The sequence below is a fragment of the Lygodium microphyllum genome, chromosome 20 (assembly GCF_053477565.2).
Source record: "Lygodium microphyllum isolate KBCC chromosome 20, Lygodium_microphyllum_v1.1.10, whole genome shotgun sequence".
NCBI lineage: Eukaryota > Viridiplantae > Streptophyta > Polypodiopsida > Schizaeales > Lygodiaceae > Lygodium > Lygodium microphyllum.
In genome coordinates this window covers 25,025,998-25,098,086 of record NC_141154.1, presented here as the reverse complement: position 1 = coordinate 25,098,086, position 72,089 = coordinate 25,025,998, and the positions used below count along the sequence as shown (strand labels likewise).

General features: G+C 42.1%; 1 long non-coding RNA gene and 1 pseudogene across 1 annotated transcript; one reads left to right on the top strand and one right to left on the bottom strand.

Annotated features, from left to right (window-relative positions):
* Positions 1-9,445: 9,445 nt before the first annotated feature.
* LOC148018755 (uncharacterized) lies at positions 9,446-9,887 on the bottom strand. Its single transcript, XR_015695051.1, has 2 exons — positions 9,656-9,887; positions 9,446-9,564 (listed from the first exon to the last, which is right to left on the bottom strand). It is a non-coding gene; the product is annotated as an uncharacterized LOC148018755 (long non-coding RNA).
* Positions 9,888-26,969: 17,082 nt separating this feature from the next.
* Positions 26,970-48,450, top strand: LOC148018754 (uncharacterized; annotated as a pseudogene).
* The last annotated feature ends 23,639 nt before the right edge of the window (positions 48,451-72,089 follow it).

The window sequence follows — 72,089 nt, the reverse complement described above, 5'->3', positions numbered from 1 at the left end:
AAACCACCTATTTGAGTATGGTGCAGATGAATGCTCAAGAATTCCCATCTTGATTTTCTCTTTCAATAAATCAATCAGCTTTGGCAGGTGTGCCTTAGGCACTAGAATAGGGCGGAGGTTCCATGGAATATGAGGAATAGTAAAAATGACCATAGGAGCAACAATATCCAGATTCACACATCCAATCTCATGCGAGAAAAAAGCAAATCCCCTTCCATGTCGCTCAAGCATCTCCTAAAAGCATTGCTTCTCTGTGGGTAACAAGAAATCACCATTTCCAATTTTCAATTTAGCAAGAGTGCAGCCTTCTCTATTTGCTGATCACTGTCAGGTGGAAGCGGTACAGCTACCGACTTCACCTTCTTATCCACAGTCTTGTATTTCGTGTCAACCTTGGCTTCATTATGCTCTTCTGCATTACTCAAATCTTGCTGTAAATCAACAATTCTGCACTCCAATGGTGGCTGAATATCCTCAGTCCTCTGCTCTATGGACTGCATAGGAACAGCCCTAAACTCTAGATGCTGAAATATTTCAGCAGTAAACTCTGTTGGCTGAAAATTTTCAGCCCTCTGTGTCTCTGTAAGCTGATCATAATCAGCCGGAAACTCTGTTTGCTGAATTTCTTCAGCACTCAATACTTTTTGTTGAATCATCTCAGCCTCTGACTCAATCTGTGACACAAAATCTGCAATTTCATGAAACATATCCAGGGATTGCACTAATACATTACTGTGACAACTCTACATATCAGTTTTCAGCATATCTTCCATCTCTTCCATCGTATTTGCACAAATCATACTGTCATACATCCCATCTATGTGCTCATCATCCTCTAAAATTCCTGCATTTTTCAAATTTTTCTCCTTCCTGCATATGTACTGCCTGGCAGCTCTAGGCAACCTAGAAATCTTCTGATAGCTCATTGAACTGTTTGCTGAAATCCCAACAGAACCGGAGGAGAAAACACTACTGCCAGGAGGCGAAAACTCCAATCTCCTCTGCTCTGTACCACCGTCGTCTCGCGAAACGGCGGTACCTAATGAAAACCCGAATCCCTCATAGTGGGCAAAGGTGCATCTCTGAGAGTATCCCTGTTTCTAACATGGTTCACACACACAGTCATAAACTGAACTGCTCTCATGCCATCTTTGCTGTGAATCCGTGCATAAGCAGATCCATCATCCATTACCTTTGTTTCCATGCGCATCTCTCTGATGAATGGCTGTCCAAGAATTATGGGATAAGAGCATGAATCCTGCACAAAGAAATGGAAATCCTCCTCTACATCTCCAATAGAAACCCTGACACTGGGACAGGCAGCATACAAATCACCTGCAGTGTTATTGGAAGCTCTCATATGCCACCCATGCTCTACATCCATAGGCCATATGTTACTCTCATAAACTCCACGAACTATGAGATTAATCTCTGAACCATGATCCACCAATGCAACATAAGGCACCTGTTTCTCTCCAATTTTTACCATCCTCTCTGTAGTTGCCCTAGCCCAATGACTCCGCGAAAAGTGACTACGCGGTATCAAGACAGGCTCATCAGTTTCAGCATAATGCATAGGCTGAACCCTCTTCTCCATTTGCGGAAAAATAGAAGCATTCTCAACCATAACCTCATCGTCATCCTCATCCAACTCCCCAATCCAAACTCCCTGTGTATCAGTAGTAGGCAATGCATGTCTTTTCCTCTTTAGGACCTCCTGAAACTAATCTTGAAACTATCTTTTCGAGATGCCCAAAACCTCAGAAATAGTAAAAGTCACCTCACTGCCAAGTATCTTGTCATTAAAGATTTTCTTCATGTCTGTAGATGTCTCAATATCAGACATCAATCTAAACCTTGGCTGCTTTCTCTCTGTAGGCTCTTGCCTCTTTTTCTCTCTTTTGAGCATCTTCCATCTGTTGTTCTGGCCCTGGTCTCAAAGACGGTCCTGCAGTAGGTGGAGTAACAAACTCACCCCCTCTAGTTTTTTTAGTTGCACTTGGATTTTCTTCATCCCTCTTACGCTTCTCCTCAACAAGTACATTTGCTCCCTGAGACTTAGCCAAATAAGGATAAATAGAGTACCTGTCAACAGGCGAATCCCAACCTGTCTCTGATCTGATATTAGAGCCTGCACTAGTCAAAACAGTTTGCTGAATTTTTCCCTTGTTTGCAGTCTCCATAGCATAATTCCATAGTGCTGACTGATTCTCTAATCCCTTCACAATTTGGACTCCATATGTAGAAGCATCTCCTCTATCTGTCACATAAGAAGTATGCGCAGCCATGTCATCCACTAACTTCTTCATTCCACCTTTACTAAAGTTGGTAGCAAGCGGAGCTCCTGTTTCAGTCAACCAAATCTTACCATCTTGTCCCCAAAATACCAAATTCTTCCTCCTTGCATCTTGAAAAGATTCACAATCCCTGCAATGCTGATGGTCCGTACTAGCGCACCAAATACATCTCCTATCTCTCCTAGGTGCACTAGGAGCACTCCTAGGTGCAGTAGGAGCACTAGAAGAAATAGTAGGCACAGTCGAAGCAAACTGCTCTCTCAATTTTCCCACCAACTCTGCTTTAACTGACTCTAGTGTCAAATCCGTTATGCCTTTGATTATGTCATCAAGAGAGGTAGGCACTGATGGAGCGGATGGTTTTGGAGCACAAGGTGCAGGCATCGGTCATGGAACAAGAGGAATAGGAGGAGTGGAAACAGTAGGCACTGGCATAGGCCAAGAAACTGGCTGAGGAGGAGAAGAAATAACAGGAATAGAAGCAGGCATAGGAGCAGAAGACGGTGTCGGTGTCATAGAACCATTCTATAAGCGGGTCTTCCATATCCTCCTCTTGGTCAAAGTCGAGACTACATTCTGGGGATCCTGCCAATCCGTTTTAAGTCCCATAGGCTTCGTGCGATCCTCAAGAAGTTCTCCCAATTCTTTCTGAAGAGCAGGATCTGCAGCTTGCAAGAAAAGCTCAACTTTCTCAACATCCAATGCTCTTTGTTCAATGGCATCAAGTTGACTATACCTCTCTTCAAATTCCCGAATCAACTCTGAAGCAGCTAAACCTTTGTTTGACATGTAGACCCACTCTCGCAATGACCGCCGTGTAGCCATGCCAAAGTCCTCAAGGAAATACTCTTCTTTCAAGGCCTTCTTAAAATCTTGCCAATGTGAATTGTGAATAAAAAGATCAGTCACTTTTGCCCTCAAGGCGGGTGTGACAAGACGAAGGAAGTACTTACTCATAATTCCAGCAAGAACTCCAGAAAACCCCATCTTGATCTCATATGTCTTCAAATATGCTGAAACATTGTGGCCATCAAATAGCTTCTTCTCATTCTCAACTGCTTCAATCGCCTTAGTTGCACTGTTTGCATTCTCCTGCTCCGAATATAGTTGCCTTTGCTAAGACAACTGTTGTTGATGCAATTGTTGCTGTTGTTGCATATACAATTGTGTCTACTGATTTTGAAGCTGCATATACATGGACATATTCCGTAAAATCTGCTTTAGATCATCTGTTCAAGTACTTGACGCAGCAGTCATTGATTGAGCTGAAGTAGAGGACGCAGCTGGAATTGTAGAAGAGGCTGAAATAGATGCTGAAGTATCTCCCATCCTAAAATTTATGTGACGCTTTCACGTCGGGTTCACCAAAGATGTCGAAGGATTTGCCAAAGCAAAGCAAAGTCGTGTCTACAGAATACCTTGACTAATTTCAGGATAAAAGATCAAACAGGTAAATAAGCAAGATGAGAAAATGATGCCAAGACTCTGTTTTATTTTTGCCAATAATAAATACAAGGTACAAGAAGAAGAAACCCGAGCAGCCTCTAGTTTGCGTAGGAAACGCCTTTGAAAGGATAATAATAAAATAGATTTAAAGCTTTCTTGATAAGCACAAAATTGATACAAGGCCGTATCAAAAGACTAATACACAGGATTTTGTTATAGGAGCTGTGACAAGAGGCTTTCCAATTTCAGGATACCTATCCATATGTGTAAATACATTTTAAGCATACTTCTTCTTGGGAAAGTATAAAGTAATTTCTTGTCTCCTTAGGATTCAACATGTCATACAGATAGCTTTGTTTCAGTCACTTCTATGATTGGAATTTTTTCTTCATACAAGCAATTTTGTTTTAGACATCTCTATGTCTGGAATGTTCTTCAATATGCATGTCCGGCCTGTAAGCACAATACCCAAATTGGCAGCAATTCCCCACAACTGTTATATCTGGTAACAACCACTACAAGATATAGACCTTATAGCGACGTTTAAAGCGACGAAAATACAAACAACAAAATTTGCCCCCGTCGTCGCAAAAAGCATCGTTATTGACGACGCCATGGAATCGTCGCTATTTGCGTCGCTATATGCGTCGCTATTTGCGTCGCTATATGCGTCGCATTTGCGACGCATATAGCGACGCAAATAGAAATGCGACGCATATAGCGACGCAAATAGCGACGGTTACAGAGAATTTGCGACGCTGATAGCGACGACAATAGCGACGCCTGCAGTAAATTTGCGACGCAAATAGCGACGGTAACAGAGGAAAAAAAAATTTTGTGGCAGGGCAGCAAGCTGCCCTGCCACATATAGCACTGTGTGCTGTATGAGAGCCATACAAAATAGTTTCTGCACTGCTGCATACAAAGCGTTTGCAAACAAAAAGAATCTATACTGAAATCATAAAACTGATAGATGAAATAAATACATGATATCGCATAAAATGCGATTGGTACAATCATAAAACAATATCACTAATACATAGAAAATGTCTACATAGATCGGGCGACTAAAAACTAAAGGTATGTGAGCGCTAAGGATCCGAGGGCGAGCTACAAATCGTCGTCCCCCGAAAGCTCGTCCCTCTGCAAAGAAGCATCAAACGGATTCTGCAGAAAAAGAAACAACATATCAATCCACCATACAATAATGCATTCAAATATCTCATGGTAACTACGGACATGAAAGATGAGAGACTTACTGGGCCGCCGCGTCTGTACAATCGGTCGATCAATGATCTGAGACCGTGCCTCTCTGCATATTGAGTCTCAAGGCCTTGCGGATCACGATTTGTAATGGAGTGCTGCAAAGAAAACAAAATGCTAACTGTTAGAAATATGATTGTCAGTACAAATAATATCTCAAAAAAATAAATAAGCAAAACAAAAGAGAAACTTACAAAGTCCTCCAAATATGTCCTGTGGCCGCCACTCCCAAGATGATGTACCGATCCGGCCTCGATTCGTGCCCTCGCCGCCTCCCGCTGCTGACTCCAACGTCCTGGCGAATTTGTAGCCTCCTCCCTCAGTCGGCGCCAGTCCTCTGCATCTAACCACTCGGGCTTTGGAGCCCCACTCTTGATTGCCTTGCGTGCGTCGGATCGTCTATGTGACATGTATGCACGCATGCAATCCATCATCCAGCCCGTAGAGAATCTATCCACTGCGGCTGGCACCGGGAACTCCTCATGCAAGGATGCTACTATGTACTCCTTGCTCCCCTCCGGTATGTTCCTCCAATGATCCAGGACGTTGTGCCGAAAAACTTGTTGGCACAACTCCCTCATGCGAGCTATCACCCTCCTCCCCTCATCATTCATGATGATAGCTCCTGACCTGCCATCCACTAGGTATCCATAATCCCTAGGAGTGTGCCTCGTATGGGCCCTCTCCCATCTCCGTCCACGCTCCTGGGCATATCCAGGAGACCCCTGAACATCCGGTGTACCGACGGGGGTACCCTCTCCCGGAGTGCCACTGAAAGGGGTGCCACCAGAGGGGGTGCCACCAAAAGGAGTGCCACCAGAGGGGGTGCCACCAAAAGGAGTGCCACCAGAGGGGGTGCCACCAAAAGGAGTGCCACCAAAAGGCGTGACATCTGCCAACGGCTGCGCAAAAGCCGGAGTAACTGGAGTGGACGTCCCCACAGGTGTGACAAATCCTGGAGGTGACCGAGCTCTAGCTGAACGACGAGACGGAGACACCGCGTCCGTGTCTCCACAGCAGCACCCCCCTGATCCTCCTGCAGTCGCAGTCCCTCCCTCTAGCCCAAGTCGCGAGCGTCGAGATCGTCTGCTCGAAGCTGAAGCATCTGATCGCACTGAAGCTGATCTAGCAGAGCGCCCTGACGAAGAACGAGACAGCTCCTGATCTGCTATCTCTCTGAATCTCGCGAGCTGATCTGGAGACATACGTGCCATCATCTCCTGAAACTCCTCATCGCTCATCCCTCGACTCATCCTGAAAATAAAGATACCTGCAGAGATAAAAAATAATGTTAGAATAATCAATTGAAACTATACAAAGCGCATTAATATAAATCATTTTTGAAAAATCCATCTTAAAATGCATATCTTATCTACCTTTATGGAAGATCTAAACAACGAATTGAGTAATACAATTCTCCAAGAATGAAGTATTCTATGGTCCCATGTTAATCTCCTGACATAACTCTGCATACACTGGAAGGTCGATAGACATGTCACCACAAAAGAACGAGTCTGCCTCGTTCTCAAAAAATTCTACGACTTCTGTATTTCCATCATTGTTAGCCGATGCGGGCTCCAAGCTTGCGGTGGCCTCCACCCCTTGTAATTTCGATCCCTCTATTTGCATATATTCTTCATCTATGCCTGGAACATCGCTTTGATCGTATACTCTCGCGCCTCTAGGAGTTGAAGGTATAACATACCACCATCGAGGTTGTCGGGGATTTGGATAGAAGATTACCTGTTCACAAACACTTACAAACCGTCTTCAAATCATTGTGACATAAAGCATGTCGTATTACAATTAGCAAGCAAATGACTAGAAGATTACCTGTTCACAATGTGCCGGCAACACAAAGGTGTCGCGCAAATCCATCCATTTTTTTTCGGAATCTATTTCGAGAAATCCAGATGGACCTCGTCGAACCGTTGCGCCAGCTCCTCCAAGTACCACTTTGAACCACTGCACATCGAATATTATCATGGAGAAGCTACGGTAATCCACCGTAATAATACTTTGCAAATTCCCAAAATACTCCATCTCATCCACAACCGTGTTCGGATCCGTTGCTCGTCGCCGGCTCTCTTGCTCAAACCTTGCCATGACACCACAGTCCATTGTGGAGCGCATTTTGTCAATACGCTCCACCCGAAAATGCCGTCCGCGCGACCACGCTGCACTATATATTTTGTACTGCACATTGAAACACTCAAATTACATGTAGCAAACAAATTCAGATACGACACATTCTAAACCCCTCATTACCTTTGGACTACATCCCCTCGAGAACTCCCACTCCTCCATTGAGACCTCTGCCCCTTCGCTGGATGCTGCGATCAAGGCTCCATGCAACCATCGTGTTGACATAAACCGCGGCATCTCCTCCATGCCTTCGGGATATCGAATCGGTCGGTGACGCGTACTGCGTCGGAATTCAGCTCGCGCTTCCTCTCGATCTTGCCTTGCAATCTGGTACTTGGCGAGCCACGTCTCCATGGAGGCATGGTGCAACATACAAAAGCGATTCACTTTCTCTTCCATTGAGGCATCCATTCTTTTTTCTACCCCATTTCCAACCACCACATCTCCAGTCAGCCTGTCATCGTCCTTGAGCGTCCATAGCATTTCATTGTCTGGTTCCACCGTTGGTAGCCATTGTGAGATATGCACTAATGCCTCTGACACCAACCAACCCTCCGCCATGCTACCTTCCGGACGAGCTCGTTGTCGCACAAAGCCTTTCAGGGTTTTCATGAAGCGCTCCAGGAAGAACATCCATCGCGTATGGACAGGTCCGGCAATCTCCACTTCGTCCACAAGATGCACAAGAAGGTGAACTTGTATCGTGAGCATGCTAGTGGGCAGGTATTTCTCAAAGAGACAGACCGTCTCAACTGCTCCCCGCCTTGCGGATTCAATAGAGGACGTCTTAATCTCTTTCTGTGAGATCCATTGCACCAAAGTCGACAGCTTGTAAATGGCCCCGCGAATTTCTGGAGTTAGGCATCCCGCGATCGCGATCGGTAGGACAAACTGCCACAAATGAGAAAGCATTAAGAATAATGGTCACTTTTCAAATTTCAAAATGTCCACGCTTATTAAAATCCATTCTGTTCACAAACCTGACATATCTTATGCCAATCATGGGATTTTAGCCCAGACATTTGGTCATCTTTAGAAAATGCGGACCTGAGAGAACGCATCATACCCGTCGGAGTGCGGATAGACTTGATTACTTGCTTCACAATGCGCTCTTCTTTGGTAGACAAAACCCAGGGAGCGCGAGGAAGCTGCACTCCCCCTTCAGCACTCGACTGCGGCCAAAGCGCCTCCATCTTACCTACCTCCTTTAAATCCATTCGTGACCCTATAGTGTCTCTCTTTCCTGTGATGTGGTCCCATAGCAAGCTGCCCACATTTTTGAAAATATGCATGGGATCCAACAAGTGGTTGACCTGTAAGTGGGTCCAATATGGCAACTCGTAGAAAACTGAGAACCGTCGCATTCCATTTGGATGTGATTCCGGGTTTACCATTTTCAGCTCGTATCAGCTTGCAGTGTTCATACGTGCTGGAGGTCGTCCAAGAAAACCTTCCCTGAGTTCATGATCCTCCGGCAAGAAAGTGGCGTGTCCTTGATATACCATCTTCTTCATCGTTCGTGACCTTCGGGAGTCTAACTGTGGCCCACACAATGGACATGCATGATAACCTGAGGTAACGAGACCTGCAAGGCGATCCACGACCTAGTGAATACTTGATTGAATGAAATAAAATATAGATATTACCGGCGTGAACAAAGGTCTGCTCACCTGAGCACTCTCCCAATCCCGGAAAGTCATGCATCGTCCACATGAGAATGGCTCGAATGTTGGCTGACCGCCGACCATCGCGCCTGCTCATATCTTGCACCGTGACCCCCTCCTCCCACAAAATCTTAAGCTCATCGACTAATGGACGAAGATACACGTCCATATTTTTTACTTTGTAGCGGCCCGGGACGAGCAAGCTAAGGATGAGATGTCCTTTCTTCGTAGAAAGCCATGGAGGAATGTTGTAGTTGACAAGCACTATAGGCCACACACTGTAAGAAGTCGAGCACAGACCGAATGGGTTCACACCATCCATGGCGAGACCGAGCCGAAGATTCCTTGGCTCTCGCGCAAAGCCTGGGAAGGTAGAGTCAATGTGGCTCCATGCGCGCGAATCTGCTGATATTCGTTGCACTCCATCCGTAGACCTATTCTGCACATGCCACGTTGTCAAGCTTGCCATGGCAGACGTGCGAAACATGTGGTTTATGCGGGGGATGAGCGGAAAGTGTCTGAGGACTTTTTGAGGGATGGTCTGCCCTTGCAAGTCCTGTCGATACCTGTGAGCACCACACTTTGGACATGTCTCCATAGTCTCGTATTCATCTTGAAACAATATGCAGTCGTTGATACATGCATGGATGTTATTGTAGTCCATGCCAAGCTTCCGTAAAACATGTCATGCATCATCACGAGACTCAGGCATGGTGTTTGCAGGTGGCAATATATGATATTTCAATAACCTGAAAACATCATAAAACACCTTGAAAAATCCATCCATATTTACAATAATACTGTTTTAAAAAAAAACAATGAAGTCTGTATGCAAGGTACCTGAATAACTCAGTCACACTCGTATCGCTCCAACCGTATTTCGCTTGCACACTTAAGAGTGCAAGCAATGTCTTCAACCGAGATACTCGGCACCCATCATATAATGGTATGGATGCTTCCTCTCTAAGCGGGTCAGATGTCTCAACATCCATGGGAATCAATGCATCGATCATTGCCTCCATCTCAGGCTCCAAGATTGTAGGCAAGTCGGGAAGGTTGTCTGTCTCCTCTGGCATTGACGATATAGATGGGCCTTGCGAGTGGTCTATTGGCTCCTGCCATCCATCCATCTCACGTCCACGAACTCTTCTAATTGGCCGCAAAGGGTGCACTCCCCCTTGGGTCGAGACATCACCCCCCTGGACACAAAATTTGCCAACAAGACCCAATCTTATTGTGTATGGTTTTCAATTAGCTTGAGAGTACAATGCATGAAAAATGCTAACTTGAAAATACCGTTTGCTGAAAATCTGCAATCGCCTGATCAATAATCTCAGGTTGAAACTCGCCAAATCGTCGTACGTGTTCTATAGACAATCGGCGTTTTCGTCTAATTGCCAACTTGCATTGAGAGCAAGGACATGGGACACGCTGATTAAGATACGACTCGCGGTCTTGAACAATAGGACCTTCTTCGTTTGCCATCTTATCTACATTACAGCAAACGAGGCTTAAATGGATAGCTTTTTGGAGATGTACGTCAACTTGCAAGTTGACCATAAACCTTGCATTGTATATAGTAGTCGAGAGATTTTCCGATGTTATATCTCGGCCTTGTATCATGCTCAACGATTTGTTTGTCCCGGTAGATAATTTTTTGTTATATCTCGGCTTTGAGTATAAGTAATCCATTTTAAAATTAATGCGCGCCATCTATGAAATTTTACAACTATAGTAATAAAATTTATTTCAATCAATTCTACTCATAGTCATAAGACCTGAGAGAAATTATCCTATACTCAATTTAAGGGATCTCCACTTCTATAACAATAATTTTGGGTTAATTTTGATGAAGTACGTGGCCGTATGCAAAGCACATTGCATACCATTATCGATACGTATATTATCTTAAATTTCATTCCCTTCCCTCTCCCTCTCCCTCTCCCTCACCCTCTCCCTCTCTTTCTCTCACCCTCTCCCTCACCCTCTCGTTCTCTTTCTCTCCCTCTCTCATTTCCTCCCTCCTCCTCCCTCTCCCTCTTTCTCCCTCTTTCTCCCTCTCCCTCTCCCTCGCTCCCTCGCTCCCTCTCCCTCCCCCTCCCTCTTTCTCTCCCTCTCTCATTTCCTTCCCCTCCCCCTCCCTCTCCCTCTCCCTCTCCCTCTCTTTTTCTCCCTCTCCCTCTCTATCTCTCTTTCTCTCTCATTTCCTAAACAAGCAAAAAATAAAGTGATTTAAACATCCTCCAAGCAAAAGGGAGAGGGAGAGATACAATGCACTCTCCCTCTCTTTCTCTTTCTATCCCTCTCTCATTTCCTTCCCCTTCCTATCCCTCTCACTCTCTTTCTCTCTCATTTCCTCTCCTAAACAAGAAAAAAATAAAGTGATTCAAACATTAAACAAGCAAAAGGGAGAGGGAGGGAGAGAGAGAATGCACTCTCCCTCCTTCTCCCTCTCTTTTTCTTTCTCTCCCTCTCCTATTTCCTCCCCCTCCCTCTCCCTCTCCCTCTATTTCTCTTTCTCTTTCTTTCCCTTTCCCTCTCCCTCTCCCTCTCTTTCTCTCTTACTCTCTCGTTTCCTCTCCTAAACAAGCAAAGAAGAAAGTAATTTAAACATTAAACAAGCAAAAGGGAGAGAGAGAGAGAGAGAATGCACTCTCACTCTCTTTCTCTCCCTCTCCCTCTCTTTCTCTCCCTCTCTCTCCCTCTCCCTCTCCTTCTCTTTCTTTTCCTATCCTAAATAAACAAAAGAGAACGATTTAAACCTTCAACAAGTAAAAGAAAGAGAGAGGGAGACTCACCAATGAGATATGGCGAGCGTGGGCGGCTTCTCTTTGCAACGAGGGCTCCTCCTCTCCTTCGCGAACAACGACGGTAGCGGTGGCAGTGGCGGCGGCGGCGGCAACAAGTCTCTTCCTCCTCTTCTTTCACAAAGCCTTGGCTCTCTCCCTCGCTCTCGCTCTCTTTCACAAAGCCTTGGCAATAGCGACGCATATAGTGACGCCAATAGCGACGCCGATAAACGCCGTCGCTAATCGGCGTCGCTATTGCCCCAGTCCCTTGTAGTGAACTCCAATACCCGAAAGATTCCAATCAAAAGCTACTACATCAGCTCATGGAAAATGGTAGTCAAATATGTCTCAAAATTGAGATCCCTTGTTGGTTTTGGATTGGTCTCTGGGCTTTTGGATTGGCTTCAGATGGTTTGCGAGAGGACGATTTAGGGACATCATCACAAACTTGTACTTCCAATCAAAGTGGATTGAGACGCTGCACAAGGTAAGCATCTATCAAATCTTTGTCATCTGCCAAGGTAACGATGTCATTTTCTTTGTCAACATATGTGATGGTGAGCCCTGCAGTAGGGGAAATATTGAACAGCTCTTTGATTTTCAGCTCAACTTGTCGAAGGATTTCAGTCGCACAAAAACCAGTGGCGAGTAGGGGAAAGATTGAACAGCTCTTTGATTTTCAGCTCAACTTGTCGAAGGATTTCAGTCGCACAGAAACCAATGGTGAGTAGGGGAACAGAAGCCCCCCCTTCCGATCGACGACATCCTCTTCCATTTCACTTTCGATGGCCTGGACTGATGCATACAAAGGATAGAGAAGCATCAGCAGGGGTTAGCAGCAGCCATGGGCGTGCGTTCCAAGAGCACAATTCCCCCTTCACTATCTCTTTGTGCCGTTCGCTCTGCCACAAAAGTAAAGTTCCGTTGTAGCAATTTCAAAGGTCATGATCGGGAGAGTCGAGCATAGCCTCCCTCTCACTCCATCGAACGTCCGTCCTCAACTGATCAATTGGCCAGAGAAAAAACAGCAACGTGCTGACATTAATTCCATAGGCTATTTTTCCTTCGTCAAGATTCTACGGTTCCATAGCTTTTCGCCTTCTCTTACGATTTTTCCCTTCTTTTTCAGCTTCCCCCCTTCAGACTAATAAAGCAGCCCCCAAATTGGCTTTTCTCCCCCAGAAAATCTTCCTTCTAGCCCGTGCAGTCCTCCCAACTCTATGTACATAATCCTTAGGATAGTCAAGAACATTATAATTGATCACAAGGCTGACATTTGGAATGTCAAGCCCTCTACTAGCAACGTTGGTACATATAAAAAATCCACACTCTCCAGATCTGAATTTATTAAAAAATCCTAACCTTTTTGCCTGGCTCATTTTCCCACTTATTGGAATCACACCCAAGCCTAGATACCGGAGAACTAAAGACAATATTCTGGTAGCTTTACACTCCCTCATAAAGACCATTGTCGTATTTCTAGCCAATTCGTGTAAGATAAATGCTAGGCAACAGTCCTTTTGAGCAGACGGAACGAACATGTATTCTTGCCTCAGCATTCCAACTGTGTAGTACTTTGAAGATACCTCAACATAGTGAAACATAAAGAGTGCACTTGAATCCCTTGTCTCAATAACAGGTACTGTATTACCTTTATTCATCTCGCCCTCACTTGCAAGCCTTGGCAGAAGATGATCTCCACCTTCTAAACTTCCAAATTTGAGAAGCTGATCTCCGAACATGAGGCCATCAAGTGCTGCAGGTGACCCTTCTTGAATCTCATCAAAAACAACAAAAGGTATTGCAGGATAAGAACCCTCACCAAGGTTTGAGTGCTCTAAGGAGAGAGTATGTATGACAGGGTTGGAGTATTCAGCTCTATGAACAGGACTCATTCTCTGATGTGTTGATTCTTCTACCTCAGCTATTCTTTTCTGTGGTTCACCCTCCAAGTTTCCCCATTTAAACTTTGAAGTATCTATTAAATTAGCACCAAGCTGATATTTTGCTGCCTCTATCATACCCTCCCAAGCAATGGCATGAGGTCGTTTATGCTCAACCTTTACTTTGTGCATCCAAATGCAATGCTTGCCCTATGATCAGTGCTATTGCTCTGCTCAACTGTCCTGTCTCAGCCACATCTCCCAAAGCTCCTGTGAACTGTTGATCAAAACCTCCTCGTCTAGGTTGACTGACCACTTGGCAAGACATGCCAACTAGAGCATTATTGATAAGTTCCTCTTGCTCCAAACCCTCTTCACTATACTGCCTACGCAGAACAAAAGTATAATCACAACAACTAAATATGTACAAAGTATCAAATCCCACACACACAACTTTTGGGTGGTTTTCACATCTCGAATGCGCAGCAATACGACAGCGTGCCATCATGTCCTGAAACTCCTCATCGCTCATCCCTTGACTCATCCTGAAAATGTCACCTGCACAGATGAAAAATGGTGTTAGAATAATCAATTTAAACTATATAAAGCACAGTAATATAAATCATTTTTTAAAAATCCCTCTTAAAATGCATATCTTATGTACCTTTATGGAAGATCTAAATAACGAATTGAGTAATACAATTCTCCAAGAATGAAATATTCTATGGTTCCATGTTAATCTCCTGACACAACTCTACATACCTTGGAAGGTCGATAGACATGTCACCACAAAAGAATGAGTCTGCGTGGACTTCTGTATTTCCATCATTGTTAGCCAATGCGGGCTCCAAACTTGCGGTAGCCTCCACCCCTTGTAATATCGACCCCTCTATTTGCATATTTTCTTCATCTATGCCTGGAACATTGCTTTGATCATATACTCTCACACTTCGAGGAGTTGAAGGTATAACATACCACCATCTAGGTTGTCGGGGGTTTGGATAGAAGATTACCTGTTCACAAACACGTACAAAGCGAGTTCAAACCATTGTGACATAAACCATGTCATATTACAATTAGCAAGCAAATGACTCTTTGCACCTGTTCCCAATTGGCCGGCAACACAAAGGTATCGCGCAAATCTGTCCATTTTTTTTCGGAATCTATTTCGAGAAATCCAGATGGACCTTGTCGAACTGTTGCTCCAGCTCCTCCAAATACCACTTTGAACCACTGCACATCGAATAGTATCATGGAGAAGCTACGGTAATCCATCGTAATAATACTTTGCAAGTTCCCAAAATACTCCATCTCATCCACAATCGTGTTTGGATCCGTTGCTCGTCACCGGCTCTCTTGCTCAAACCTTGCCATGACACCACAGTCCATTGTGGAGCGCATTTTGTCAATACACTCCACGTGAAAATGCCGTTCGCGCGACCACGCTATACTATATATTTTGTACTGCACATTTGAAACACTCAAATTAGATGTAGCAAGCAAATTTAGATACGACACATTCTAAACCCCTCATCACCTTTGGACTACATCCCCTCGAGAACTCCCACTCCTCCATTGAGACCTCTATCCCTTTGCCGGATGCTGCGGTCAAGGCTCCATGCAACCATCGTGTTGACATAAACCGCGGCATCTCCTCCATGCCTTCGGGATATCGAATCGGTCGGTGATGCGTACTGCATCGGAGTTCAGCTCGCGCTTCCTCTCGATCTTGCCTTGCAATCTGGTACTTTGCGAGCCACGTCTCCATGGAGGCATGGTGCAACATACAAAAGCGATTCACCTTCTCTTCCATTGAGACATCCATTCTTTTTTCTACCCCATTTCCAACCACCACATCTCCAGTCAGTCTATCATCGTCCTTCAGCGTCCGTAGAATTTCATTGTTTGGTTCCACCATTGGTAGCCATTGTGAGATATGCACTAACGTCTCTGACACCAACCAACCTTCCGCCATGCTATCTTCTGGACGATCTCGTTGTCACACAAAGCATTTCAAGGTTTTCATCAAGCGCTCCAGGAAGAACATCAATCGCGTATGGACAGGTCCAACAATCTCCATTTCGTCCACAAGATGCACAAGAAGGTGAACTTGTATGATGAGTATGCTAGTGGGCAGGTATTTCTCAAAGAGACAGACCGTCTCAACTGCTCCCCGCCTTGCGGATTCAATAGAGGATGTCTTAATCTCTTTTTGTGAGATTCATTGCACCAAAGTCGACAACTTGTAAATGGCCCCGCGAATTTTTGGAGTAAGGCATCCTACGATCGCGATCGGTAGGACAAACTGCCACAAATGAGAAAGCATCATGAATAATGGCCACTTTTCAAATTGCAAAATGCCCACGCTAACTACAATCCATTCTGTTCACAAACCTGACATATCTTATGCCAATAATGGGATTTTAGCCTCGACAATTGGTTATCTTTAGAGAATGCGGACCTGAGAGAATGCATCATACCCGTCGGAGTGCGGATAGACTTGATTACTTGCTTCACAATCCGCTTTTCTTTGGTAGACAAAACCCAGGGAGCACGAGGAAGCTGCACTCTCCCTTTAGCACTCGACTGCGGCCAAAGTGCCTCCATCTTACCGACCTCCTTCAAATCCATTCGTGACCCTATAGTGTCTCTCTTTCCTGTGATGTGGTCCCATAGCAAGCTGCCCACATTCTTGAAAATATGCATGGGATCCAACAAGTGGTTTACCTGTAAGTGGGTCCAATATGGCAACTCGTAGAAAACTGAGAACCGTCGCATTCCATTTGGATGTGATTCCGGGTTTACCATTTTCAGCTCATACCAGCTTGCAGCGTTCATACGTGCTGGAGGTCGTCCAAGAAATCCTTCCCTCAGTTCATGATCCTTCGGCAAGAAAGTGGCGTGTCCTTGATATACCATCTTCTTCATGGTTTGTGACCTTTGGGAGTCTAACTATGGCCCACACTGTAAGAAGTCGAGCGCGCAGACCGAATGGGTTCATACCATCCATGGCGAGACCAAGCCGAAGATTCCTTGGCTCTCGCGCAAAGTCTGGAAAGGTAGAGTCAATGTGGCTCCATGCGTGCGAATCCGCTGATATTCGTTGAACTCCATCCGTGGACCTATTCTGCACATGCCACGTTGTCAAGCTTGCCATGCCAGACGTGCGAAACATGTGGTTTATGCGGGGGATGAGCGGAAAGTGTCTGAGAACTTTTTGAGGGATGGTTTGCCCTTGCAAGTCCTATCGATACCTGTGAAAACCACACTTTGGACATGTCTCCACAGTCTCGTATTCATCTCGAAACAGTATGCAGTCGTTGATGCATGCATGGATGTTATTGTAGTCCATGCCAAGCTTCCGTAAAACATGTCGTGCATCATCACGAGACTCAGGCATGGTATTTGCAGGTGGTAATATATGATATTTCAATAACCTGAAAAAAATCATAAAACACCTTGAAAAAGCATAAATGTTTGCAATAATACTTGTTATAAAAAAAATCAATGAAGCCTATGTGCAAGGAACCTGAATAACTCAGTCACACTCGTATCGCTCCAATCGTATTTTGCTTGCACACTTAAGAGTGCAAGAAATGTCTTCAACCAAGATACTCGGCACCCATCATATAATGGTATGGATGCTTCCTCTCTAAGAAGGTCAGATGTCTCAACATCCATGGGAATCAATGCATCGATCATTGCCTCCATCTCAGGCTCCAAGATTGTAGGTAGGTCGGGAAGGTTGTTTGTCTCCTCTGGCATTGACGGTATAGATGGGCCTTGCGAGTGGTGGATTGGCTCCTGCAATCCATCCATCGCATGTCCAGGAACTGTTCTAATTGGCCGCAAAGGGTGCACTCCCCCTTGGGTCGAGACATCACCCCCCTGGATAGAAAATTTGCCAACAAGACGCAATCTTATTGTGTATGGTTTTCAATTAGCTTGTGAGTACAATGCATGATTAATATTAACTTCAAATTACCGTTTGATGAAAATCCGCAATCGCCTGATCAATGATCTCAGATTGAAACTCGCCAAATCGTCGTACGTGTTCTATAGACAATTGGTGTTCTCGTCTAATTGCCAACTTGCATTGAGAGCAAGGACATGGGACACGCTGATTAAGATATGTCTCGCGGTCTTGAACAATAAGACCTTCTTCCTTTTCCATCTTATCTACATTACAGCAAACGAGGCTTAAATGGATAGCTTTATGGAGATGTACGTCAAGTTGCAAGTTGACCATAAATCTTGCATTGTACGTCAAGTAACATAGAAGTTGAGCGATTTAGGGAGATGTACGTCAAGTTGACCATAGCTTTATGGAGATGTACGTCAAGTTACATAGTAGTTGAGAGATTTTCCGATGTTATATCTTGGCCTTGTATCATGCTCAAGGATTTGTTTGTCCTGGTAGATAATTATTCGTTATTGTAAAAAACTGCACTAGAGGGCTTTGAGTATAAGTAATCCATTTTGAGCATCATTGAGGATCTCTTAGTCTAATAATAAATCAGTCTCAACAAAAAGCATCTTAGAAATGTGGTTTTTTTGTCCTATGATCATGTATTAAAATTAGTGCCATCTATGAAATTTATCAACTATAGTAATAAAATTTATTTCAATCAATTCTACTCATAGTCATAATACCTGAGAGAAAATATCCTATACTCAATTTAAGGGATTCTTCTTCTATAACAATACTTTTGGGTTCATTTTGATGAAGTACCGTAATGACCATTAGCTAGGGTATCATTTTCTTTTAGTCCTTTCGTTGACTAGTTGGCATGATTTCTAATTTGTTATGCCTATAAAGTTAATACAAAAACAATGAATTATACATATCACAATTAGATCCCCTACTTGGACATTATGAAGGACATAACCAATTTTAAGCCATCTTAAAGAGTCACCAATGTACGTGTCCCGTGGCAAAGAACATTGCATACAATTATCGATAAGTCTATTATCTTAAATTTCCTTCCCCTCCCTCTCCCTCTCTTTCTCTCCCTCTCTCTGACACTCACAGAAGAGAAGAGGGATCTCAAAACCGACCTGAACAAGCTACAAACGGAAGTGTCACATCTACAGGAGGCAAGAGAGGACGCGGATTTCAAAACAGACCTCCAAGAGGCTATCACGAAGGAATGCCGAGAGGACCTCTAGGTATGCATTAAAACCGAAGTTGAGGCTTCGAGAGAGGGATAGGAGGAAAAAATCAAAGCAAACATGAAGGAAGAATTAGAAGGAAATAAGGAGGGGTGGATTGAGGTAGTGAAGAAGAACATTAAGAAGGAGGTCCAGGAAGAAAATAAAAAGAAGGAGGTAGTCCGGGTTCAGGAGACCTTAGAGGAGGAGAGGCTCAGGAACGCACGTAGATTGAACGTGTGTATTACCGGGCTCCCCGAAGGGGCCTCTCCGAAGGAGGACGCATGTGGGCTATGCACCCGACTAGGGTATACGAGCATGCCCTTTACTCAAGTATGGCATGCAGGACGAGCTACTACCAGGGTCAGAGCTCCGATATTACATATGAGCACACCGGAGGACAAAGCCGCTTTCTTTTGGAAGCGGATTTCGCTCCGAGGGATAACTGGGGCTCCCATCTTCATGGATGAGGACCTGACTCAGATGCAGATTGCACACAGACGAGCATGCATGCCACAGATACTCCAAGCACGTAGAGAAGTCCATAAGGCCTATCGAGATGGCCGGATTTTTATAGATGGACACCCCACCAAATAGGGGGGCGTGGCCTATGAGACGGGGCAGAGGACTGTACAGGAGACCCCGATACGTGTGGCAGTTTGGAACTGCAACGGCTCCCTATGGTCACGACCGAACAGACTTGAGGAGATTTTACCCAACCATGATGTTATATGCCTCATAGAGACACATGAGAGCCCAGAGAGAGGGCTCCCATGCATTACAGGATTTGAGTGGGTATCTGCATACCGAGCTACTACTAGGCAGAGCACATCTAGGGGCTCAAGAGGGGTGGCAGTTCTATTCCGTCAGGGGATATAGAGACATATCCAGTTAGTGAGACGAGATGAGGAGGCCAGTTACATATGGATCAGAGTGCAGATATCAGATGAGAGATGGATCTATATGGCAGTATGCTACTTTTCACCACGAGGGTCCAGATATGCTACTACGCAGGGTGATATTCAGGCAAGAGATTCCCCCTCCCCTTATTCACAGCTCTCAGAGGACATTATTATGTATTCTAGTTTGGGTGAGGTCTTCCTTATGGGGGACTTCAACGGGCGCACACACAGCCGACAGTGTGAGAGTTTTGATATGGAGCAGCCAGAGATCATGAGAGCATTAGACCCTGAGGAGTTGGGGATCAGTAGGGAGTCAGCAGATACTGGGTCAGACGCCATAGGATATGGAGGGCATTTACTTGAGCTTGGTAGTAGAAATCATCTTGTTATTTATAACGGGATGGCACAATGGCCATATTCAGGAGGTCTTACATGCTTCCCACATGGGGGGGGGCGAGAGTATTGTAGATTATCTGCTTGGACTGATCGATGGGATGCATACTATCGAGTCCTTCGGCCTTGGGAGACTTCCACTTAGTGCCGATCACACCTTTCTCAGTTTCTCACTCCTCACCTCATTACCATCACCACCTGCAGATATCATACCCCACATGCATACTACCATACACTTCACTCATGAGCTCTCACATGTTTGCTCACAGCATCTGGAGGAGCACATCACATCACTTGATCCATACGCACCCCTTGATACACTGACCATTGATATCACACACATTCTGCATGATTCTGCTACACTCAGTTTTCCACATCACACATACACGCACCCCCCTCGGACCGGTACCATGCCACAGAACAGGTGGTATGATGATGAGTGCAGAGATCTGCATCGACAGCTACGCGATTCGGAAGCCAGAGGAGAGATCACACATAGACAAGTGCAGAGACGCATGCACCGCTTGACCCCCCGTAAAAAGCGGGAATGGGAGGAGGAGAGATATTGGGATATATACCACCTTCTTATGAGCAGAGATTGTGCAGAGGCATGGAGGCAGATTAGAGAACCACGCTCACCCACACCGATACATGACCCTGCAGTATGGTATGGATACGCACAGAGTTTATATCATGTACCCGCACAGCCGCTGATACCCACACCATGTACACCGAGACCAGGTATTTCATCCTTTTTCACCACTAGTATGGTGAAACATGCTATCTCACAGTTACAGCATGGCCGCGCTCGAGACCAGTTTGATCTTCAGGCAGAGCATATTATATATGGCAGAGACACATTGGCTCCACTCATTGCTCACCTCTTGAACCGTGCATTGTCTGAGGGGTTTCCTGACTCGTGGACAGAGCACCATTGTACCTATCCACAAGTCAGGGGATCCTATGGATCCTAACACATATAGGACAATCATGATTGGGCCAGTTTTGTCCAAACTTTATGGCACGGTGATGGAGGAGGAGCTCAGCACGCTGGCAGAGAGAGAGTGCATGCGCACACCCGGACAGGCAGGGCATTTTCTACCATAGACCACATCTTCACTCTCCGTTGTCTGATCGACCAGACACGAGTGAAGAAATAGAGATTGTACTGTTGCTTTGTGGATTTCCGCAAAGCCTTTGACACAGTTCCGAGAGAGAGGCTTTTCAGACGCCTACTTGATCTGGGGGTGGATGATGACATGATGTGGGGTATTTATGCACTATATGAGCGGGTTACTGGCAGAGTCAGATGTCCAGGAGGTATATCAGATCCCCTTGTGAGCACCATTGGTGTGAAGCAAGGATGCCCACTCTCACCGACTCTATTTGGGCTATACATTGATGAGATAGCAGAGTTTATTCAATAGCGAGCCGGTGGAGGTATAGATCTCAGTGGAGCCACAGTTCATATCTTACTATATGCAGATGACATTGTGTTGGTCTGAGACTCAGCTCAGGGATTAGAGCAGCATTTATTAGCATTGGATGATTTTTGCATACAGAGAGGCATGACAGTGAACCTTGGTAAAACCAAGGTTCTTATATTCCATACATCAACTCAAATACGCAGACAGAGTATTTTCATGGCAGTAGGAGGGAGTATTGAGGTCACTGGATCATATGTATATTTGGGAGTCACCTTTACAGCAGCTTCAGGGACTTTCTCAATGACACAGGCAGCTCGTGACCGCCTCACTAGAGGATACTCAGCATTGGCTCTTATGGAGCAACAGTATCATTAGGCACATTTCCAGGAGCCCCGCACCAAGGGGTGGCTCTTTGATACTCTAGTCACTCCAACACTGATGTATGGAGCAGCTATATGGGGGCCGGGCCTTGCCGATTATGTATGGACATTGATGGAGAGACCTCAGGTGATCATGATATCTAGATTGATTCGCAGCAAGGCCTCAGTCCCACATGACATTGTGCGAGCAAAGCTTGCCACACCGCCCATACTAGTCGAGACATTATTTCAGACAGTCTGCTTCCTACACAGATTTCAGGATATGGACAGAGATCGCATTGCATATAGAGCATATATGGCATCTCAGGAGATGGCTCGAGCGGGGGATACCACATCATGGTATGCACAGACTAGAGCTTGGTTTGACAGACATGGGATGGACATTGATAGACTCCCATCTCTTCTATATGATACTCAGGCTTCCACTTACACCCTCTCTCTCTTTGAGAGGAATAGGGTCATCAGACAGGAGATATGGCATATTTATATACAGAGGACATGGGTCAGCCCTGCACAGCCACTGCCATCGAAGATGGCACATTATTATACACAGTTCTTGAGGATATCAGAGCAGGGATTCATAGAGATTCCGAGATATATGCAGATCTATATGCCACATCGATTGAGAGTTCTTATTGGACAGCTCAGGGTATCATCACATCAGCTTATGATTGAGAGTGGCAGAGCCAATGGCATCTCGCGGGAGGAGAGGATATGCCCCCTTTGCAGATCAGAGGTGGAGAGTGAGGAGCATTTTGTTCTCAGATGCCCGGCATACTCAGAGTTGAGATCTAGATACACATTGAGTAGCTCACTTCAGGGATGTATGACTGATATGGATCAGAGATCATTTGGCCGTTTTCTGGGAGAGGCATGGCACATCAGAGAGCAGAGCACACAGCGGGTCCCAGTCAGAGAGGGGCCCACCGAGATGACTATTACACAGTTCTTTCAGACAGACAGAGTGAGAGCTACTGTACCAGCCTCTAGCCAGACCTCCGGGCTCACACTACAGCAGGCTGAGGACCAGCGTACCCGACGCCGCATGAGGATCCGTGGGTTTCGGACCCACAGCCACACCGACAGGAGATCCGGAGGATTCTTGATCTACATCGACAGCAGACTGAGATTCGACGACACTCGACACATTGGATCTCAGATCTCCAGTTTGCTCTTTCTCCACCGCCGATGTACCACATCCTGCATCCAGGAGGGATCACCTGCTACTAGTGACTTCGATGACTGCTACTACATCCCAGGATAGTATATCTCCCTGCATCTGTTACATATACACATCACACCACTTTATCATAGCCGATAGTTGTTCCCCTATCACAGTCGACATTTATTCCCCTTTTGTAGCCATTATCTGGAGTACCAGAGCTACATACGCACATACACATACACGACACTTATCACACTCACAGCACCGTATTTTCAGTTTCCAGTTTTTAGCTTTTCATTCAGCACTTTTATTTTGGATAGCTGGACCTCATCAGTTGTATCACAGTTTGTCTCATAGGCCAGTTTTGGTCTTTAGAAGATGTTAATATAACTTTCTTTCTTTCTCCCTCTCCCTCTCCCTCTCTTTCTCTCTTTCTCTCTTTCTCTCTCATTTCCCCTCCCTCTCCCTCTCTTTCTCTCCCTCTCTCTCCCTCTCCCTCTCTTTCTCTCTTTCTCTCTTTCTCTCTCATTTCCTCTCCTAAACAAGCAAAAAAGAAAGTGATTCAAACATTAAACAAGCAAGAGGGAGAGTGAGAGAGAGAATGCACTCTCCCTCCCTCTCCCTCTCCCTCTCCCTCACCCTCTCCCTCTCTTTCTATTTCTCTCCCTCTCTCATTTCCTTCCCCTCCCTCTCCCTCTCCCTCTCTTTCTCTCTCTCTCTTTATCTCTCATTTCCTCTCCTAAACAAGCAAAAAATAAAGTGATTTAAACATTAAGAGAGGGAGAGAGAGAATGCACTCTCCCTCCCTCTCCCTCTCTTTCTCTTTCTCTCTTTCTCTCATTTCCTCCCCCTCCCTCTCCCTCTCTTTCTCTTTCTCTTTCTCTTTCTCTTTCTCCCTCTCCCTATCCCTCTCCCTCTCTTTCTCTCTTACTCTCTCATTTCCTCTCCTAAACAAGCAAAAAAGAAAGTGATTTAAACATTAAACAAGCGAAAGGGAGAGGGAGAGAGAGAATGCACTCTCCCTCTCCCTCCCTCTCCCTCTCTTTCTCTTTCTCTCCCTCTCTCTCCCTCTCCCTCTCTTTCTCTTTCATTTCCTCTCCTAAACAAGCAAAAGAGAGTGATTTAAACCTTGAACAAGCAAAAGAAAGAGAGAGGGAGACTCAACGATGAGATATGACGAGTGTGGGGTGGCTCCTCTTTGCGATGAAGGCTCCTCCTCTCCTTCGCGAACAACGGCGGCGGCGGCGACGGCGGCAAGTCTTCTTCCTCTCCTTCTCTCACGACGGTCGCTCTCTCCCTCGTTCTCGCTCTCAAAACTCACAATGGAGTAAACGCGAAATGAAAACCGCGCTCGGTTTCGGCCGCGTTTTTTCCTTGTAGCCCGTCGCGCTATTTGTGATGCAAATAGCGACGCTATTAGGGATGCAAATAGCGACACCGCTATCTACCGTCGCTAATCGGCGTCGCTACTAGCTCAAATCCCTGTAGTGTTGGTTTCTACTATTGTGTTTGATTTACAGGTTCACCAAATGGTTGTGAGAACTTCTTTTCTTAATGGCAATTTAAAGGAAGAGGTATACATGGAGCTGTTAGAAATCAAGCTCACCATCAGTGTGTCTTCATCTATGACCGACATCTATGACAGCTAGTGTGTACAACTGTCTACATGTGACTACATTAAATAAGTCGGGTTAGTAGTTAGTCAGTGACCTGACTAGAGTTAGTCAGTCTAGTCTACATTTACACTAGGTCACTTTATCTTGTAGTGTGTGTGCGCTTTTCAGTAGAGTGTGAGGAAATGAAGGAATGAGCTTGAGAGCCTGAAGGCTCATGGATATGGAGTCTTTCCCTTTCTCTTTCTCTACTCTTTGAACATGGTATCAGAGCTTCATCCATGAGGCTGTGGGAGAATGGGCATGACAACTTGCAGTGCAAAGGAGATGGAAGTAAGGAATGAGGAAGAAGCTGGACATTTGCAAATGAAGCCATAATTAAAGGAAGGAATCAGCGTGGACTGCCTTCTGAAAATCGTGGACTGTCTCGTGCAAATCAGCAACCCGTGTCTGAAAATCGTGGATTGCCTCCTGAAAAACAGCAACTTGTATCTAAAAATATGCGCTTGCTGATCTGAATGGACATCAACCTGTATCTGAAAATCTGCGCCTGCTGATCTGAGTGGACAACAACCTGTGCCTGAAAATCTACGTCCCCTGGTCTGAAAATCTGTGCCTGCTGATCTGAGTGGACAAAAACCTTTCAATCTTCAGTGGGGCACCTGGACAAGGTTCATAGAGCATGTATGCTCACTATTGAAGGTATTTGAAGTGTGTAAAGAGTAAATGCTTGTGTGGGAGCTCTGTTATGAGCTGGAGTGACAGACACAGACCTGTAATCATTTCTGAACTGTTGTAAATATGAATGGACAGCATGCATTCAATCTCATTACTGACACACAGGAGCCTTGTACTACACTCAAAAGGCATCTTTGGAGCACAAGAATGTGTCAAAGCATGTATACATTGGATCAAATGTCTTGAAGCTGAGATCTCTTGCTCAGAATACTCAGATCTGAAAATCAATGACAGGCTAAAAATTGTCATACACAATTGCTCAGAATACTCAGATCTGAAAATCAATGACAGGCTGAAAACTGTCATATACAGTCAATGACAAGTACTGTGCATTACTGAAGCAATACAGGTCATCTTGGGGGTTCCATCATCTATATGAACTCGCCTATACATGCTGAATGCATGGAGAATTGAAGCAAGCAATGAGCATCATTGAAAACTGAATTTTGAAGCTGAAATAAATGCAGTTACACTGTCCTGGTTAATTACAAACAGCTCATGAGGTTTATGCCACTGGTCAATGAAGACAGGTTGTCTATGCCTACTCAGATGCTCATGTATTGAACTTGCCACTACAAAGTAAATGTATGACATGGTCGAAAGACATTTTGGAGCTGCTTGGAGCTTGGTATGCTGAATTCTAGTTGACGGCAACCTGAAACTGAATTTGTTGACACACTCAGTTTTGGACTTGAAATTGCTGTTGGTTACTCATAGTTTACAGTTTTCAGATTGCATGTATGTACCCTGGCAGTGAGGTTACATAAGCTTAAGCTGAAGCAAACACATAGCTTATGTATTGACAGTTATATCTACAATTGAGACCACTTGTTTGAGGGTTGTTTTGGGGTGTCAGTGGGCTGAAATACCCTGGTTTTTTCCTGCAATTTAGTGCAGAAAACTGTCATAAACTGTTATGGACTGAACTTAGTCAGTCATACTTATTGGACTGCAGGGAGTCAGGCACTTGATAGACAGTCTATTGCATCATGGCTAATGCACATGGGACTGACAATATCACTTAGATAGTTGGAGAGAAATTGGATAATAAGAACTTTATATTATGGAAATTCAAAATGAAAAACTTTCTGGTTGGCAGAGGTTATTGGGATTTATGTACAGGAGATGAAGTTGCTCCTGAGTTGCCTGCACACAATCCAACAAATGAACAGAAAAGAGCCTACAGGCTATGGAATGAAAAAGCATGCAAGGTGCTGCATTGATTTTCCTCATGTATATCTAATGTTATGGTAATTAAAATCACTGGATGTGAGACTCCGAAGGATGCTTGGGACATACTGATGATAAATTATGGAACCATGACACATGCAAGAAAGATCCAGTTGAAACAACAGTTCAACAACATGTCTAGGAATGGTAAGAGCATCCAGAAGTATACCACGGAGATTAAGACCATAGCTGATCAACTTGCTACTATTGGCTCAAGTGTATCAGAAGATGATATGATTGCTGTTGCTTTGAATGGCTTAGGCAAAGAGTACAAAGCTTTTGACACTTCCATTTCTGTCAGAGAAGAGCGCCCTAGCTGGGAAGAGCTAGTTGCTTTGTTGCTGCATGAGGAAGTCAAACTTGGTTTGAATACAGGTTCTAGTGCATCTCAGAGTAGAGACAATGTGTTGTACTTTAGCCAGCATGGCAGAGGATCTAGAGGTCGTGGTTCATTTCAAGGTCGTGGTGACACTCGTAATACTTATGGACAGCAGCAACAGCAGAGTAATTGACATGGTGCAAATTCACAAGGCCAACGTGGATCTGGTGGGTTTAGAGGCAGGGGGAGATCACCCCGAGGTAGAGGTGGTGGTTTTGGTTCATGGCAGTCGTCTGATCAGTCCAACAGGGACAAGGACTGCCATTATTGTGGCCGGTATGGGCATATTGCAAAGGATTGTTACAAGAAGCAAGGAGATATGAAGGCAAAGGGCAGACAGCATGGGCATTATGCATCCTCTAGTGGTGGTCAAGATGATCAGGTTGATAGACTCTTTGCCATGCAGCATGTGTTCAAGTTTGCGTCAAGGCAGAACAGAGATGACAGGTGGTACATTGACTCTGGAGCGTCAAACCACATGACCCCGCATGGAGAGTGGTGTGATGAGATGGTTGCAGGTACACATGGTCATGTATGTATTGGGGATGATACCCAACATGACATAAAGCATAAAGGGATTGTTCCATTGATGATCCTTGATGGCAAGAAGAAAGGCATGCATGATGTCTTACATGTACCGACCATAACAAAGAATTTGTTGTCTGTGGGTCAAATGGCTATTCGCATCTAAGATACAGAATAAACACTCTCAAACGCATCCCAGAAGTCAAAGCTTCTAGGCGAATGCGTGTATATTTGTATTTGAGATGCAAAATAGACGCGCTCTTAGAGCGTCTCTGAAGTCAAAGCTTTTGGGCAGAGCGCATGTATTCTCGCATCTAAGATGCAGAATACACGTGCTTGGAGACGCGACTGCAGACTCGGTGATAGAAAACATAGCTGCACATCTATGTCTGCATCTACACTGAAATCTACATGCGCTATCAAATGCGCTAAGTCGGCTACTCTTAATCCGACAACCGCCATCCATGATTTATTTGTGATATAAGAACTTCAATCATAGATCCTAATATAGAAAGAGAGAGAGAGAGGACTCAACTTGGGTCTTTGGTGTGGACGGGTGGTGGCACTGCTTCCTTCCCCTTCTTCCTCTCCTTGGTGAGTTATTCTCCCTTGATGCTTGCTGCTTGTTGTCTCCTCTCTTTGCTTCTTGTTCCTCTTGTTCTCCTCTCTTTTGTTCTCTCTTTCTTCCTCTCCTTGGATTTCTTCTTTCCTCTCTTATCTCTTTGAAGTGAAAGAAGAGGTGAGTCATGAGGAGATGAGTCATGAAGAGACTAGTGGAGGTAGATTGCATGTCGGCTGAACTCGAGCTGCTAAACATGCAAAAAATGTAGGAAAGGCATAGTTTAAAAAGAAATGATTCAAGTATCTTTTGATTTTTGACTTTTGCGTCTATTTTTGCATATATATGCGCGTCTAAGTTTACGTAAACGCGCTTATAGACGCAGATTTAGATGCACAGATAGACACAGATTTAGACACGCAGTTAGACGCATGTATAGATGCGCATTTAGCGCGCTTGCTTTTTATCATGATTTTTTGTATCTAAGATAAGTTTTGATAGTAAGTTCTTATCATAAGTTTTTATGTATTTATGATAAGTTTTGTGTACTTAAAATTGAGATCTTAGAATAATTAATACGCCTTGAAGTTTTTATGTAAACATATGAATAACAAATTTGATGTTGTTATGAATTAGGTTTAATCATGTCGTCGTCATCACCTAGTGCGGTGCATGTTGATGAGTCAACGAGTATATCCTCAAGTGAGGATGAAACATTACGTCTTCATAATCGAGATACATGGCTACGATGAAAAATTAAATGCATGTGTAATCGTTGTCGAGGGTGTATTTTTCGAGCACGTCAAGTTGCAATGTCACACCTCAGCATGTATGGAGAATAGGACTGAGAAAAATCACCGGTATTCATTGTTTTTAACACAAAGATTGCTAGTCTATGTTACTCAATATATATCAACGTACATGTAACTCCCTTTTGTGGTTGAGAAGGATGCGGTGCCACATCCTCAGATGCTCCCTCTCGGGCGTCGAGGGGCTACAAAACCTCGACACGAGGAGGCAGAGTCTTCAAGAAGAGTGGAGACTGACGACCATGATAGTAATCCTCATGAAATGCCCCATCAAGTTGTAGAGGATGAGATTTTGGACAACATGGTACATGATCTATTTTCGCAATCGGTTCGGGGAGAAGGTCACTCTACGAAGCCAGATAACCCACTATACATAGCGTCATCTACTCCGTTATATGAAGGTTGTACGCACTCCGTTCTTCGTGCGTCCCTTAAGATACTTAACTTGCAAACAATTTATGGATGGAGTAATGTCAATTTGAATGCGTTATTGAAGTAGGTATCAATTCAGTTTGGCTTATGAATCATAATATTAATTGTTCTATTTTGAAATAAGACACAAATATATGTTGGTGGTTTTTAAACTCACTTTTAAAAATATATGTAGGTTATTATCACAAATGCTTCCAAAAGGAAGAGCAAGCAAGACATTACTTGACATCTCTGGGGGAGGCCTCGATTATGTCAAGATCCATGTATGTGTTAATGATTGTGTCTTATTTCATGGGATTCATGAGTTCTCACAAGAGTGTCTTGTTTGTGGCGAATCAAGATACGAAATGGAGATGAAGTCAATGGATGTGCCTCGTAAGGTTTTGCGACATTTTTCGATTGTTCCACGTATTCAACTTATGTTCAAGTGTAAGTCTATTGGAAAGCTCATGTCATGGCATGCTAGTCATTGTTCAAGTGATGGAAAATGAAGGATCCATGTAGAGACACCGACATGGCAACATATAGATAATTTGTGGCCCGTTTTCAAAGAAGAGCCAAGAAATTTGAGATTTGGTTTAGGTATGGATGGAATCAATTCATTTGGCATCAAAAGCACATCATACAGTGTATGGCCAGTGATATTGGTGAACTATAATATTCCTCTATCCATGACAATTAAAAAGGGACATGTAATGTTGTCCCTTCTGATTCTTGGAAAGCACAAGGTAAAAAACATGGACATTTACTTAGAGCCTTTGATTGAAGAGTCATAAATGTTATGGGAAGATATTGAGGTGCAAGATACAAGCGCATCTGCATCCTCTAGAGATTTCATATTGAAGGCCATGTTGTTATGGACCATGCATGAATTTTTAGGATATGGAGAGTGTTCAGGTACATGTATATAACTCTATATTTGAAATTCAAGATTTGAATCAATTGCATGTTATTAATTCACTTGTTTGTTCAGGTTTAACCACATCAGGATATCATGCATGTCCTATTTGCAATTCCTCTCTAGTTTCCTCTAGGCCAGCACGTTTAAAGAAGGTTATCTATGAAAAACATCATCGATTTCTTCCTATTGACCATCCCAAATATGTTCTCCTTACTAATGGAATAACTCCACTGTCTCTAACCATTCAAGATTGGAAGGAGAGAAGGATTAATGCCAACAGCCACCCTCCACTCGGCATGAGTCGGTAAGAAGTATATTTCTCTCGATTGACTTTAAAGTATTTAGCATGATGAATTGTTTACATAATATATTGTTTGTTTGTTAGGTTCTCTATATTTTTTCATCTTTCATATTGGAGTGAACTCAAGATCAGTTACCTGTTGGACCCCATGCACATATTCAAAAATGTTGTATCCACATTATGGGATCACTTGATAGGGGCTCGTGATTCAGTCAATGTAAGGGAGGATTTACGTAACATTGGTCGCATGAGACGAGCCTGGCCATGCATTGGACCCAGAGGAAAGATTAACCCACCCCATGCACCTTGGATTTTGTCAAAGAACGAGGAATAAATAGTGAATGAATAAATATGTAGCTTTCGAACACCCACAGGATGTATGAGATGTCTTAAGGGAGCCTTCATAAAGAAAAAGAAAAGAGGTGTGGAGCAACTATCTGGTTTGAAATCCCACGATTGGCACAAAATGATTCAAGTAAGGGTATCTCTAACCATGAATATAGTATTTAGTGGAGCAACTATGTGTAAACTTTGGGGTATGATGACTTTTTTCTCAACTAATCATTTGATCTATGAATATTATTTACATTTAGTTTGTACTTCCTACTAGCATATCCCATTTTGTATCCAAAGATGTATGTGATATCATTTACAAGATGGGAGAGCTTGTGAGATGTGTATTCATTATATTTTTTAATTATATATTGCATACATCATGTAGTGAACCTCTTTGAATTTCTACACAAAAATAAACAATTGTCAAATACATCCTGGCAGATACGTGAGCTCGAAGGAAATTGATCCAAACACATTGCAAGATGCTCGAGTATTATCTCTTGGGGTGGTTTGTTTGGTGAAGAAAATTTTTCCTCACTCCATTTTGACTGCTCAATTACATTTACTCGTACATTTGATTGATGAGATTGCACTTTGTGGGGCAGTTCATGTAAGGTGGATGTTTTTTCTTGAGCACTTCATGAAAACCTTGAAAGATTTTGTGAGGCAAAAAGCACGGCCTGAGGGAAGCATGGCTGAGGGTTGGTTAGTGCAATCATCCCTTGTTTATATCTCTGAATATCTTGCTGAAGTGGACCCCTCTCAACCACGACTATGGAAAGATGATGAAGACTTGAGGATGACTTCTATAATACCTCAAGGAAAAGGAATGAGTAAAGTGCTAACAAAAGAAGAACTTCGCAAGTTAAATAGTTTTTGTGTGCTCAATAGTGATGTAATGAGCAAATGGGTGACACTATATAATGAAGCAAGGGCAATAAGAAAAAGCGAAAGACGAGCATTTTGCACTAGATATGGACGTAATGTCTCATTTCCAAATCATCTAAACACGCTCCCACATCATATTGATATAGATTGGTTACATGACGAAATGGAGATAATGGAAAAAGAGGAGAAAATTAATATATCTCAAGAAGAGTGGAAATACGCACGAGGTTGCTTATCAAATGTGAGACATACTATCAATTAATTTGTTTCTAGTTATATTTTACATAATAAATTGACATGCTTGATCTTAATCTTTTACTACTAGTGTACATTATTCAATGCTATTTGGTGTGAGGGTAAACATCTTCAAACTCAACGTATAGATGAAAAGAGAAATACCCAAGATTGTGGTGTCCTTACTCACTTTGAGGATGCCAATGGTACCATGGAAGGTTATTGTGGCTTGATCCAAGATATTATGAAGCTTGACTTCAGACGATTCTTTATATATGTACTGGATGTGAAGTGGTTTAAAGAAGTGGCAACAAATGGTAAGCATTGCACAATCAGACGTCATCCAAGTGGTTTTGTAATCATTGACTCTACAAAATTTCACTGAAACAAGAATGACACATTAGTACTACCTCAACAATGCAAGCAGGTATATATGTAAAAGCTAATTTTTTTATATGTCTACATATGATACATATACACATTATAATAAGTATTTAGGTTTCTTTTTTTTATTTTTCAAATACAACTTGTGTATCATCCAATGGTAAACAATAACCGATGGTGGTATGCCATCCCTATATCTAATCGTTCAAAACCAATGTATGGTAATATTACCGACATAGAGATAGCAGATGACAATCCAACAATTAATGATGATGTACATGATGACACCATAATGGATGATATGCATGATATAGTACAAGATGAACCTCGCGAGGATGTTCAAGGAAACGCAGAAGAGGACAATAATGTGGTTGAAGATGATGAAGTTATTGAGCAATATAGCAACACATGTGATAGTGGGATAGACTTATTTGTTTCGTTACCTCTTGGTAACATAGACCTAGAAGTAGATAGTTTAGCAAGGGCTGATCTCATTGAAGATGAGATGGATCATTCACTGTAACATACTTAATTCACTTAATGATTCAATGTGTATTCTTAATTCTATGGAAAATATCATACGCACATGTGCATACTCAAGAATCAATAGTTAAGTTTAAAGCTAAATTGAATTTTTCATAATAAAAATGAAGTATTTTTTATCATCTTCAAGTAGAGAAATTACGAAATACATGCAATGCTTGCTACTAATTGTATAATAAGATTTGTGTCGCTTGTCGCTAATTACTTATATCAGGCTTGTCAACTAGAGAAACTGCCATTCATTAGAGAGCAATGCAAAAATAATTATTAACTCTGGTTTTTTTATTATATTAAGTTCAATTTCAAGTGGTTAAATAATTACACGTCTGCAAACGCGTCTATATTCGCGTCTATCTGCGCGGAAATATAGACGCAAAATTCGCATCTATTTACACGCTCTTTTACACGTGCATATAGGCGCAATGATAGATGCGCCCGACTTTATGCGTCTAACATGCGTGTCTATGCCTTGTTTTTGTTGTGGTGAATGCCATGCTCCGGTTTTGACACATTTTTATGAAGCCCATCTCTCTTCCGTTTTTTATTTCTCTCCATCTCTCTCTTTCTTCCCCTCCCTTCTTCTCTCTATTTCTCTCCCTCCTTCCCTCCCCACTCTCACTCAACTCATCTCATTGCAAAGACAATCAAAGATAGAAAATAAAAAGCTTAAGAAACAAATATATTGAAAGAAATGTCTCCCCACCTCTCTTTATCTCTCTCTCCCCCCTCCCCCTTTAATTTTCTTTCTTGACCTTCTCTCTCATTCTCTCATTTTTTTCCTATTTCTCTCTCCCTCTCTCTCGCTCTCTATTTTTTCTCTCTATCTCTCTTTCTTTCTCTCTCTCTCTCTTCTTTTCACTCTTCTTCCTCTCTTTACCTCATCCTTCTTTTCTACCTCCTCCTCCTCTCTTCCTTCCCTGTCCCTCTCTCTATTTCTCTCCCCCTCTCTTTCTCTCTCAATTTTCCTTTCTTTGTTTCCTCTCTCTTTGTTTCTCCCCCCTCTCTCTCTCATTGTTTCTCTCACTCATCCTCCTCTCTCCCTCCCTTCATCTCTCATTTCTCTCTTCCTCTTTCTCTTTGTTTCCTTTCTCTCCCTCTTTTTCTCTTCCTCTCCCTTCATTCTTCTCCCTCCCTTCCTCCCTCCCTCTCTTTCCATGTATCTCTTTGCAAATAAAAACAAAAAAAGAAAACAAGAGAACACAAAAATAAAGCAAGAAGAGGCAATGTACCTACCTCAAAGGCCTGAAGATGAAACCCTTTGTACCTTCTCTTTGCACCTTCCCTCCCTTCTCCCTAGCACACTTCTATTTTTTCTTCGTGTGTCGCGGTGGTGGCAGGTGACGATGGTGATGAGCTCCCTCCCTCCCTCCCTCCCTCCCTCTCTCTCTCTCTCTCTCTCTCTCTCTCTCTCTCTCTCTCTCTCTCTCTCTCTCAAAGCTTTAAGCTCTATCGCTCTCTCTTTCATTCTTTCTCGCAAATGTTTTCTCGAAAAATGTTACGCTTGGGTTTTCGAAGCTTTTTAATCAGATCGACGTAGCAATATGTGTCACTATTTGCATCGCTAATAGAATTAGCGACGCTAATAGCAACACTAATAGCGACACCGCTTTTTTGTGTCGCAAATGGTCGTCGCTATTGCCCCATTCCCTTTTAGTGCTATTTCTTGAAAAATCAATCCAAAGACATGAACTTAAATAAACCATGGTAATGAGTGTCCTTGATATTATGACAATGTTCATTGAGCTTTGAGTATATTTTATGACCTGCAACTTGAAGCTCTAGATAGTTTGAGCATCACAAGTTTTCCAACTAATTAATGAATCGAGATGAGACGAAGGAGTCCTTTCTAATCTTTGAAGAAATGTCTATGTGCTTGAGGAAATAATTAAAGCTAAAAAAATTTAAAATTTTCATTCTAATGAAAATGGATGAAGAATGATTAGGATATATAATATTCTCAAATCTAATATGTGTGATATTGAACTCAGTTGTGAGTAACTCTATTGGTTGTGGCATTTCACACTTGTTGATAGGAATACATCTAAACAATGTTCCCTAAGATACACTGCAAGATATAGGCTTTATACCGACGTTAAAAGCGATGAAAATGCAAATAACAATTTTTTTTTCCGTTGTCTCGAAAAGCGTCGTTATTGGCGATGCCATAGATTAGTCGGTATCACCATCGCTATCAATGTTGGCATTGGTGTCAGTATCAGCGTCGTTGTAATATTTCCGCGTACCCCGTATGCAAATATTAACTTGCCGCACGCCGTGTACACCTTGTGCAAGAGTATTCCCCTACTTCGTGATTATTGGTAACCTAATCCACACCCTGCACGCTCGAAAATGAGGTCCCACGTCGAGAATTAAAGGCCGGGGTTGAGGACCGAAAAAACCGCAAGGGAACGACCGCTTGGGAAGGGGCAAATGGATAAATTCAAGGCAATTTTTTTTTAAATTATCCCTTCCCCCAGCCGATGCATGGCTGGAGGAGAGGGAGTGTGGAGGGGGGATGGCCAAGAAGGAGTGAAGTGGGGACTACATGAGGGGAGTCCTCCACGTGTGTGGAGGCCCTCTTCCCCACCCCCATGCCTATATAAACACCCCCCATCAAGGGGGTGTGGTAGAGGGAGGAACTGTGGGAGAGAGAGAAAGGACGGCTGTGGGAGAGAGAGAAAGGACGGTTGTGGGAGAGAGCTTGAAGGGGAGGTCGCTGTGCTGGTCGCCGAGCAGGAGGAGGTCGCCCAATCCGCCGCTAGTTGCCGGTCCGCCAGCCACCGCCACGAGCCGCCATCGCTGCCACCCTGACCGCGGCCATCTTGGACTGCCCCGCCACGTTGAATCACGACCCCCCCCCCCATGTGTTTCTGTGGAAGCTCAGAAGCTTCTTAGAAGCTTCTTTAGAAGCTTCTAAGAGGGGGCCTCCTTAAGCCCCCTTCCCACCACATTTCCAAGAAGACCTCTTCATACCCCTCCCCGGAACTTTGAAGAGGGGACGGTGAAGCCATAAAGACCCCGCAAGAACCATCGAAAAGGCTCTCGCAAAAATATTTTTGAAGCCGCAAGCCGTCCGAGATTAATTTCCATGCCGATTCGAGTTTTCTTGAAAGACTCCTAAAGCCTTTGCCGCAAGTACCATCCCGAAAAGGAATCTTCCGCATACAAGGATAAAGGCAAAGGTCGGAAGGCCGCATTCCGAGGCCAGTCACTTCGTAGACCGCAAGGGCAAATCATAAGTCGAATCCACGTCTACAATGGCCCCAAAAAGATCACAAGGAGCGACCGCGGAAGGCTCATCTCCGAATGTACAAGTGGACATCTCCCCGAGCCCTCAAGTCCAGGTTCCTTCGAGTTATTCTCGCATGATTAGGCGCGCTTAGCTCAGAAAAGGAATTGCATTTTTACGCTTAATTTTAATGCATACGGAAATTGAAAAGAAATACATGTGATAAAGCATCTCTTGAAACATTAGGCAAGGTTGAATTATGTCATGAATTTGAACGAGTAGAAGGCTAGTTGCATGTAGTTTTGGTACATTATCAAAGTAATGAGTCTAATCCCAGGCAAGGAAATGGGATTTATAAGTGCATTATCTTTCGTCCTAGACATGGAAGAAATAAGCGTGTGCCGCATGTTAGGCAACATCCTTCTCGTAATGATTTCATGAGGCAAGGTTAACCCCATAAGGTATTATCCGAAAAGGAATAATAGAGTATGAAGATGATCTTATGAACTTGCAAATAGCATGTAAGATGGAATAAGTTAACACTAGCTTTGGATGAGTTTCATTGACTACTTCGTAGCTAGGAGAATGTTGTGTATTGCGTAGTCGTCATGCGAAAAATGACATTCATTAAGAGCCGCATTTAGGAGTCAAAGCATAAGATGCCAAAGTGTAGACAACAAGGTTGTAGGTATGACTATTGATGTAAGACCTAGTAGTCCTAGGAAAAGTTAGTACCCAGATTATCGTGCACCAGAGAAGGATATAGTTATCATGGACCATGTGTTGCGTAAATACAATAAACCGCATGTTTACGCGAATTGGTGGAGTTATAACTATTGTCCTCCGTTAGATTTAGTTTATTACTTTAGAAGGATCATCCTTGTCGCAAGACAAGCATAATTGAATTGACTAAACCACAAGGATTCATATGGGCATGATTGAGTCGATATGATAAGTATCCCAAGTGTTAACTAGGGTTAGTGCAATAATAATTCGACCTAGCATTACACTGGTTGCCAAGACAAACCCGCGAATCTAAAGATCTTACCCACGTTCATGAAATGTCGAATCAATTGGATTTTCATACATGAAATGATCTAAGGTTTTATCCTAAGGATCATTCGTTCAAAGTGATGAAACTCCGACGGAGTTGCTTATCTTTAGTACCATGGGCCAACATAACTAGGAATGGTTTGGAGGATACCCTAAAACCCTGTTACTCGGCTGGAGGTAAATTCCGTGACCGGAAAATGCTAAGCAATGGGTAGAATGATCCCGTGAAATTAGATGCAATACATGTGCAAAAAGCTGCAACATTGTATAGACTTGAGATTTGTCCACAAGAGAGTTTTTGTCATCTCTCGAAATGAGGTTGGCAAGTTATTGAAGGAATTTAACTTACAAGAGGATGAGTAATCATCCTGTTACTCACTTTCCTTGGGAATAATTGCCAAGGGAAAGGGAAGTTAGGTATTTGCAAAGGACCAGACAATAAACTAAAGCGACAAGGTCGCTGGATCCTGCCACAACAAAACCTAATGTATTGGTAGGGTATGACCCTAACCCAAGAATGATAGGAATCTTGCCAAGTTGCAATTGATTCCGGATCGAATGCGGGTTGCATTCGGGGAAAAGGAGTCACTCCTTAACAGTTTGCCAGCTAAACGACCACTGAAAATTGATTGTGCTTGTAACAGTTTAGAAAGCACTGTTTGCAATGTTTGCTTAATGAACTAAAGGATGAAAATACATCTAAATACTTCAGGTTGAAGGCCTGAAGGGAGAGGCAGCTTCAGTTACCCCCGACTTCCTGCCTGACCCTAACCAAGGGGGTTGTTAGCCGCGCCGGGAACGTGGACCGAACCCGCCGTGAGAGGTCTCTCCGTTGAGTTCTGCTTGGAGCAGGAGGACGCTTGGGTGCCAGGGGGGGCTCTGGCTGTAAATCCCTCGCCTTCCGGGCCCTGCACAAGAGACTAACGTGACTCGGGATTGGATCTCGAGGCCCGCATACTAGTCTACGGGCAGAAACTTGGATTAGTGATCCCTGGTGGATTACTGGATAGCCTTTGAGCGAATTATGAATACGCCTACGGGCGGGAACTCCTTGTATTGCAAAGATAAAAGGATAAAATGATAATAAAGAAGTTGTTTGGCATTGTTTTCTTTATGTCCTGTGATAAGATTACGTGAAGAAACCAGTGCTTAACAGGGTTAATCAAGGAAGCTGTTTGTTATATGTCAAACTAATGTGGTAGGTAATTACATAACTAAAACAAGCCGAGGAAAGTGCGGAGGATGGACCATGGGTCCGTCCTACGGATGGGTGGTCCCGGTTAGCCGGGAACTTTTCTCAAAGCATTCGACGAACAGAAGGACGATCGACATCACCGAAACAAGTAATGAGAACGATGACTCGGAATTACCGATTACCCGATTCAAGCTGTTTTAGGGGAACGGAATGGGACTATGCCTTTTGGCAGAGAGGTCCAGCCTTGTATCCCTCTCGTTTCCCATTCTCCTTGAACCAAGTGCAGCATGAATCCGCTTCAGACCTGGCGTTTCTGCGTAAAGTAGTTCGATCAGGTCTGACGCTAGTCGCTGTTAGTAAAATGACCAAACAATTCCAGTCGATCCTAGTGGGAACGGCCAGGACGCTTCCGTTACGTGGCAGACGCGGAAAGTCCTAGATTGCAAAACCCGCAATATTCCGTGGGAGTGCCGGGTGGAGTTTTCTAGAAAACCTTTCCGATGGACTGCTAAGACGTGTCCTAGAGGATTCTAGTGGACACGTTACAGTCGTTGATACCGACGCAAAATGCGACGCTGATACTGACGCCAATACTGACGCTGATAGCGATGGTTTGTGATGTAAATAACAACACCAATAACGACACGAGCAGTAAACTTTGTGACGCTAATAGCGACGGTAATAACAGGGAAAAAAATTTGTGAAACATAACACTGATACATGAAATAAATACATGATTGCATAATAAGCGATTGGTACAATCATGACAAGATATCACTAATACGTAGAAAATGTCTACATAGATCAGGCGACCCAAAAATAAAGGTGTGTGAGCTCCAGGGATTCAAGGGCAAGCTACATATCCTCGCCCTCCGAAAGCTCGTCTTGCCGCAAAGGAGCATCGAACAGACTCTACAAAAACAGAAACAACACATCAGTCCACCATACAATAATGCATTCTAATTAAACATGGTAACTATGGACAAGAAAGATGAGTGACTTACAGGGCCACCGCATCTATACAATCAGTCGATCAATGAAGTGAGACCGTGCCTCTCTGCATATCGAGTCTCAAGGCCAGTCGGATCGCGATTTGTAATGGAGTGCTGCAAAGAAAACAAAATGCTAACTGTTAGAAATATGATTGTCAGTACAAAGGATATTGTAAAAAAATAAATAAGCAAAACAAAAGAAAAACTTACAAAGTCCTCCAAATATATTCTGTGGTTGCCACTCCCAAGATGATGGACCACTCCAGTCTCGAGTCGTGCCCTCGCCGCCTCGCGCTACTGACTCCAATGTCCTGGAGAATCTGTAGCCTTCTTCCTTAGTCGACGCCAGTCATCTGTATCTAACCACTCAGGCTTTGCAGCCCCACTCTTGATTGCCTTGCGTGCGTCGAATCGTCTGTGTGACATATATGTATGCATTCAATCCATCATCTAGCCCATAGAGAATCTATACTGAGGCTAGAACTGGAAACTCTTCATGCAAGGATGCTACTATGTAGTCCTTGCTCCCCTTTGGTATGTTCTTCCAATGATCTAAGACGTTGTGCCGAAAAACTTGCTAGCACAACTCTCTCATGCGAGCCATCACCCTCCTCCCCTCATCATTCATGATGATGGCTCCTGACCTACCATCGACTAGATATCTATATCCCCCTGGAGTTTGCCTAAGATGGGTCCTCTCCCATCTACGTCCATGCTCCTGGGCATATCCAGGAGACCCCTGTGCATCCAGTATACCGATCGAGGTAATATCTCTCAGAGTGGTACCCATAGGGGTGCCACTTGCTGACGGCTGAGCAAAAGCCGGAGTAACTAGAGTAGATGTCCCCACATGTATGACAAATCTCTAGGGTGATGCAACTCCAGCTGAATGATGAGACAGAGACACCGCGTCTGTGCCTCCACAGTATCCACCTGAGCTTGAGCCATGCTCCTTGGAAGGGCCACGAGAGCGAGTAGTCACACCTGTATCCTGTGTCTACCACGGGCTCACTGCATCCGTATCTTTGCAGCATCCCCCTGATCTAGAAGCACTCCCTCCCTCTAAGCCAAGTCTGGAGCATCCAGCTCGTCTGCTCGAAGTTGAAGCATCTGATCGCACTGAAGTAGATCTAGCAGAGTGCCCTGACGAAGACCAAGACAGCTCTTGGTCTGTCATTTCTGAATCTCAGGATCTAGTCTAGAGACATGTGTGTGAAGATATCCTGTAACTCCTCATTGCTCATCCCTCAACTCATCTTGAAAATGTCACTTGCACAGATAAAAAATGATGTTAGAATAATCAATTTAAATCATACAAAGCACAGTAATATAAATCATTTTTTAAAAAATCTCACTTTAAATTCATATCTTATATACCCTTATAAGCGATTGGTCAACGAATTGAGTAAGTGGATACTCCAAGTATGAAGTATCCTATGGTCCCATGTCAACGTCTTGACACAACTCCGCATACACTAGAAGGTTGATAGACATGTCACCACAAAAGGATGAGTCCACCTCATTCTCAAAGAATTCTTGGACTCTTGTATTTCCATCATTGTTAGCCGATACTGGTTCCAACCTTTTGACAGCCTCCACCCCTTGCAATATCAACCCCTTTATTTGCATATTATCTTCATCTATGCTTGGAACATCGCTTTGATCATATACTCTTGCACTTTGGGGAGTTGAAGGTATAACATACCACCATCGAGGTTGTTCGGGTTTGGATAGAAGATTACCTGTTCATAAACACGTACAAGAGAGTTCAAACCATTGTGACATAAACCATGTCGTAATACAATTAGCAAACAAATGAGTCCATGCACCTGTTCACAATGGGCCGGCAACACAAAGGTGTCGCGCAAATCCGTCCATTTTTTTTTGGAATCTATTTTGAGAAATCCAAATGGACCTCATCGAACTATTGCACCAGCTCCTCCAAGTACCACTTTGAACCATTGCACATCGAATAGTATCATGGAGAAGCTACAGTAATCCACCGTAACAATACTTTGCAAGTTCCCAAAATACTCCATCTCATCCATAACCGTGTTTGGATCTGTTGCTCATCACCGGCTCTCTTGCTCGATCCTTGCCATGATACCACAGTCCATTGTGGAGCGCATTTTGTCAATACGCTCCACGCAAAAATGCTGTCTACGCGACCACGCTGCACTATATATTTTGTACTATACATTGAAACACTCAAATTAGATATCGCATATCAAATTTAGATACGACAAATTCTAAACCTCTCATCACCTTTGGACTACATCCCCTTGAGAATTCCCACTCCTCCATTGAGACCTCTGTCCCTTCGCGAGGTGCTGCGGTCAAAGCTCCATGCAACCATCGCGTTGACATGAACTGCGGCATCTCCTCCATGCCTTCGGGATATCGAATCGGTGGATGATGCGTACTATGTCGGAATTCAGCTCGCGCTTCCTCTTGATCTTACCTAGCGATCTAGTACTTGGTGAGCCACGTCTCCATAGAGGCATGGTGCAACATACAAAAGTGATTCACCTTATCCTTCATTGAGGCATCCATTCTTTTTTCTACCCCATTTCCAACCACCACATCTCCAGTCAGTCTATCATTGTTCTTCAGTGACCATAGCATTTCGTTGTCTGGATCCACTGTTGGTAGCCATTGTGAAATATGCACTAGCGCCTTAGACACCAACCAACCTTTAACCATGCTACCTTTTGGACGAGATCCTTGTCACACAAATCCTTTCAAGGTTTTCATGAATCACTCCAAGAAGAACATCCATCATGTATGGACAGGTCCAGCAATCTCCACTTCATCTACAAGATGCACAAGAAGGTGGATTTGTATCGTGAGCATGCTGATGGGCAGGTATTTCTCAAAGAGACAAACCATCTCCACTGTTGCCCGCCTCGAGGATTCAATAGAGGACGTCTTAATCTCCTTCTATGAGATCCATTGCACCAAAGTCGACAACTTGTAAATGGCTCCACGTATTTCTGGAGTAAGACATCCTACGATCGCGATCGGTAGTACAAACTGCACAAATGAGAAAGCATTATGAATAATGGCTACACTCCAAATAGCAAAATGCGCATGCCAATTACAATCCATTCGTAGTACAAACCTAACATATCTTATGCCAGTCATGGGATTTTAGCACTGATAATTGGTCGTCTTTAGAAAATGCAGACCTGAGAGAACACATCATACCCGTCGGAGTGCAGATAGACTTGACTACTTACTTCACAATGCACTCTTCTTTAGTGGACAAAACCCAAGGAGCGCGAGGAAGCTGCACATGACCATCAGCACTCCACTGCGGCGGCCAAAGCGCCTCCATCTTACCTACCTCCTTCAAATCCATTTGTGCCCCTATAGTATCTCTCTTTCCTGTGATGTGGTCCCATAGCAAGTTGCCCACATTCTTGAAAATATGCATGGGATCCAACAAGTGGTTGACCTATAAGTGGGTCCAATATGGCAACTCCTAGAAAACAAAGAACCGTTGCATTCCGTTTGGATGTGATTCTGCGTGGACCATTTTCAGCTCATACCAGCTTGCAGTGTTCATACGTGTTGGAGGTTGTCCAAGGAAACCTTCCTTGAGTTCATGATCCTTTGGCAAGAAAGCAGCTTGTCATTGATATACCATCTTCTTCATGGTTCGTGACCTTCGGGAGTCTAACTGTTGCCCGCACAATGGACATGCATGATAACCTCAGGTAACCAGACTTGTTCCAACACCACGACCCAGTGAATACTTGCTTGAACGAGATAAAATATAGATATTACCAATGAGAACGGAGACCTGTTCACCTGAGCACTTTTTGAATCCCGAAAAGTCATGCATCCTCCACATGAGAATGGCTCAAATATTGGCTAACCACTGACCATCGTGTCTGCTGATATCTTGCACGGTGACCCCCTCCTCCCACAAAATCTTAAGCTCATCGACTAATGGACGAAGATGCACGTCCATATTTTTGTGTAACGTGTCCATTTGTATCTTTAGGGCACATCTTAGCAGTCCATCGGAAAGGATGTCTAGAAAGCTCCACCCGACACTCCCATGGAATGTTATGGGGTTTACGATCTAGGGCTTTCCGCGTCTGCCACGTAGCGGAAGTACTCCAGCCGTTCCCACTTAGGATCGACCTGAATTAGGGTTTTCCTTATTGGTCATTTCCTAACGGAAACTATCATCGGACCCAAGCAAAATAATTTACGCAGAAATCCCAGGTCCGAAGTGGATTCATGCTGCACTTGGTTCAAGGACAATGGGAAATGAGAGGGATGCAAAGCTCAACCTCTCTGCCATAAGGCACAGTCCCATTCCGTTCCCCTAAAACAGTGTAAATCGGGTTCGTTCATAACTCTAGGTCAACGCTTTTGTTGTTCTTGTTCTTTGATAATCTTCCTGCTGTCCATCGTGATTTGAGAAAAGTTCCCAGCCAACCGGGACCACCCATCCGTAGGACGGACCTATGGCCCATCCTCCGCACTTTCCTCAGGTTGTTTTAGTTATTTAATTACCTAACACATTAGTTGGACATGTAACAACCAGCTTCTTGAATTAACCCGTTAGGCACTGGTTACGGAATCCAGTTTGTGTATGAGCCCCGATCATCAAAGTTTACGGAATCCACCGTAGAACCTCACGGAATCCACTGTGGCACGGAATCCACCGTGAAATATGCCTCCTGGCATTAGGCAGAGTGCTCCCTCAAGCCCTCTCTCTCTCTTACCCACTGCTCAGAGTGGTATCGTGGCAGCCCTCCCGCTTTCCTCTTCCTCTCTTCCCCTCATGGTAGCAGCATGACGTCTCTTCTCATTTTCTCTCCTCCCTCACGGCGATTCCCCCCCCCCTCCCCCCACCTCCTTCCTCCCCTATGTGTTTGCGCGACGACGGTTTGTGACCAACGAGCTCCACTGAGGAGCTTTTTCCATACATTCTATTCCCCTCCCTCTCCAGCACGACAGTTGGCTGGGGAGGGGAATAAGGAAAAAAAAAATACATTATCCTTAGGAAATTCTCAAAAATGCTATATCATTATTCCCATTACTTAAAAGGGGGTTCATGCGATTTCTAATGTCTGGTATATTACATTTTGACTTTGTAGCAGGACGAGTAAGCTAAGGATGAGATGTCCTTTCTTCGTAGAAAGCCATGGAGGGATATTGTAGTTGACAAGGACTATAGGCCACACACTGTAAGAAGTTGAGTGTAGACCGAATGGGTTCACGCCATCCATTGCAAGACTGAGCCGAAGATTCCTTGGCTCCCGGGCAAAGCCTAGGAAGGTAGAGTCAATGTGGCTCCATGCGCGTGAGTCCGCTGATATTCGTTGAACTCTATCCGTGGACCTATTCTGCACATGCCACGTTGTCAAGCTCGCCATGCCGGACGTACGAAACATGTGGTTTATGCGGGGAATAAGTAGAAAGTGTCTGAGAAGTTTTTGAGGGATGGTTTGCCCTTGCAAGTCCAATCAATACCTGTGAGCACCACACTTTGGACATGTCTCCATAGTCTCGTATTCTCCTTGAAATAGTATGCAATTTTTGATACATGCATGGATGTTATTGTAGTCCATGCCAAGCTTTTGTAAAACATGTCGTGCATCATCACAAGACTCAAGCATGGCATTTGTAGGTGGTAATATATGATATTTTAATAACCTTAAAAAAATCATAAACACCTTGAAAAAGCACAAATGTTTGTAATAATAGTGCCGAAAAAAAATTCAACAAAGCGTATGTACAAGGTACCTGAACAACTCGGTCACACTTGTATCGCTCCACCCGTATTTTGCTTGCACACTTAAGAGTGCAAGCAGTATCTTCAGGTGAGATACTCGGAACCCATCATATAATGGTATGGATGCTTCCTCTCTAAGCAGATTAGAAGTCTTGACATCCATGAGAATCAATGCATCGATCATTGCCTCCATCTCAGGCTCCAAGATTATAGGTAGGTCTGGAAGGTTGCCTGTCTTCTCTGGCATTGATGGTATAGATTGGCCTTGCAAGTGGTGGATTGGCTCCTGCACTCCATCCATCGCACGCTCACATACTCTTCTAATTGGCCACAAAGGGTGCACTTCTCCTTAGGATGAGACATCACCTCCCTGGATAGACAATTTGCGAGCGAGACCCAATTATATTATATATGGTATTCAATTAGCTTGCGAGTACAATGCATGATTGATATTAAATTTTCTTACCATTTACTGAAAATCCGCAATCGCCTGATCAATGATCTCAAATTGAAACTCGCCAAATCGTCGTACGTGTTTTATAGACAATCGGTGTTTTCCTCTAATTGCCAGCTTGCATTGAGAGCAAGGACATGGGACACGCTGATTAAGATACACCTCGCGAACTTGAACAACAGGACCTTCTTTGTTTTCCATTTTGTCTATGTTACAACAAACAATTTGTTTTTGTTATCATTCTTTTTTTTTTCTTAGATTGTTATCCTCTCCTTCTATCTCTCTCTTTTTCCATGACCACGACTATGACTACAACCACGACCATGACCATGACCACGACTACAACCATGACTATGACTACGACCACGGCTATGTAGTACCTAGCATATAGTACCTAGTACCTAGTACCTAGTACCTAGTACTTAGCATATAGTATCATAGAACACTAGTATTTAGTACCTAGTACTCAGTACCTAGCACATAATATCATAGCATCTTAGTATCTAGCACCTAGTTCTCTAGTATCATAGTGTCAAGTACCTGGTACTATGATACTATGTAGCAGGTGCTAGGGTACCTTAAGCATTATGCAGTAGATGTGAGGTTCTAGGGTACTATGATAGTATGTAATAGATACAAAGTAGTACATACTAGGGTACTATGATACTATCTATCTATCTATCTATCTATCTATCTATCTATCTATCTATCTATTTTTCTATCTATCTATCTACCTTCATAATACTTGGGTCAGGTAGACAGTTGGAGGTAAGTGATACTACCTCTCCGTCCAGGCTTTTAACCTGAAGCATTAGTTGTTTTTCCTGAATTAGTTCCTTGAGCAAAGAAGTACAAACAGTGTACCTAAGAATACAATCACGAGCATTCCAGTGGCCATTCATACAGCCAACTACTAAGGCGTGATTCCTTCTCCCTGAATACTTCTAGCATTCAATCCTGGATCATTCGCGACTTGGCAAGATCCCAAGGGTTTAGCAAGCTGAGTTGCTTGTTTACCCTTTTCCTTGGGTTAGGGTTTATATCCTGTTGACCCCAAATTGTCACTACCTTAGGTTTCCTTATATTATAGTCAACAAATCCTAGACAGCCCCGTCGTCCTAACTTGGTTGGTCAATTTGCTTCTTGGCAATTCACCACTGCCCTTAAGCTTGACAAACCAGCTCCCAAGAGGGAGTGTTGTAATAGGGCAACTACTCAATTCTTAGAGAAACTAATTTGTAATTAGAGCTCGCCAACCTTGCTCTAAGGTGTAGCAATACTAACTTGTGATTTAGTCGCAAGAGCATAGGACCTTGCAGGCATGTTGCACGAGATAGGTGTTAGTACCTAACTTGTGGGATTATATCCTCATCATATGGTATTTCTTGATCAAGAATACCTTTGATCAATATGTAGGGTTTGGGAGTCCCATTGACCCAATCCAAAACCCTAATCCTACTAGGGTGTTAAATGTTTTGGCCCTAGGGTTCCTAAATTCCTTGCAAAATTCTAGCATTTGGTCATCTGATCCTTAGGGTGAGAACCCTAGATCATTCTTGCACGGGTGTTTAGATAACCCTAACATTTCGTGAATGTGGATAGAACTTTAAGATCGAAAATATTAATTCGACATCCTAAGTGTGATACTAAGTAGAATTTTATCATAACTTATCCTAACCTCGCACATTGAGGTGATTGTCATACGGTAACTATTCACGCCTTTATGAATCTCATGTGAGTTACTCAATTTTGCGATTTACTTAATTGATCTAACTATCTTACAAATAAAGATGATCCTTCCCTTAGAGATGAAAATACTGCCCTCTAAAATTTGCAAGGATGTATGAGATGTATCATTCCATGTGAATATGCAATTTCAAGACCATAGGCCTTTCACCTTTATGCAACTATAGGATCTACAATGATCTTTCCATCTTTCCTTGTGCTATACAATTTTGATTGACATTCAGAACTACCTCCTATAAACCCTACGTTTATGCATTGGATTCAAAGCTTTTGTATTTTAATGAAGGTGCATCCTTTCCCCAATTGTGATTTTTGATAAAATAACCCTATGTGTGAATGCATCATTCCTTCATGTGCAGGTGCCAATGAATACATCATTGATTTAATCCTTCCTTTACTACTTCACTTAGCGTAAATTGTATCTATCATTTCATTCCAACTATTTATTCATCGTTAAATGACTCTCTACAATTATCCTATATGCGAACACAGTAAGGAATTTAATACATAAGTGCATCAAGTGCTATTTGTCCCTTCCTTTCCAACAAAGTGAGCCTCCAAATATGTAAGAATATCTCAAAAATGCATTTAACTTATATGCGCGATGCAACAAGAACATCTTTGCACAAGTGCATCCTTTTAACTCGTGTATTATATGTTCAAAATGCGACTACCCTTGACCACGGAAGTGCAAGCAATGCAAGTACCTCGTCATCCAGCTAAACTTTTTACATCGAAGCAAAATATAAAAATTTTCTAATGCATTTAAGTTTTTCTATGTGAACTGAAACATGCTTTATGCATCCTTTACATGCGAGATTATTTTTTGGAACCTGGGCATTTAATATCGGGGTGTTGTCCACTCTCGTGATTTGGGTGAAAGCTCCTGAGTGCGTTCCTTTCGACTTTTTCTTAGGAGCCATTGACGAAGTAGATTTTGACTTGGAGAACTCTCCCTAGGATCCCTTACGAATTCCTAAGTTACTACTGCCTGAGATCTCCTTCGCTACACAAGAAATAGGCCTTGTAGGATACAGACTAAAAATCCAGGGAGCCGTGGGTGAACTTGGTCTAGAGGAGCTTCAATAAAAGCTTCTCAAGATTCTAGATGATCAGAGATGACGTGAGGAGATGTGATGGTGATGAAAAATGGAGTGATGATGGTGAGGATGATGATGATGAATTGTGTGAGGGAGAGGAAGATGTTGGTGATGGTGGCGGCAGCCTGGCGATGACGGCGACAGCCTGACGGCATGGCTGACAGCGTAGGCAGATTGACGGCAGGTAGCTCCAGATGATCCCTTCCAAGCTTGGGAGGGGGGCTTATATAAGGTGAAGGTGGGGGGGTGTGGGGGTGGCCACACAAGTGGCAGATTGCATGCTCTCCTCCCCATGACCCTCCACAAGCTCCTACACACACTCTCTCTCCCTGCCATGCAATGAGTGAAGGAGAGGGAATTTATTAAAAAATTTGCAAATTATTCATTATCCTTTTTCTTGGGGGGGAAGTTCCCATGGTGGTTTGCGGTTTTGAGCCACGGTTTCATATGCATAACGCGGGGGCTAGTATTGTTAGTACATGAGGATGGAGCACTTAGGCCAGAGTTTCTTGTTGTGGGAGATTACTTCGAATTTCTTTTGCGTAGGATCTAGGGCCTTTAATATTTTGTTGTAGAAATATTACACATATATACTCAGTGAAGTATTCATCGATAAAGTTATGTCTATTTACCATTATTTATTCTGATGCTTTTTCTATCTCTTATTTCAATGCATATACCATTGTACCTAGATGAAGCTTTTATCAATGTTTATTTTGATGGTGATACCTTAATTTTAAAATAGTTTGGCACAAAATAGTGGCAATGTAAATATTGATTGTAGTTCAGTTAAAGAAAAACAAGCATTGAAATGGGTCTAGACCCTCTCAATACTAGATCGAATTCATAAATGTGAATTTATAAAATGATCTAGTTTATGGATGTTTGAAAATATCATCTTTGATGTTTCATGAATTTGTAGCAATTCCTAATGGGAAAGGACATGAAATTAAATTTCATCTTTGTAAGTAGATAATCAAGCACTTTATATGAGGATATATAATCTTAGAGTCAGGAATTATGCTTGCAAATCTTAGATACCTTCTAAAACTTGAGTTCTAGATAAAAGGTTATGGCCATTTTAAGTTTTGTCCCAAATCATAGGAGCTTTTCAATGTGAGGTATATTCTATAGTGAATGAGTATATTTATTCTTTTGTGAGTTTTTTGTAAGGTCACAATATATTTTTCCTCCCTATCACAAATCCATCATATCTTGAGGTATAACTCATGCTTTTGGGATCTAAGCACTTTATAGGTCTTCCTGATGTCTAGCCTCAAGAGACTTAAGGGAAGCTAGACTAATTGCAAAGGATATAATGACAAAGGAGAAAGTGAAATTGAATTTTTTGACATATTATTAATACCTATTCAATGTATTTTTGTCTTTGTGTTTGGTTCTTATCTGGTCTTAAGGAATAGCCAATGTTGGATGTTCAAGCTGGTGAAGTGCTTTATTAAGCTACAAGAGACAATCATTTTGATTTGGCCTCTATTTGTGTGACATTATCTGGGAGCTAGGAGGTAATTGTAAACTACAATAAAATTAGGATACACACAAGTGATAGCAACATTCTAGAGCAGGTGGACTTGGTTCATCTTGGAGTCCTATTAAGTTACAAAAAGAAACTTGAGGGGATATTAAAGTTTGCAAGCCCATGCCATATCTTTACCATAGTGTCAAGAATGTTGTTGGTCCTACCAAAATTCAAGGTTAGTGTTACAATGGTAACTTGATCTAAACATATCTCCCTAGGGTGATACATTTGACTTATGGATGCACTTTTGATAGTACACAACTCATGTGGTTGGATAGTGAAAGGGTCTCCTTCAATCAAAAAGTAAACCTTGCCTTACCACCTTTATTATGTGCAGTTTTCTAGATCCGATTCCTTCAATCTAAGCATGAAGTATTGAGGAAGAAAAAGATGTAATGTTCATGTATTTGTATACTACAACTCCATCACTATTGGAACCTTATGGATTTGATCTCCAAATAATTTTATATAGCCATCAAGTTGACTTGCCTGTAAATATTTGGAAAGCATCTATCAACCTACCTATTGGAGTTGAATAAGTAACACTAGAACCAATATATTTAGATATAATTTGAATAAGAGGTGTTTGCAAAATCATGGAGGGTCTACCTACCAAAAATCTCCTCGATATTCAACTCCAATAGGTAGGTAGATAGATACTTTCCAAATATAAAGGAAAAGGTTTTTATGAGTTTGTTTCGTGTGAAGAAAAGGAGCCAGAGGAGCTAAGCATCCCTACAATTACAGATGAATTAAAGGTGTGGAAACAATGCAATGAAAAAGACAAAAAGGTGATGTATTGGCTATTTGTACTCATTGATAATACTATGTTGGGACATATCTAGAATGTAGAAACTTCACATGCAGCTTGGATAAATTTTGAGAACATGTTTTCAATAAATACAAAGGCACAAAAGATTCAACTTAAGCAAGATTTGAATACCTCGAAGAAAGGGAAAATGCTTGTCAATGAGTATGTTTTGAAGATGAGAAGCATTGCAGATGCTTTAGTAGAGATTGATGCAATTCCTATTGATAATGATTTGGTTTCATCTACGTTGGGTGGCCTTAATAATGAGAAGGCTTGAAAATCATTTATCACTTTTGTATATGTACAAAAGCCATTTCCAGATTTTGATGAGTTGGTCTCTCCCATAATCATTGAAAAGATCAATATGCAGGATGAGTCATCTTTAAAAAATGGTGAACAAATCTATGAATTTTACTCAAGTTTAGGAAGGGGACATGGCTGATCCTCTTTGAGAGGCCGTGTTATGGGACATGCTGGTGATAACCAGCAAAATATGTTAAATAAGAAATTTGGTGAAATGCATGTTTCAAGAGGCCATGGAAACTTTAGATACAGGGGAAAACACAATATTAGTGAGTTTGGGAATCTTCCAAATCCCAGTTTTTGAATACCAAAAAGGTGGCACACTGATAACATGCCCATAAGTTTCTCAAATCCATATTATGTGACCTATCATTGAAAATCACTTGAAAAATGGAATCCATTGAGCGATAGAGCACTTGATTTGGAGTTATAGTGTTCAAGTTATGACAAATCCAAAGATTTGACCATGTGTCCCAGTATTGTTTGCCATTATTGTGGAAAAATAGGTCACATTCCAGCTCATTGTTATGCTAAGAAGAATGACATCTGTAGTGGTAAATTGCATCAATAAAACTATACATCATCTTCACGATAGAATGAAGACAAAAATTAGCATATGTTTATTATGTAGCAAATGATGAATGTTGTTATAGGAAAAGGAACACATGATGATGTATGTTAAGTCGATTTAGGTGCATCTAATCATATGACTAGTCATCTTGAATGGCTTGGAGATATACATGACATACAAAATCCAAGTTATGTGTAGATGGGTGATAATTCATGCCACCCAACTCTACACATTGGAAAGATTCCCTTGTCCTTGCATGTTGGCTAGACAAAGAGTCTACTAAATGTATTTCATGTGCCATAAATCACAAAGAATTTAGTGTCTCTTGGCCAAATGATAGAGCAAGGGTTATAGGTTTGATTTTAATACAAAACTTTGTCTTGTAGAAGACTTTAATAATAAGTGCAGGTTGGTCACAAAAGAAAGTAGAGTTGGCTACATGTTACCTTTGGATGTTGGAATTTCTGCTCCAATGAATGCTACTATGTATGCTAAAGGAAAATGAGTGGTTTCAAATATTGAAATATGGCATAAACGTATTGGATGTGCAAACTTGTAAAATCTAAAATTAATGCAGTCCAAATGATGGTTACCGGGGAGTTACAGGGTTGCTTGTTTTAGAGTTGCAAAATTTCGTAAAGTGTGAGAAGCATGTTGATTTGATAAGCAAGCAAGACAACCCTTTTTGCATGATAGAGATATATCTCTTGGTGGCAACAAATACTTTGTCATGTTTATTGATAATTGTTCAAGGAAGCTATGGGTATATCTCATGAAGGAAAATAGTGATTTATTTGAGCACTTCAAATCTTTCAAGGCGATTGTTGAGATAGAAATAGGCTTGAAAGCTAAGTGCTTGAGATCAAATGGAGGGTTAGAGTACCTCTCTAACGAGTTTAGTGTTTCTTGAGGTCTCATGGTATAAAGAGACAGTTTACTTGCAAGTATACCTACCTCACAACAAAATGGGTTACCAGAAAGAAAAAATAGGTATATTGAAAAAGTTGCACGGGCATCGATGGCTAATAGGAATATGCCAAAACATTTTTTATTTGAATCTGTTCATACTGTTATCTATATTATGAACAAAACTCCCACATCTGCAGTTCATGGGATGACCCCCGAAGAATGCTTTACATATAAGAAGTGTTTGGATGTATTGCATATGTACCCAATTGATAATTTGTATTTGTATCCAATTGATAATTTCAAGTGCTATTTAGTGTATCTATCAAATATTCTTTTCCATTTTAAAACTCTCAAAAAAAAAAAATTCTATTGTTCCAAGAAAGAAAATTTTAGTTCAAGGCCTTCTGAGTAGAGATATGATTTTCACATTTTTTTGAATAGTATTGATTTTTTAAATGTTCTATTTTTTGCAAAAAAGAAATCTATAGCAAATATTGTGGTCAAACTTAAAAAAGCGACCATCTTTGAATGGAACGAAGACTTGGGAAATCATTGAAAATACAAGTGATTAGATTATTTGATCTTTGCCATAGGACATGTGATTTCTCTAAGTTCAAATACATTAAGTCAATGAAGAATTTCCCCTTCAATCTTAAGGAGTATCTAGAGGATAGTGTTGATAAGATTCAAGTTTACGAATAATATTATATTGGATATATATAGTTTTTGCAAAGTAATAGATATGTACATTGGATTGATATTATTCAAGCAATGAATGCTCTTAGGACAACTTTTATTACGAGTTGGAACCTTATTGATGGAGAGTTCAAGAAATATGGTCAACTACCCTTATTAACAAAAGGAGCAACAAAAATATATTCTTATTTAGAAGGACTTAGGTTTTCTTCTGTTCCTTAAATAAATGGAATAGTCATCTTCAAAAGAATCATAGCAAAAAAAATACGAGAAGATGCTGCACCTTTAGATAAAGAGGGTAAAGATAAGGTAGAGATATTCCAAGGGGAGTTGAAGAATGAATTGGTCCAAGATTTCAATGTTGGTTTCATTTAAGAGAAATAACATTAAAAAAGTAGGGGAGAAATATATATACTTGAATATAGAGATTGAAGATGACCATCTTTTATATGCCCCAATACTTGAAAGCTACCTTATAACTAAAACAAGATATGCATTACTCAATGATATTGGACATATTTTCAATCTTCTAAAAGATCAGGGTTTGGATATCCTTGCAAGGTTCAATTTGAAGAAAAAGGATTTCATTGGTTGTGAGGCATGTTTACTTTCAGTTGTTGATGTGTAGAGGGGAAGGTTTCAAGATAGTTCCCATAGCTTTATCTTCAATATGTCTTGATTAGGCTATTGAGTATGAAAAGAAGAGTTTTCCATACAAAAAGAGTTATTGGAGGTTTAAAAGTGAAATTGAATCGGAGACATAGGGTATAAGAACAAATTCAAGCCTCCATTAGATGTGAAGTCAAAGAACTCAATCAATCTTTGTGATGATAGAACTACTAGCATAAATGAAAATTCCAATGTATGTAAGTTAAGTTTTTTGTTAGGCATAATGTGTAGTAGAGCTAAGAGACTTTTGGTGAGGATTAATTTGTAAGCGATCATAATATTTTTTATCCATGAAAAAAAAAACTCACTTTGGTCATTGTTCATATTGAAATTCAAGACCTTGAGCTTCTTAGAAAGAGCTAAGCACTCTAAGCCACTAAAGTTTGGTGGAAAAAGGTAGGGTGTTGGGCACTACATTGGAATCTTGAACAAAAAGCTATTGAAATTTATCAGAATGAGTTATCTGATTCTCCAAATTTACCCATTATGGCCTTAAAAGCCATTTCCCAAGTGATTGGATCTCATCCTTTCAATAGAGGAGTGTCAAATATAGCATTGATAAAGAAATGAGATGCCATAAGAGTGTTTGGCTATATTCCTAGCTACACTAGATCAAGAATACGATACTTTAGAGTTTTGGGCCCCTACTTGCTCTCTCATGTAGCAAGTGTAAAAGATTTTATGCTTATGCAAGTCTATAGAAAATAGGTGTTTTTGAAATGGAGAGGTCTTATTGAGTGAACTAAAACAAAATGATGCTATGCAATATGTTCATGAGAGCCATTAACAAGTTAGTGAATGACTTAAAACCCACCTCCATCCCTCCTCTCTACCTTGGTTGTAGCCATCCTAGCCATTCTAAAATCATTTTCCTTGCACAAAATTTTTCATATCCCTCTTTTTTTTGGTTATTTTTTGTATATTTATAACCAAAGAGAACATGTTATATGATATTCTTGTGTCTTTAAGATTGAGATTGTGCTAGACCATTGGAATATCTCCATCAAGGTTTTTTTCAACATTTCCACCTCCATTTTTTGTATCTTTGACCACATATGTATTAAAAATCCTATAACCTACCTACCCTCTATTGAGTTAAAGTTTTCTTTTGAGTTTTACAAAAACGCATAGCCATGTGTTAACCCTTAACTATGAGCACTCTCTATTTCTTTTCATATTTTTCAAGATTTAGAATCAAGAGAGGATATGTATCGTCTTCCCAAAATTTTTAGAATACATCCATTGGGATTTTAGATTTTAAATCCTAAGGGTAAATTCCATATTTCTCCATGTATTTGTGAAAAAATCACAATCCTTACACTCCTGCTCAAGATTGTCACACCAAATACATCTCTTAATATATTCCCTTCTAGGAGGTGCCTTTGAAGGACTTGCTCTTTTAAGTATAGTTGATGGCCCTCTAGATCTAGAAAGATGAAGATTTTATACCTTTAATTATCTCATCCATACCTTTGTTCTAGAGTGGTAGAGCCATAGAAGCTCTTTATATAACCATAGGTACCTGAGGGGTCTATCTATAAGAAGTCATCTATATAATGTGTATCGAAATTATATTAAGAAATGCTATTTATTTACATGCTACAAAAACTTTAAATGATCCCTTTTTCTTTACTAAACTTACAAAGTTTTTTCAAATTGTAATTTAAAAACCCCTTTTGTAAATATCATCCCTTAAATTTTACTCAATATCACACCCTTTCTTTTGAGGTGTTTTCTTACATGTTTTATAAGGTGGACTCCCTCGGCATAGGTATTGGTACTAGCATAGGCATAGGCATAAGAATAGAGATGGGTGTAGGTATAGAAGTAGGAGCAGGTAAGGCATGCATAGGCAAGGTAAGTGTAGGTATAGTAGATGTATTCATACAAATAGGAGCGAAGGCTAAGGTATTAAAAGGCATAGAAATAGGAGGAATCGTAGGAGATACCATACCATTGTGTAGTTTAGACTTCCACATATGTCACTTTACCAAAGTAGTAACATTATCCTTTACATCCTACCAATACCTCTTGACCCCCATAGGCTACAATCCATCTTCAAGGAGTTCTTTTAATTGCACTTAAAGCATTGGATCCATAGCTTGTCAAAATAACTCCACCTTTTTGGGTTCTAAGTCCACTTGACGTATAGTATCCAACTTATTAAAGCTTAAACTCTTGAAGTAGCTCTATGGTCACCATCGGCTTGTGCATCCATTCACAGAAGCTATGTCTTGTATCCATCCCAATATCTTCTAGGAAGTACTCTTGCTTCAAGGCTTTCTTGAGGTTAGGCCAAGTTGGACTCTAAGCACAAAGCTTGTGTATACAACGATTTAAGGAAGAACTCACTAGTTGCACAAAGTAGTGGCTCATCATAGCAAGTACACCAAAGAACTCCATATTTGATTTATAAGCTTCAGATAGCTTGAGGCTTTGTGACCTTCAAAGAGCTACTTTTGATTTTCCACAGCTTTCGTAGCCTTTGTAATTGCAATCTCATACTTTGCATTCACTTGAAGCTAGATTTTTTGCAACATCTGCTCTGTTGATTGTGTTGTTGTGATGTTGCAAGTATGCATTCAAGGTTTGTAGATGTTTCTTTAACTCATGATTTGTTCAAGCTAGATGCATTCAAGATCAATGTATTTAAAAAAGATTCAAATAAGTATCGGGAAACAAAAAAAATGAAGGTAACGTGGCAAGGATATAAACTAATATTTTTGGGAGAAGATGCCCTAACTCCATCTAGTCAATGCTGAGGCACAAGGAATTCAGAAGGACAATTAATAGCCAAGATCTCATTAACAAAGGTAGCCATTGATTTTGTGTTTCTCATGAGTACTGCAAACAATAGGTTGAGAGTAGTTGCTTTTGTTCATCATGATAGTCATGCTAAAATTATACATGTCCAAAGTGGATGTGAGATTAGCTCTTTGGAGACATACTATAAGTACAAATGGTGGGAGATGGTCATCACTCAATAAGGTTGGATCTTATTGTGATGCCTTAATCATGCAACTCATGCTTAACCTGTATGTGTCCAAAGCAAGATGTGAGATAAGCTCTTTGGAGACACACTATAGATATAAAAAATGGGAGACGGTCACCATATGGTTGGGTCTTAGTTCAAAGAAATAGCATAATTGGATATCTACTTATCATTGCAAAGCAAGCAAGTATGTTCCCTCATCTTTCTCTATGTCCATTGCAAGATAGGTAGTTTTCCAAGCTCTCTTGGTGGCTTCATGCGATTCTACATAGAACTTGATTGCATAGTGATTTGTAAGGATAAAATTGTTAATTTGCATACCTCTTCAGTTTGTAGGGATGAATCTATATTCTTGTCTCTTGACATTCATGCATAATTTCGAGTATTTTTATCTAGTTACTATTGTTCCTTCATACGTTTTTGAGTTCATTGCATGCATGCACGCATGCACACACACACTCACGCACACGCACAGCATCACGTTGCGCTCTCAACGGATACATCTTGCAACTTAACACCTACAATGCAGACTAAGGTTAATAGTGCTGTCCACTTAGGCTGGCTCAACACCTAGCACATCCTAGCGGATTCACTTTGTGAAAGACAATACCCAAAATCACTATTTTCCTTGATTATTTATTATACAAAACTAGGGATAGAGCAATTAACTAGACCCCGCCACCTACTCTTTCTTTGTTCTTTACATTTTGTGTTTGCATTTGTGTCTGCATTTGAATATGAGTTCTTTGTGTTTTAATCATGGTTGTATATTGAATGTTTTGTTTTCTTTTGTGAACCCTGGCATATCTCCACATTGATTTCCTTGTTTTATGCCAGAGAGGATTGAGGCTCACCATGCTGATTTTGGGCCCTAGTTCTTAGCTAGTTGACTTGTATTTGCAGTACTCTTTTGGGTTGGTGAGTTGGTAGACATTGGTATTTTTTGTGCCTTTTTATAGATAGGATCCCTCCTCCACTATCACTTAGTTCACTTGCATCTTGGTGGAGAGAGGGAGACCATACCCACTTCTAGTGAATCAAAACTTGAGCTTTGTACTATCTTGTGCTTTGATATGTCGATTTCGTTTTCAGAGCATATTCTTCTTGAGATCTTTTGTTCTTTGGAGGATTCTTCCTTTTGTTTGTATTTGTGGAATCTTTTATATTAGTTTCTCACATTTCTAATGCTCTTCCCTATTCTGACATCATAACAAATATCCGTGCTAGTATTCATAGTGTTGTTTTCTATTGTAGGTCTTTTTTTTTTTGTTTTGCTAAACTTACTTGCAATTGGCTACCGTGCAATATTTCTTAGGTTAGGTGCCTAGTATTCTAGTTGATTCCCTATTTCCTATCTTGACAAGTTTGCACCTTACATTTGACCATCAACCACCATGTTTTTAGTTTTTGTTTCTCTTGTGTAAACCTACGTGTGTTGGGACCTAAAATGGGTCTGAAAATTGGCGATTTGGGTATTTCTCGTGAAGAGCAGCATGAACCGTTGCTCTCAATATCAGCTTCCATGGATGGATCTACTTCATCACCCAGCTCCTTGTTGGCAACAATGGAGGTTTTCCCTTTGGCCATGATGGTGGCTCCTTGGCCATGGATGGCTCCTTGGAATGGCCCTTGGCATTGTCCCATGCTATGCTTGGGACAGTGCCTCTTGAAGTGTCTAGGCTCGTTGCAATGGAAGAAACAGAGATTGCGGCCATTACCTTGTGTAGAACGAAGTTGTTGACAGCGTTGGCCCTAGCTTTCTTGTGTTGTCCCTGATTTTGGCCCTGCGCTTTCTTAGCCTAAGACCTTAACATTCCCTTGTTTTGATCCCAGTAAGACCAAGTCCTATTGTTCCTTGGCTTGGTCTGCACCTCTTGTATTATTGGTGCAGCTCAAATGAGTGTGTCTTGTAGGTCCCTTCAATGCATTGATTTCAAGCAGTTCTTTATGAGTCGATTTAACCCAACACAAAACTTTGACACCTGTTGTGTCATATCCATTTGTGGCACGTACTTTAAGAGAGAGACAAACTTTGAATTATATGCATCAAGGGATAGTCCAAGCTGCTTGAGTTCATAAAATTCGTTCATCTTCTGTGTGCGGTAGGCAGGTGGTAGATATCTCCCTTGCACAGATTTTCTAAGCTTCTCCCAAGTGACAGACCCTTCCGAGATCCCTTGGTTTCTGCACTATTGTTTCCACCAAAGTCTTGCTTCGCTAGATAAGCTTCAATTTGGCGAGCATAGCTTGGTTAGCGGGTAGAGTTCATGTTGCCTCAAAATAGTCCTCCATGGACTCAATCCAGACCTCGACATCAATTTGGATAGCCGTTCCCTTACCATCGAATTTCGGTGGCTTGATTTGTTTGAGAAGGAACTTCTTCTCTTGAATTACAGTTGTACTTAGTGTAGGGGTTGGACTAGGAATCTACACTTGGGGTTGCGCCTGGACTTGAGGAGATGAAGATCTCATTAACAAAGATAGCCATTGATTTTGTGTTTCTCATAAGTACTGGAAATAATAGGTTGAGAGTAGTTGTGTAACGTGTCCATCTGTTATCTTCAGGACATGTCTTAGCAGTCCATCAGAAGTGATGTCTAGAAAGCTCCACCCGGCACTCCCATGGAATGTTACGGGGTTTGCAATCTGGGACTTTTCGCATCTGCCACGTATCAAGAATTGCGTGGTGGGGGGACTTGCTCAAGATGTTGTGCGGAACACACACAGAATGCACAAGGAGAAGCTCACTCAAGAGACAAGAAGAGAGATGGAGGCCAAAACATTTTCTTGCTGGTTTCTTCTTCTTCTTCCACATGTTTTACAATGTACACAAAGTATAGATAAGATACAACATAAAGGAAAGTGGCCTACTAAGTCAAACAATGCATAGTCGACTACACTTAAACAATGCGCTATAACTATGCTAGCTTAAATAGGTGTAACAACTTGAATATAATAAGTAATGAGTCAGTGGCCATGTGTGAGTCATAATGACCAGCGACATGCTAAGTGTAGACGTGTGGACCCATCTAACCAGGCGGTCCATCATCAATGTCCGCATTTGTTGAGCTTGTAATCTCAACACTCCCCCTCAAGCTCAACTGCATCTCTGCAACTCCAAGTAAGCTTCGAAACTTTTGAAGCTTCTCTGTACCCAATGCGTTCATGAAGATATCAGCTATCTGATCCTGTGTGCTGACATACACCAAGTCAATCTCACCTGCTAGTACCTTCTCTCTCACAAAGTGGTAGTGTACCTCAATATGTGTTATCTTGGCATGGAACATAGGGTTCCTAGCCAACTGTGTACTGCTCATGTTGTCACAATAAATGACAACTGGACTTTCCACCTGCACATCCAAATTAGCCATTAACTTTTGTAGCCATACTACCTCACATGCTGCAACAGCAGCACCTCTATACTTAGCCTCTGTACTTGACAAAGCAACTGTAGATTGCTTTTTGCTGCTCCAAGCAACTGCTACACTACCAAGAGAGAACATGTATCCACTAGTAGATCTTCTATCAGACATACTACCAGCCCAATCTGCATCTGTGTATCCAAACACCTGTACATCTGTACCTGTCTCATAGAAAATTCCATAATCTAATGTGGACTTCACATATCTCAATATGCGTCTCACTACATCCAAATGTGGCTTTCTAGGTACTTACATAAACTGACTCACAAGACCAACAACGAAGCTCAAGTCTGGCCTTGTAATGGTCATGTAGATCAAACTCCCCACTATCCTCCTAAACATAGTAGGTTCTTCTATCTCATCCCCAGCATTAGCACTCAACTTTACATTCTGCTCCAATGGAACTGAAAGTGGTTTGCATGCTGTCATACCATACTTGGACAATATATCCAAGCCATATTGTCTTTGGGACAGCCATATACCATCATCACATCTGATCACCTCAATGCCAAGGAAGTATCTTAGCTCACCTAAATCCTTCATCTCAAACTTCTTCTTCAAAAAATCCTTGACTTCAGCAATCCCACTATCACTATCACCTGTAAAAATCAAGTCATCCACATAGATGACCATGATGACCAAACCTGCATCTCCCTTTCTCACATAAAGTGAGTGATCAGCATCAGAAACATAAAAGCCAATATTGACAAGATACTCTCTGATCTTGTCAGACCATGCTCTAGGTGCTTGCTTGAGCCCATAGAGCACCTTCTTCATAATCTGCTAAGCTTATCCATATACACTTCTTCCTGCAAATCACCATGCAAGAAGGCATTCTTCACATCCATTTGCTGCAACCTCCAACCTTTGGATGCTGCCAAAGCAATCACACATCTGACAGTTGCCATCCTAGCAACTGGACTGAAGGTTTCATCATAATCTATGCCATATGTCTGGGTATAGCCTTTTGCAACCAGCCTAGCTTTGTACCTACTAATAGAACCATCTGCATTGTGCTTAATCTTATAAACCCACTTACATCCAATAGCTTTCTTGCCCTTTGGCAATGATACTAGATCCCAAGTCTTATTGGCCTCTAATGCAGCCATCTCCTCATCCATTGCTGCATCCCAATGAGTATGACCAACAGCATCCTCAAAACAAGTGGGCTCAACATCCTCAACTAGTTTCACCATATAAGCATAATGGTGAGCTGCATAACCTTCAAAACCAAATCTTTTAACAGGGTATCTAACCCTGCTACATCTGCGTACCACCGAATCACTCAATGGAGCCTTTACATTATTATGAGCTCTCTGTACACCTGGTGTCTTGACAGAAGGAATACCAAGCTCATCATCTAAGCTGTTTGAGCCACTGGAGTCTCCATCAAGAACTGCATCAGTGCCATCTGACACTTTATTCTTTCCTTTGTCTTTACCTGTAGTGCTACTAGATGCACCTAAAGATGCTGAGGTACTCCTTAGTCTCCCAGACCAAGGACTACCAGATGATGTCTCTGGTTCACTAAGAGTCCGTGATTCTTGCTTTTCAGCCTGCACATGAGTGTCATGATCATCATCATCATCATCCAATGCATCAACACTAGATGCATACCAACTGCTCATTTCATCAAAGATGACATCCCTGCTCACTTTGAACTTACATGTGATAGGGTTATAACAGCAATACCCTTTCTGCTCTAAAGAGTATCCAATAAAGGCACACTTTTTAGCCTTTGGATCTAGTTTCTTTCGCAACTCATCTGGCACATGAACATACGCAATGCAGCTAAACACTTTCAAGTGTGAGACATCAAGCTTCTTACCTGTAAAACATTCTTCAGGGGTCATACCATGAATTCCAGCTGTGGAGTTCTGTTCATAATATAAACAGCAGTATGAACAGCCTCAGACCAAAAATGCTTAGGCATATTCGTTTCAGCCATCAAGACGCGTGAAAATTCTGTAATATGCCTGTTTTTCCTTTCTGCAACCCCATTTTGCTGTGGGGTATACTTGCATGTGAATTGTCTCTTTATCCCAAGAGATCTCAAAAAATCACTGAACTCATCCGAGAGATACTCTCTCTCTCCATCTGACCTCAAGCACTTTACTTTCAAGCTTGTTTCTCTTTCAACTGCAACCTTGAAAGTTCTAAAGTGCTCAAACGCTTCACTCTTTTCCTTCATAAAATATACCCACAGCTTTCTAGAACAATCATCAACGAATGTGATAAAGTATGAACTGCCTCCAAGAGATACATTTTGTGTAGGCCCCCAAATGTCTGTATGCACAACATCAAGGATATTTCTGCTTACATCTCTTTCATGTGAAAAGGGTTGTCTTGCCTGCTTACCAAACTCACACGCTTCGCATACCTTATGAAATTTTGCAACTCTAAATGTAGGCAAACTTGTAACCAACCCTTTGGACTGCATTAATTTCAGCCTTTGTACATTTGCATATCCAATGCATTTGTGCCAAATTTCAATATCTGCAACAACGCCTTTGTCTTTAGTATACATAGCAGCATTCATAGTAGGAATTCCAGCATCTAGAGTAAACATATGTCCAACTCGACTTCCCTTTGTTACCAACCTGCACTTGTCATTGAAGTCTTCTACAAAGTAGCCCTTTACATTAAATCTGACTTGCGGCCCTTGCTCTACCATTTGACAGACTGACACCAAACTCTTTGTAATAGATGGCACATATAATACATCTGAAAAACTCTTCATCTTACCATCATGCAAGGACAAGGGAACTTTTCCAATGTGTGAAATTGGGTGGCATGAATCATCACCCGTCTGTACATAACCTGCGCCATGTCTCCTTCCTGAATTGAAGTAGAAAGCTTAGACCTGTTCACCACTTTTTTCAGATGTCTCACTCTGCATGTTGATCTTTTCAATGATCATAAGGGAGACCAACTCATCGAAATCTGGAAATGGCTTTCTAACATATACGGAAGTTACAAAAGACTTCCAAGCATTTTCATTGTTAAGTCCACCCAAGGTAGACGACACCAAATTATCATCATCGGGCATTGCATCAATCACTACCAAGGCATCTGCAATGCTCCTTACCTTCAGTGCATACTCATTGATAGACATCTTCCCTTTCTTCAATGTATTCAACTCTTGCTTGAGTTGAATCTTTCGTGCCTTTGTATTTACAAAAAACATACTTTTAAGTATGGTCCAAGCTGCATATGAATTCTCTGCATTTCTAATGTGTCCCAACATATTATTGTCAATTACTGCAGACAACCAATACATGACCTTTTTATCTTTTGCATTCTATTCCTTCTGTGCCTTTGTCTCTTCTACAGTTGGAGGATCACTCACCTCCGGCTCCTTTTCTTCACCTAAAACAAACTCGTAGAGGCCTTTTCCAATAAGGAAGGTCGTGACACGGAACTTCCATGAAGGGTAGTTGTTCTTGTCGAGCTTCTCAATGATGGGGCTTCCACTGTTCTTTGCCATTATCACAAAATTAATACCAAACAGCAAGCAAATCTTCTGCAACCCTCGATCTATAGTGCACTGAAATACACTAGACAACCTTTTTCACTATCTGCTCAACAATACATACAATCTGCAACCAATTTGCAGATAAACCTTGTGTTTACTCGCTGTAAATACCTTTGAACTTACAGATCTGAAATCTGTAACCTGCGCACCCACTTTCGATCAATATAGTGGAAGTCACAGTATACCCTGAAACTGCTGTTCGCAACCTTGCGGCTCTAAAATGGGGCCTGAAACGGCCTCAGATGCCCAAAATAACTGCGGAAAACCCTAAAGGGCTTTTCTGTGGGATACACAGCGCTCTTCGCGCACACCAAATCTCACTACAATTTGAGATTTTTGCTCGACCGTATTCTGGTGCCTCCACAGGCACTATCCAAGAGAGAGAGTGGAAGAATGGGAGAGCTTCTTACCCCTGGTTTGCTTGCTCCAACCTTGCTTCTTCTCCTTTGCTTCAGCCTTCGAAATCAGTCTCTCTCAGTTGCACGGCTCTGATACCATGTCAAGAATCACGTGGTGGGGGGGACTTGCTGAAGATGCTGCGTCGAACACACACAGAATGCACAAGGAGAAGCTCACTCAAGAGACAAGAGGAGAGATGGAGGCCAAAACGTTTTCTTGCTGGTTTCTTTTTCTTCTTCCACACACTTTACAATGTACACAAAGTATAGATAAGATACAACATAAAGGAAAGTGGTCTACTAAGTCAAACAATGCATAACCGACTACACTAGTCGACTGGCGCTATAACTATGCCAATTGTAAATAGGTGTAACAACCTGAATATAATAAGTAATGAGTCAGTGGCCATGTGTGAGTCATAATGACCACCGACGTGCTAAGTGTAGACATGTGGACCCATCTAACTAGGTGGTCCATCATCAATGTCCGCATGTGTTGAGCTTATCATCTCAACACCACGTAGCGGAAGTATTCCGGCCGTTCCCACTTAGGACCGACCTGAAATAGTATTTTTCCTATTGGTCATTTCCTAATGGCAACTAGCATCGATCCCGAGCAAACTACTTTACGCAGAAACACCAGGTCCGAAGCGGATTCACGCTGCACTTGGTTCAAGGAGAATGGGAAACGACATGGATGCAAAGCTCAACCTGTCTGCCATAAGGCATAGTCCCATTCCGTTCCCCTAAAACAGCGTAAATCGGGATCAGTTATAACTCTAGGTCAACGCTATTGTTGTTCGTTTTCGTTGAACGATGTTCCTGCTATCCATCTTGATTGAGAAAAGTTCCCGGTCAACCGGGACCACCCATCCATAGGACGACCTATGGAAACATCCACTGCACTTTCCTCAGGTTGTTTTAGTTATTTAATTACCTAACACATTTAGTTGGACATGTATCAATCAGCTTCCTTAATTAACCCGTTAGGCATTGGTTCCTTCACGTAATCATAGCACTTGACATAGAAAGCAATGTCAAACAAGTTCCTTTTTAACAACTTATCATATTTATCTTTGAAATACATAAAGTCCAGCCCATAGGCTTATCCACAATTGACCCGAAGGCTATCCAGCAATCCACAGGGATCACTAATCCAAGTTTCCACCCATAGACTAGTATGCGGGCCTCGAGGTCCAATCCCCAGTCACGTTAGCCTCTTGTGCAGGGCTTGGAAAAGGCGAGGGATTTACGTCCAGAGCCCCCCTTGGCACCCAAGCGTCCTCCTGCTTGAAGTAGCGCTTAACGGAGAGACCTCTCGCAGCGGGTTTGATCCACCTTCCTGGCGTGGTTAACAACCCCCTTGGTTAGGATCAGGTAGGCAGTGGGGGGTAACTGAAGCTGCCTCTCCCTTCAGGCCTTTAACCTGAAGCATTAGATATCCATTTATCCTTTAACTCTTTGATCAAACAAAGCAAAACAGTGCTCTTAAAACTGTTACAGGCACAAAAAATTCCATTGGTCGTTACTTTTGGCCACCTTCTAAGGAGTGAATCCTTCTTTTCAAATGCATCTAGCACTCGATCCTGGATCAATTGCGACTTGGCAAGATCCCCGAGGGTTTGTTTGTTAACTCTATATCCTGGTTTAGGGCATACCCTATTAACCTGACTTGATCAATACCTTAAGTTCATATGTTATTCCAATTTATTTGTTGGTCTTTTGCTTCCAAGCAATTATCTTTACCCAAGAAAGATACTATTTTAGGATGATTATTCATCCTCCCGCAAGATCACTTGCGTAAGAAACTGCCAACCTCATTCTGAGGAATTTGGCCATTCCCTTGTGATCAAATCACAAGATCATGCGACTCTACCACTTGTTGCACAAGTGTTGCATTAACTATGGGACTATTTACCCATTGAATGGTCATGAAAGAATCTGTTCTTGATGGCATTAGGTCGACTTGTCAGTCCTAGGGTTTCGAGTTTCATCTTTTTAGCGAGAGATTCTTAGGAAAATCCTAGATCTTTTCTCGCAAGTACGTCCTACTGTCCATACATTCTGTGAATGTGGGCAAGCATTTAGGGTATAGGGGTTTCAGTTCTGGCAATACGTGCAACTAGGTAAATGTCTTCACCAGGCTAACCCTAGACAATTCCTTGGGATATGTTGCATTGAATTAACCCTTTTCTAAATGAGTACTCCACAGTTTTAGGTGTTTAGGTTTATGCAATTTAACCTACCTATTCTTGAAGATAATTATGCTATCATTTCCATAACCACATGACTTATTGTCTACGCATAAGTTGATTTTCAAATCCTAACTTTTCGGTTTAAGATCAAGCATAGATTAGGTTATAGCCTAATTCCAATTAATCATTCTATAACATACGAACAAGATTCATGTTGAAATATGCAGCCTTTTCTAATAATTATGCAGTTGAAAAATGATATTTATACCAATTGACTAGAGTTATTCAACTTAAGAATCATTTTATGCCTTGCAATTTCCCATGGATTGTTTAGCGCTTTCCATAATGACTCATTGCGAAGAAGATATGTCCTAATAATGTGACATGCAATTTATACTTCCATGCCTAAACAAAGTATACTATTTTAATTCTGTTTTGTAAAAATGGACATTAATCTAATTTTAATTCATTGCAATGCATAAAAACTATTTGCTAGAAATACATTTATGCTCCCTTTACTTTGTTCGTTTTACAAAAAAAATACTAATGATCGAACTTATCCTTCGTAAGCTAATTCTTTTAAATTAACCAAAGTATTTAAGACAAAAAATGCATCCTATCTCAAAAAATCATCCACGCTCGTAAAATTATAACAATGTAAAATAAAAATTAGGAAGAAAAACTTGGACTTGTGGTGAGATGTCCACGTGGATGCTAGGAGATGATCCTCCTGCGGTTGCGCCTTGGGCTTTCTTAGGAGCCATCGCGAATGCAGCCTTTCCGTCTTGGATGCGGCTTTGCAAACTCCCTTTTGTAAATCCACCATCCTTTATGAGTTTTTTTCCCTTCCTTTCATAGAAGCTTTGGTGAAATTTTTATACATGAAAAGGGGGAAAAGAGGGTGTTTTACGAAGGTCAATAGGAAGGGGGTTCTAAGGGACCCCGAGGTTAAGATGAACCCTTGTGGAAGAATGTGAGGGAAAAAATCTTAATGGGGTTTATAAAAACTTGGATGGGACAACACAGAAAGGGCCTTTTGAAGGAGACCACAAGCAAAGATTAAAGCCCTTTGAATTCCAGGTGTTGGGGAAAACCCATGAGGAGGGTTATAGATCCCAGGGAGTTTAAAGTCTTTTGATCGTAGGGCTTATTAAAGCCACGGAAAGGGGCCTTTTCTTGAATCCCGAGGGGTAGTTTTTAGGATGTTCTAGTCCGTAAAAAGGGGAAAAAAAAAGGGAAAAAAAGGAAGGGTGTAGAAGACCCTTAAGAGTGGATTTGATATGGGGGACAAAGGGTATGAAAGAGGCACATGAAGGGGCTTTGGATTCTCGGGGACAAGGGGATGTTTAGCAAGCCCACATGAATTAGGGCTAGGAGGGAGGCCACAAGTGGAATTTGTGGTGGGGGTGTTATAGGAAAGGGGGCTTATGTCAGCCCCCTTTTTTAAGCTTCTAGAAGCTTCCGAAAAGGGCCACGTGGAGAAGAGTGACTCCTCCTGAGCAATGTGATGACGACCATGAGCGATTGTGGCGGCGTGCTAACAAACAGGGCAGACTGCAGTGGGGGTAGTGTTGCTGCGGCAGCTGGGACTCTCGCTTCTTCCCTTCACGGCGACGTTTGTGCAGGGCGGCTCCTCCTTTCTCACCTTCATGACCACACAGCAGCAGAGCAGTAACTCGGCAATCCTCACAACCCTCAGCTCACGACAGCAAATTGGCAGCACTACGGCAGTGTCTCCACTCAACCTGCATACCCTCTTTCTCACCCCATGGCATAGACTTAAATAGGGGAGGGGAGGGGATCCTCCCTCTCCCATGCGTCACTTGGCATGAGCTCTCCCCCCCCCCTACAAGCTCCATCGAGGAGCTTGATCAAACCTGCTATTCCCCTCCCCTCCAGCACAACAAACGACTGGGGGGATAAGGGGAATAATAATAATAAAAAAATTTGTCATTATCCTAACCTTATAGCCTACTAAGAGGGGATTCGTATGCGAAATGCGTGTTTTTATTTCGAAATTGTTACATTCTCGAGATAAACTGGGGATATTGATGGTTGAGAGTGCTTTCATATATCCAAGTGGCATCCTCTTCGGGATAATCTTTCCACTGGACGAGGCATTCTCTCAAGGTTCTGGATCTCAGTTGTCTCTCCCTAACATCTAAGATCCTGTCAGGCCTTAGTTCAAGGACTCCTTGACTAGGCATTACAACTTGTTGGTCATCAAGTACATGGTTAGGATTAGATACATACTTCTTCAATAGGCTGATATGGAATACATTATGAACCTTAAGGTTCTCAGGGAGTTGCAATCTATAAGCATTAGGTCCTAGGCACTTGAAGATCTTGTATGGTCCACAATACCTTGGACTTAGCTTCGTGCAATTTCCTAAGGATAGAGAACTCTTCTTTGGACGTACGCAAATGAATACCATATCCCCTTCCTCGAAGGTTCTATCTTGATGCTTCAAGTCTGCGTATGCCTTCTATCTATCCTTGGCGGCTTGGATGTCCTGTTTTATTAACTTTATTTGGTCATCCATCTCTTCCAACATCTGCCTTGAAGCTTCAACCCTCAAGGTAGGATCTAAGAAGTTTAGGGGACTTCGACAGTCATGACAATGCTTGGAAATGGGTCATCCGGATGCTTTGTTGGTAAGAAGCATTGTAGGCAAATTCAACCAAAGGTAAGTATTGAATCCACCTTTTTGGTTCACGACAGCAGTATGCCCTAAGCATATCCTCGATGACTTGACTCGTTCTGTTTGACCATTAGTTTGGGGATGGTAAGCTGTGCTAAAACAAAGTTGAGTCCCAATGGCTTCAAAGATAGCTCTCTAGAAGTGTGATGTGAAGAGAGAATCACGATCACTAATGATTCTTCTGGGTAGCCCATATAGCTTGAATATCTCCTTGATAAATAATCTTGCAATGTGTGAGGCTTTATAGTTTGTCTTTACTGGAATAAGGTGTGCAACCTTGGTAAGAATGTCAACCACAACCATGAGGGAGTTGTATCTTCCCTGGACTTGGGGTAGGACAAAAGCAAAGTCCATACTGATGCATTCCCATTTCATTTGGGGAATGTCAAGCGGTTGCAACTTCCCTGGCATCTTGACATGTTTAGCTTTGATACGTTGACAAGACAAACACTCGGTGACATATTTGAGAACGTCACCTTTAAGCCTCTCCCAATGGTAGCTCTTCTTGACTGCATTGAGGGTCTTGGCATAGCCAAGATGTCCTGAGAAAGGGGAATCATGAGCTTCCCACAATATCTTCTGCTTAAGTGATTGGCTTGCCGGTATACATAGCCTCGTTCTATAGTAGACAAGTCCACTATTGACAAAGAATTCATGATACTTAGCCTGCAGCTTTTGGTCCTGATCCTTGATAGAGATCTCCCTTAGCATCGTTTGGTAGGCTGGATCATGGCATGCTTCCTCTCTAGCTAACTCAAGTATTGGGTTGTTTGGCATGGATACCTTTGTGGTTAGAGATCTAGCTGTTGATGGATTTTGCAAGATTAGAGAATTAAGGAATGCCTTGTGACTGAGTGTATCAGCAACTACATTCTCTTTTCCTAGTCGATACTTGATCTCAAAGTCATATTCCTCCAGCACCTCAATCCATCGACGTTGCCTCATGTTGAGCTCGTTCTGGGTAAAGATCCATTTGAGACTCTTATGATCAGTCACTATAGTAAACTTGTTACCCAAAAGGTAGTGTCTCCAAAGCTTTAGAGCATGGATGACAGCTAACAATTCTAGATCATGGGTAGCATAATTCTTCTCATGACTCTTCAGCTTTCTTGAAGAGTATGCTACAGGATGACCTTCCTGCATGAGCACACATCCTAAGGCAAGTGTGCTAGCATTAGTTACTACCTCGAACTCCTTACTAAGGTTTGGAAGCTTTGGGATAGGTGCTGATACCAAACTTTGCTTCAATTTGTCGAAGCTAGTTTGTTCGGGAGTTGACCATGCAATGGACGAGCACGAAGTCATCAAGATATGGCCTAAAGATATCCTGCATTAACCTATTGAAGGTGGTGGGCGCATTCGTAAGTCTGAATGACATAACTAGGAACTCAAAGTGTCCATATCTTGTATTGAAGGCCGTCTTGGGGATATCTTCTTCCTTGATCCTTATCTGATAGTAACCCGACCTGAGATCAATCTTGGAGAAGATATTTGCACCCTGAAGATGATCAAGAAGCTCATCTATTCTAGGAATAGGGTACTTATTTTTTACAGTTGATTGATTCAACCCCTGTAATCAATACATAGTCGAAGTGTTCCATCTGTCTTTTTCTGGAACAGTACTGGAGCTCCCCATGGTGAACTGCTGGGACAGATGTAGCCTTGATCTAGCAGTTGCTTGAGTTGTTCCTTTAGCTCAATTGCTTCCGGTATAGACATCCTATAAGGTCTCTTTGCAATTGGCGCAGCTCCTGGTACTAGCTTGATCTCATGATCCACTTCTCTTTGAGGTGGGAGTTCAGTCAACTCTTCAGGAAATACATCTGCGTATTCCTTTAGCTAAGAAGGTCCTTCACTAGACTCTTGCCTCTAATCTAACTTGTTGAGCTTAATTAAGTAGACAGGTAGTCCTTTTCTGACTCCCTTTATAATCCGAGACGCTTTAGCCAATTGAATTTTTGGCACTCCAGCCTCACCTTGAGTTGTGACCAAATCCCCTTCAGAGTTTCAAAGGGATATTTGGCCCTTTCCACAATGAATGTAGGCATGATTAGGCTTAAGCCAATCCATTCTGAGTAGACACTCATGGATACCTAAATTCATGACTCTGAATTTGATCGAAGTCGTCTTTCCTCCCAAAAAGAATTCCACCTTAGCAGTTTGCCTGGTAGAGGTAACCTCACAACCATTTGCCAATTCCACAAGCAAAATAGGTGCTTCTATTGTGGCTATTCCTAATCTTTTTGCACAAGCTGGTGAGATAAAGGAATGTGTATTGCCACAATCAATCAAGGTCTTGAAACTTTTACATTGATAGTCCGACTGGCGATTCGGCACTTTCTTGTGAAGAGCGGCATTGACTATTGCCCTTTCAAACTTTGCTTCCATGGTTGAATCTTCTTATTCTTCGCACATTTGCCTATTGGCAATGCAGGTGGTTCTTTCTCTGCCTCGAGTAGCAGCTCCTTGCTGACCACCGCCCGTTCCTTGGAAAGGTGCATGGTGATGTCCTCCTCCAAGCTTGGGACATTGCCTCTTGAAATGACCAGGCTCATTGGAGTGGAAATAGCGGAGGATTTGGCCATTGCTTTGAGTAGGAATAAAGTTGTTAATGTTATTAGTCCTTGCTTTCTTTCTTTGTCCCTGATTCTGACCTTGAACTCTCTTCATCTAAGGCCTGAATGCTCCTCTGTTCGGGTCATTATAAGACCAAGTTTTGTTACCTCTTAGTCTAGACTGCACCTCTTGAATTACAGGGGCAGCTAGAATGAGTGCGTCCTGAAGATCTGATGGGTGCATCGATTCGAGAAGGGTATTCATTGGTAGGTTTAAACCAACACAAAATTTGGACACCTGCTGTGTCATGTCCATCTGTGGCGCATACTTAAGAAGTGAGACAAATTTAGAATAGTATGCGTCAAGAGTGAGTCCCAGCTATTTTAGCTCGTAGAACTCATTCATTTTCTGCGTGCAATATGCAGGTAACACAATATTAGTGAGTTTGGGAATCTCCCAATTCCCATTTTTTGAATACTAAAAAGATGGCAT